The 72089-nt window shown below is 34.5% G+C and overlaps 2 protein-coding genes and 1 long non-coding RNA gene across 3 annotated transcripts; 2 read left to right on the top strand and 1 right to left on the bottom strand.

Moving 5' to 3' along the window:
• The first annotated feature begins 25534 nt into the window (after positions 1 to 25534).
• Positions 25535 to 26815, top strand: LOC105794760 (uncharacterized). The gene has a single exon (XM_012624066.2). The coding sequence runs from the start codon at positions 25728 to 25730 to the stop codon at positions 26685 to 26687; it is 960 nt and encodes a 319-aa protein (XP_012479520.1). The 5' UTR covers positions 25535 to 25727; the 3' UTR covers positions 26688 to 26815.
• A 9562-nt stretch (positions 26816 to 36377) lies between these two features.
• On the bottom strand, positions 36378 to 37620 carry LOC105794759 (uncharacterized). Its single transcript, XR_001134119.2, has 3 exons — positions 37359 to 37620; positions 36890 to 37130; positions 36378 to 36791 (listed from the first exon to the last, which is right to left on the bottom strand). It is a non-coding gene; the product is annotated as an uncharacterized LOC105794759 (long non-coding RNA).
• A 7980-nt stretch (positions 37621 to 45600) lies between these two features.
• On the top strand, positions 45601 to 49022 carry LOC105794758 (caffeoylshikimate esterase). Its single transcript, XM_012624065.2, has 8 exons — positions 45601 to 45943; positions 46079 to 46108; positions 46383 to 46512; positions 46640 to 46786; positions 46911 to 47041; positions 48087 to 48224; positions 48453 to 48551; positions 48682 to 49022. Exons 1-8 carry the CDS (start codon positions 45674 to 45676, stop codon positions 48889 to 48891), a joined length of 1155 nt encoding a protein of 384 aa, XP_012479519.1. The 5' UTR covers positions 45601 to 45673; the 3' UTR covers positions 48892 to 49022.
• The last annotated feature ends 23067 nt before the right edge of the window (positions 49023 to 72089 follow it).

Here is a 72089-nt window from a genome sequence, read left to right as displayed (position 1 = left end):
GAGCAAGATAAAACTTCAAATCTTGTACCCCTGAAGTTACGGTGGGTCGGATTGAAGTTACCATAGCGAAACTTATCTCCCTGAATTTACAGTAGAGCAAGATAAAACTTCAAATCTTGTACCCCTGAAGTTACCATGGGTCAGATTGAAGTTACCATAGCAAATCTTATCTCCCTAAAGTTGTAGTAGAGCAATATAAAGCTACAAATCTCGTACCCCTGAAGTTGTAGTGGGTCAAATTGAAGTTACCATAGCGAATCTTATCTCCCTAAAATTGCAGTGGAGCAAGATAAAGCTACAAATCCTATACCTCTGAAGTTGCACTGGGTTGGATTGAATCTACTATAGCGAGTCTTATTTTCCTGAAGTTGTAGTGGAGCAAGATGAAGCTACAAATCCTATACCCCTGAAGTTGTAGTGGTCAGATTGAATCTATCATAGTGAGTCTTATCTCCCTAAAATTGCAGTGGAGTAAGATAAAGCTACAAATCCTATACCCCTGAAGTTGTAGTGAGTTGGATTAAAGTTATCATAGCGAATCTTATCTCCCTAAAGTTGCAGTAGAGCAAGATGAAGCTACAAATCTTATACCCCTAAAGTTGCAGTAAGTCGGATTGAATTTACCATAGTGAATCTTATCTCCCTGAAGTTGCAGTGGAGCAAGATGAAGCTATAAATCCCATACTCTTGAAGTTGCAGTGGAGCAAGATGAAGCTATAAATCCTATACTCTTGAAGTTGCAGTAGGTCGGATTGAAGTTACCATAGCGAATATTATCTCCTAGAAGTTGCAGTGGAGCAAGATGAAGCTACCAATTCTATACCCTTGAAGTTGCAATGGGTTGGATTGAAGTTACCATAATGAATCTTATCTCCCTGAAGTTGTAGTGGAGTAAGATGAAGCTACAAATCCTATACCCCTAAAGTTGCAGTGGGTCGGGTTGAATCTATTATAGCAGGTCTTATCTCCCTGAAGTTGTAGTGGAGCAAGATAAAGCTACAAATCTTATACCCCTGAAGTTGTAATAAGTCGGATTGAATCTACTATAGCGAGTCTTATCTCCCTAAAGTTGTAGTGGAGAAAGATGAAGCTACAAATCATATACCCCTGAAGTTACAGTGGGTCGGATTGAAACTACAACAACAAATTTTATCTCCTTGAAGTTGCAATGGAGTAAGATGAAACTATAACACTAAATCCTACCTTCCTAAAGTTATAGCAAAGCGGATATAGTGAACTAGGGTAACCAATGGACTGAAATAGTCGGCTACTTGAAAAAGAGAAGCACCAGAGAAGTCGAGATTTAGTGGGACAGGACAAAATTGGTCCTCCTTTAAAGTCTTTACGCTCTTCTCATTACAGAACAATGAGTAAAGAGAGGCAGTTGTAGTGGCCTAATTTTGTCTGACCTAGACAAAACAAAACCAAAAACAAATAAAATTTTAGTCCATTTACAAGCCCAAAGCCCACTATCCTAAACCTAAACTGAAAAAGAAAAAAAACCTTAATCCCTTCAGCCATTGCCTCTACCACGTTAGCAAGCACACCCCCCAAAGTTGTCTGCGCCTTGTCTTCCGTCTTCGTGGGAGGTTTTCTTCGACTTGAAAGGCCTCTAAATCCACTAGGGTTTCATCGAGAGCCTCGTCAGAAAGGTGGAAACCGAAAGGTTTCCATCCCTTTTGTCGAGTTTTGGCTTATTTTTTGGGTTTTAACCCCAAATCAGTATTCTACGTAAAATAGGGGGTCAAATAGGGTATTTTTTCGAACTTTTGGCCCCCAAAGGCGGCAGCTGCCATCGCCATCGTCGATGATCGGTGGTTACGACAGAGACTCGCCGACCCCATGACCGGAGAGAAAGGGTCTTGAGAGAAAAAAAAGAAGGGAAGAAATTTTTTTTTGAAACAGTTTTAAAATGATTTTTTAAATATTTTTTAACGTATATAGATTTAATGAAATAACGTCGTTTTGACCTGGCTTCAGAATCCCCAAAATGGCGTCATTTTGACACGACCCGATAACCCGAACCAGATCCATCTAGGATCTTTGTGCTTTCAAAGGGGAGGGTCTAATTGCTGCTTTGACCCTTCCACTTTTTTGCTATTTTTCAATCTCGTCTTACAATTCATTATTTCATTTATATTTTTGCCCTTTTATTTTATTCTTGCTCAATTTAGTCCCTTAACCCACTGTTGACCCACTGAGGGAATGACACGTGTAAATGTGGTCAGGACAATTGTACTCTGAGTCCCTATACTTTTTTATCCCATTTTAATTTAATCCTTTGTATTATGTTTCCTTATAATTTAGACTTTTAATTTTGTTATATTTTCAAATTTAGTCCTTTACTTCCCTTTTCTTTATTTTTTTTAATTCATGCTTTAAATTTTAAATTTTAATTCAATCATTTATTTATTAGAGTTAGCCCATTTATTTGTTTTTAAAATTTTAGCATTTATAATTTTTCTATTTACATTTTAGCCCAATAATTTTACCGATTGTTTTATTTTGGTCTTTTATTTTTAATTATTGATACAATTAATATTATTAAGTAATTATCATTGCTAATTAATATTTTTTAAAATTTTGCTCAAATATCAATATTTTATGTAATTATATCATTATCATACATTTTATATTATTTCACTACTATTATCATTATTATCATATAATAATATTATTGTTATTATTATTTCTTATTACTGTATTCACTATAGTATATTGTCATTTTATTCCATTATTTATGCTATTATTTTGTTAATACCATAATTTTGCCATCATTGTACATTGTAAATTATGCTACATACACTCATCCGTTTTTCTGTGTAAGCACATAAAAAAATAATTAAAATCAAGACAATGTTTATTATTTTCGAGATTCGAGGAGTTGTGCTCCTAACTTACGGAGTATGGCCCCTTCCTAGAACTAAAATAATCAAACTGGAATAATCAAACATCCTATTTAAAATTCAAGACACGTAGGACTTAGGTAATAATTAAACTGCAATTATTCTTGTTTTTGAGAATTCGAGACCTCGTGCCCTAACTTACAGGGATGATCTTTTCTTCTCGATTAACTCGAAATAAGAAAGTTTTTTTCCATAAAATTTAATTTAGTTAGCGATATTTTAATTAAATAACATCAAGTAAAGAGGGGATCGTATTTTAAATTCTTTTCGAATTCTCAATTTTCAACATTAAGACATCAAGTAATCAATTAGGTACCAATTTTGGGCGTTATGAGGGTGTTAATCCTTCCTCATGCGTAACTGATTCTTGAACTTATTTCCTGGATTTTGTAGACCGAAAATTATCGTTTTAGTAAATCTAACATTTTATTGAAATGATCAAATTACGATGTGATCCGGTCACACCTAATAAAAATGATTGGTGGTGACTCCATTTTTATTTTAAAATAAGAAGTCTAGTTCCAAAAAGGCATCTTGCATTGTAAAGAAATAAATTTATTTTGCAGAGGGAATTAATCAATTTGCACTATGAGCATTCAAACCCAATTTTCACGTGAACCGGTATATCATTTTTACCAGTTCTTGCAAGCCAATGATTCATACACAAATGTCAAGAGGTTTAATTAAGTTATATGAAATAACTTCTTTTAAAATAGTCGAGAAGGTTATCGCAACTCTTTTCGAGAAGTATCTGTAAATAATTTCTTCTCTTGAAGATTCAAGAGACTTGTCCAAATACTTATGTCAGAGTTGGTAAATACTGTGTTTATGCTGAAGAACAAAGAATAGCGAGTAGGCAAGGGGACCATGTTATGGGTGCAGTACAAGCTAAGAACAAAGATAAAGCAGACACGTCAAATAACATAGGAAAAGGGTTTAGAATGATCGAAAAAGGAACAAAGAGAAACAAAATGGAGCCACCTAAGTGGTCAATTCCCCTTTCATTTTTTGAAAATATATTTTTTAATTTATAAATTAGCAAATTGACTAAAATTATAAAAATAGTTTATAAAAAATTTATTTTATAAGAAAATAAATTAATCTTTCTCCACTTACTGATACACAAAATTTTTAATATTTTCTTCCAACATTTATCACTTATCTCTCCAATTTCTCTTATTTTCCACACACACTCTCTAGATTTTTACAAGATATATAGACTATATTTTAATACTTTTAAGTGAGTCTCCCAAATTTAATAACAACTTTTCTTTTCTTTTCTTTACAAGATGTACTGATTTTTGCAAAGTTCAATTTTATTAATTAAATGATTTTGAGATATTGATTTTGTAAGAGATTCATAACCTCTTGATTTGTAATAACTTTTATATTTGTATTAATACAAATCCTTAAAGAAATTAGGATTGATCGTATTTATAATCTTGAATTTCATGAATATTGATTAGAAATATTTAACATTTTGTTTAGAAATTGTTGTTGCTAGTGTGAATTTTGTATTTCATGACACCAAAAAGCACGTATGTGGTTTTTATTTTGTGAAAAACTACTAGTTTTTAATACAATACCTAAAATTATGTGCAACCCTCCCCAACCCTAAAATACTAGTTATATGTTGGCTTCATGATTTTTTTATACAAATAACGAAATCATATTTTGGTTTTCAATTTATCTTATATTTCAGTATAATTTATCATAGAAATTATATTTACTAAGTTGTTATTTGATAAATGAAAAAATATATGAAAAATTAAATATTGAATTTTTAGTATAGAAATTTATAAATATAGAATTTATATTATAAAATTGTTCAGCATATTAGTAAATTTTAAAACTACATGTAATTTTAATATTTGATAATAATAAATCTTGATTTTAAAAATTATTTATTTCATATATATTTTTAAAATATTGATAAGGAAGATAATTCAATACTTTCAACAAATTAAAAATATCATGGATAATTGTCAAAATTACTAGATATTGGAATTTATTTGATATACCTTTTCTTTTAGTTATTATTCTAATAATTTTGTAACTCTTACATTTAACTATATTATACATCCATTTATCAAGTATTAATATTATATATTAATTTATATTAAAATATTGCCAAGGATAAAGGAAAGAAGTATCCCTGTTGGTTCATGTTAGATACCAATGTAGGTCCTATAAACAAATGAGACACATGCAAAATGTTTGTGAGAACTAGGGGTAGTAGCAGTAGTTGAGAGCTTAAGATCATACTGCTACTGGAAACTAGTTACAGGAGGAACGTATGTTTATTGCAACTTGCTTTATATTCAATAGTAAAACAAAAGAAAATCGGTTGATTGATAGGGGTTGTACAAACCAGGTGGCCTCATAGCAATGCATCTTCAGGTGATGGAATAGAACATGCAGTTCTAAAATCAAAATCGGCATTTGAAGCTACATTGAAGCAAAATGTAAAACGACATATAAAAGTTAACACTTGTTGGTACAGTTTCTGGTTGGGTGGAATAGAACGGAAGAAGATGTTCTGGTAAAGAGGAAGATAAAAGGTATTGTCTCTGAAGAGTTGACCCCCAAAAGGGTCTTTAGAAATGTACATAAGGTGGTTTCTTTTACGTCAGATTCCTGGCCGGGTTAAGATATATTTTATAACACTTTATCCTCACATTGTTGAAGAAGAGTTATAAAGTGACTCTTCTGAGACAAAATTACACGCGTGCAGCGTGTAATTGGGGGCTTACTACGTAAGTTTTAACTCGAAAAGTTATTGAGTAAATTTTGTTGTCCGATAGTGTGGTACAGGAGTTAAAAGATTATTGGAGAAATTGTTTTAAGGAAATCAACCGTATTGTAGAATACTTCGAACTGTAGTTTTAGAAATGCTACAAACTGTATTTCTTGTAAGTAAAAAGTTGCGATCGTAAATCAACGGACCGTGAGAAAGCCAAAGGTCGTGATCGTAAATTAGCAGACCGTAGAAAGCCAAAAGTTGTGATCGTAAATCAGTGGACCACGAGATTCTTAAAATCCCATAAGTAAAAGTTCGTGATCATACCGCGAGATTCATAAAATCTCGTAAGTAAAAGGTAATAATAATCATAAATCAACGGACCGTAAGAAAGTCAAATGTCGTAATCGTAAATCAACAGACCACGAGATTCATAAAATACCGTAAGTAAAAGATTATGATCGTAAATTAGCGCATTGTAAAAAAGCCAAAGGTTGTTATCATAAATCAGCGGACCGCGAGATTCATAAAATCCTGTGAGTAAAAGATCGTGATCATAAATGTTACACTCCTCACCTGGTCCAGTTGTCGAATCCAAGTTATAGGATGCTACCATAGTTAACCAAGCATATTACAAATAAATTCGGCTTTAAACATTCCATTAAATAATAAACATGATATAATCCAAGCAAAATATTATTTATAAACATAATCGAGTCCATAATGAGCTTACAAAGCTCTTAGACCAACTCAAAAACAAGTTAGAATTAATTTGGAACTTTAATGAAAAGATAGATAAAAAGCAAAAACAAGGGCCACACGGCTGTATGGTCAAGTTGAGGCCGTGCAAGATTAAAACACCCATCCGTGTAGCCTAAATGTGTATGGGAATTAAAACAGTATATATAGAGTCACACAGCCATGTCGACAGACAGTGTAACTAATTGTGGCCATGTTGAACCTAATTGTAAAAATAAATTAACGGACCACGAGATTTATAAAATTTTGAAAGTAAAAGGTTGTCATCGTAAATCAGCGGACCATTAATTTTCTAAATATTTTGATAGAAAGCCTTTAGATTTTCTCATCATTGGTAAAGTAAGGCCTGCAAATAATTACATCTTGGACCTTGATTGAGTAAAACCAAGTGAGTAGAGCATATTCTCTTGTAGAATATAACTAGAATGAATGAGGGGCATTGTACATTAGACATAAGAAGAATTTTTACAGAAACAAATAAGACACTCTAGAAACAGTAAACTAGAGGTACAAAATAAAATTTTTAGTTGAACTTTAAGGCTTTAGAAATGGACATACCAAGCAAGCAACAAGGTATCTTTCAAAGCGATACATGACAAATAATTTGTAGCAATCTCGTAATATCGAAAAAACAGAACTAATTGATGGATCCACCAATGATACAAACTGTTAAAAGTAAATGGGCAAGCAAAATAGAAGATATCATTGAATCGGATACATGTTGCCAAAATATCATGTTGAAGTACTCTGCCAAAACTATACCTCTAAAATATCGTGGTTGTATTTTTTTATGTGTTGTAATGTCTGACGTTACACTGTTAGCTCTTTTATTTTTTCAGTTGGTGGATACTACCAAATTATATTTATTTATAAATAAAATAGCTCTTCGATATAGAATATATATGAGATATATATGTAAGCATAGAAATTAAAAGCTGCAAGGAGCAGTAAGAAGCTATACAAGCTAAGCTAATCCTATCATATGTGCACTAAAAAACATACATAGAGTTATACCCAAACAACATAAAGGAAATTGAATTTCATATCAACAAAACTAACATAAAAGAAGCCTAAGCTCCAACCATGTTACCCCAAACAACATGAAGGAAGTCAAAGCTCCACAAAATTTAACCAACTTAGATCATGGCAGTTGCATCCAAAAACAAGAAGAAGAAAGTTGAATCTTAGATCTATAGAGCATAACCACAGAGGCTACATTGCAAGATCTGTAGAATGTATCTACAAGGGCTGAAGAGTTAAAAGAAACCAACATGACGAATCTACAAAATAAAACTATAGAAGCTACAGAGCTGGAGCTTTGCAAAAACAAAACCAGAGAACAACATGATAGTTGAACCAACAAACTACTTGAAGGGAGCCCGAGCTTCATAGAAATGAATGAATAAGGGAATAATACTCGCCCATTTTTTCAAGCAACAACCTTTTCATCCATTTTTTACCCATAAAAAATGGTGCTATAAGAAAACATGGGATTGAATTGAATAAGACATTATACTTCTGTTTATCTCAAATCATCTTTCAACAGTTGAATCAAATAATAAAAACAAATAAAACTTCAACTTGTTTCGAAAATCTCATCATACATCACTTCCTAAATCCTATATAACAGAAATACACACAATCCAAACATTTTTCCTTCACATCCTCATAAAATCAGACAACCTGCTAAACAGGGATACGTGAGCCTATCGTTGGACTAAATGCTTAGCTGAAACTGTATCAACTAAATCAATTTCTTAGGAATATTAAATCAAGACCACTAACAATCAATTCCAAAATGATCTATAAGGAACCATAAACATGAAACGACAACACAAACACAAATCCGTAAACATGCATAGGATTCGTTAAAAGAAAAAAGTACATATGCGTTTGTGTGTGTGTGTGTGCATGTATATATATTAACAGTTGTTCCAAGGAAAAAGATCAAAAGGAAGCAAATAATAATGTAAACTGAAAGTCTAAAAAATAACCTTTACCCATAGTCCACAACAATCTCATATCCATCGAAACTGTAAACCAATTGAAACCCCCATTTTAAGTATTATCCAGTTTGGCAAAACAATCTTCTAATTATTTGCAGAAAAGAGAATAGAAATCGAAAAGATGAGACTTCATCATCAATCAATCAAAATTCAAACTGTTTACCAAGTAAACCACTAAATTCAGCAGGAAAAGAAAATCAAAGCAACATCATTTATCAATTATCGACTCCACATTTGAACTTCGGAATACAAAAATCAAGATATATACTTCATGCAATCAAATTTAATCAGATTCCACTGTAGCTAAGGCTCCAATCTACTGTTATTCACCTCAAAATGAAATTATTCAAATCCAAAGACCCAAAATTGATAACTTCTAACAAAAAATAATAAACCACGAAGCGAGAAACTAAGGGAAAAGAACATGCAAGTATTCAATCCTCGTGAAATGCAGATGAACATTAAGCTCAAACAACAATTAGAATTAACAATTTTAGGTTAAGAAATTAAAATTAAGTGTCTGCGAATTAATTTGGTTAAAACGTATTTTAAAAAATGAGGTTTGATTTGAAAATAATTTTGAAATTGATTTTAATTGAAAAAGCAATGACCTATTTGAAAAAGGAAAGAAACTTGTGGTGGTTAAATGGGCAATAACCCAATTTTTAAAAATTTGGTGCCTATTTAACAACCCCACGTCTCCTTCCCTCCCATTCTTCATCTTCTTCAAAAATTTGCCAAACAGTAAATCAAAATTTTTATTCCAAAATTAGTTCATCCTTTTTTATTTCTAAGCTCTCTAAACACAAAATCTCTTTTCAATTTTGAAGAACACTCATATCTTCATCCTTAAAATCCTCAAGAGATCTTCACACGTTTTAATTCAAATTAGCTCTATAGCTCTTCGATTTTGCAAAATTAAGGTGAGATTTTAACCTTTTATGATTAAACTAAGTGAGCTGTTATTTCAATTCAAGATTTAAATGGTTTAATCAAAACCTCAATATATCACTTGATTTTAAGTTGATTTTTGGCTTGAAAATGGTAGATCTTGTATTTCTTGGCCAAGCTTTGATTTTAAAGTAATTTTTAACTCATTTTGATCTAATTAAAAGGTATTTGATCTTAATTTAACAAATACTTAATGAATTTAAGCAAATTGAATGTTTTCCTCTTTTAACAGATCACATAAGCTTGATTTTTCAAAAAGAAAATATATTAGTGTAATTGGGTAAAATTTATGGTTTAGATCTATAATTGAATGATATTTAGGATGTATGAAGTTGAAATCCAAGCTTAGAAATGAGATTTAAGTGGTTAAACACCTATTTCGACAAAATTAGTTAAATTTTCGGTATAGAAGTTAAAAGGCTTGGATATGTGATTTTGAATAATTTGATTATGTATATTGTTGTTAATAATGCCTTTTATTGTACTTGATGTGTATGTAAAGTGTCAAGTTAAGAGACTTTATTTGTTTGCAAGAAATCTATGCATCAAGAGTAGAGTTGAGAGGTTATTGATGGACTACTCAGATTTGATGATAAATATTAGATATGCGTATGTGTCTAATTTATTAATGTTTTATATATAGAAAACTATATTTTTATACTCATGTACAAAAATTAAAATATTGTAAGCTAAAATTCTTAAAGAGAATTTAATATAGTTACAATTTAACTAAGTTCAAATGTTATAATCTAAAACATGGGTAAGTCGAAATTTTTAGGGTCGAAATTAAATTGTACTTTTATGATAGTAAAATGCAATTTCACCATTTTAATAGCTTATATCTCTATAGTTTTTAAAAGATTAAATCAAATTTTTATAATTTTTAAGGGCAAAAGTGTAACTTTATACTTATTAAACTAAATAAAGAAATTTCCATTTTAAGATGTAGAGGCCCTTGCCGGTCCTTGACCTAAAATAATGTTACAATTTAATATAGTGGATTGAGAATTTATAAAGAGAGAATACTAGGGGAAAGGGGCTAATTTACCAAAAAAAGCCAATTTTTTTAAAAAAATACCGAAATGGGCCGATTTTTTAATTATTTACCGGAATTGGTCATTTTTTCATGAATCGCGTCCCACGTCGTGCGATGTCGTGGTACGTGACAGTCTTGGCGTGACGCGATGTCATGCCACATAGCGTGGTACCGGGGACACGATTTTGACGCTAATTTTACGTTTGGGTTTTATGGCTTTTAGGGTTTAGGGTGCAGGCTTTTTAGGGGTTAGGGGTCTCGGAAAAATTTTTTTCGAGTTGACGTATCTGGTCAAATAGTGGGAAATCGCTTCTACCAGGATACTATTTGAGAAGAAATTGTGAAATCGTGGCCTCGTGGACGCGATTTCGCTACAATGGTCATGTAAGAAATAATTTTTTTTGATGTTTTCTGAGCAAATAGTATAAAATCGCTGATACGAGGATGCTATATGAGAAGAAATTGTGAAATCGCGCCCTCGTGGACGCGATTTCGCTACAGTTGGTCATGTAGGAAATAAATTTTTTTTACGTTTCTGAGCAAATAGTGTCAAATCGGGCCCTCGTGGACGCGATTTTGCTACAGTAGCAAGTTTGGGCTGAGGCTATAAATTAGGCAGAAAATGTTCTTAGAATGCATAACTCACAGCAGAAACATTTTAGAGAGGCTAAGAAAGTTAGAGTTTCAAAATGAGTGAACGTATTAGTGCTGTTATTTACTACGATGGTGAGGTTTGCCACACCGAGAATGGTGTTGTTTTTTTGTCGGAGAATACGGTGCGACTGTCATTTAGCCAAAACATAGATTTGACAGAACTCCGTAAAAGAATTAGGCGTAAAATCTTCGGAACCATGCCAATGAAAGTTCTGTCAATGACGTATCGATTTTGTTCTTCTGTTGATCCAGTGACATATGACTCGTTCGACATAAAAGGTGCTCGTAGCTTGGAGGCAATGGTGCAGACTCATCTTGCTAGCGGAGCAACTTATATTGAGTTATATGTACAATTTACGTCGCCAACTGATGTACTTCCGTCCGGTGTTCGAGATGTATACACGACCCCTGGCCGACATTCGGTTACCGTGTTACAAAATACGGAACAATATGGATATCCGAGAAACAGCCAGTCAACAGAAGTTGTGCGGATGGTGTAGGAACCCAGGCCATACAAGTCGATCATGCCCTAATCGCAATAGTTGAATGTAATTATAGAAAAAATTACCTTTTATTCAATTATTAATTGATAATTGTATTAATTGTTAGTAAAATTATCAAATTACTACAATTTCTTAAATGTTAGTACCAGTCAAAACATTTTACGAAATCCAACATTATGTAAAATTACAATTTCTTAAATGGTTAGTAAGATTATCAAACCATTGAGTTATGTTAGGGTTTTTACATTAATTAAATTAGGTTAGGGTTTTAATTAAATTAAATTAGGTTAGGTTTTTAATTAAGTTAGGTTAAGGTTTTTAATTAAATTAGGTTAGGGTTTTTAATTAAGTTAGGCTAGGGTTTTAATTAAACTAGGTTAGGGTTTTTAATTAAATTAAATTAGGTTAGGTTTTTAATTAAGTTAGGTTAGGGTTTTTAATTAAATTAGGTTAGGGTTTTTAATTAAATTAAATTAGGTTAGGGTTTTTAATTAAGTTAAGTTAGGGTTTTAATTAAATTAGGTTAGGTTAGGGTTTTAATCAAATAATGTCAAAATAACTCAAAAAATTTCTATGTGTATTACATCGTCATAAACTTCTATTTCATTACATCAAATGATAAATTTTAATATGGTAATCAATGTCTATGACTGGGGATTCGGTTCCACATGGCGGTAAAATCGTGATTCACGCTACCGGATTCCTCCTTCCTCTAGCTTCCAAGGTTGTTGTTCTTCCTCGGGTGGTGATTGTTGTTCTTCCGGTTCAGATCCGCTTGTCAGACTTGGGACGATGATCCACCTTCAAAGAATAGTGTATGTGGAGGTGTTTGCATCATGAACGGCGACGGAGTTTGAAAGCTATGCGTTACTGGCGATTGGTAAAAAGGAGAGCTCCCCGACGGCCCCCATTACGACCCCTCCTGCGCCAATAGCCTAGTTATCGGTGGTCCGCTCGGCATTACAGGAAATGGAGCTGATCCGGGCATTTGGCTCCAACCTGCCATAGGATTCGGAAAAGGATACATGTACGGGTTAGGGTACATATAAGGGCTAGGAAACATACCTGGCATCATAGGGAAAGGCGATTGCGTGGGTATCATCTGTTGAATTGCTGCGTCAGATGACTGCGTCGGTGCTCTCGTTGGGTACAGTGATTGCATGGCCGCTGATGATGAGCTGGGTGAATGTCTGGGCCTCGTTGATGGGCTGCCCTCGTAGTCTTGTCCCCTTGGATTTAGAGGCCCGCGCCTTTCCCTTCCGACACATATTTGCCGCTGCATCTCCTCTGGCGTAAGTAAATACGGCTTCCCATGGATCCTAAACCATGGCATGTATTCTGGAACGCACGCTAACTCGGGAACGATGATTTCTTCCCGAGTAGGTAGATATTCATTCCGATTTTTCCACATTTCCGTGTACTCTGACCAGTATCTAGGCCAATCCGTACCTAATAGCCGAAGGTCTATTTTGTGGTGCTCGTCAAACACCTTAGGGTCCGCAGGGATCGGTTGTCTACATCCAAACTGTCGTAGGACTCTGTCTGTCTGGTGGGGCTCCACAGTTGCATAGTTGATCAACACCACTTTCACGTGCCAAGCGTTCGAATTTTGTATAAACTCTTCCGGGATTACTGCCCGGATTGCCGGATCCTCGTATGGTGTCCATTGAAACTACATGAACATGATAGAAATATTACTTAAATACATAATACTAAATAGTAAATACTAAATATCAATCCACTAGCGAATGTATGGAAATATCTATTTGCAATAATACTTATACGCTTCAACCGTTGGTCCAATAGAAGCCGTATATCTTCAAGTTTAGACGGTAATCCACGATAACTCGACGGATGGTTCCACCTAATTAAATAAATTTTTAGCATACTTTTATTCTTACAAAATCTACATAACAATTTCAAAATGTAATATAAAATTTACCTCGTTACGAGTGGGAATGTATATGGGTGGTTCACTCGAGGACGTAGAAATGGAAAGCGAAACCGTGCCCATGATTGCAGTAGTGACAGCATCCTCCGATTTTGCTCTCCTCGGTTTGGTCGCCCGCACATCTCCCGATATAATGTTGCCAAGACAAAGCAGACCCCAACTAAATTCACCGCTGCTCTAAAATCAACAAGTTTTAGCGACCACCTTAGATGTACGGCTCGTGGCGTGTCGGCCATGAGATAACCTCCAATTATTTGAAGAATGTATGATCGAGCATATCAGATTCTTTCAATTTCGGTTGAATTTTCATTCAGATCGGGGAAGGTGGCACGTAACCAGCCCATCTCCACCTTACCTCCATCCATTTTATCCGGAACGGCGCCCAAAAGCTCGTAGCACACCGCCTCCCAATTGCTAGATTGGGTAGACCCGGTCACTGGGTGCCCGTCCACCGGCAATCCCAAATGCAGATGAACATATTCCAGAGTGATAGTGCACTCTCCACATGGAAGATGAAATGTGTGCGTCTCAGGTCTCCACCTCTCGATCAACGACCGATCAGCCAGCCCAACTTGCATCCCGACCTACCGTCGCCACGTGTCAAAATCCCGCTTCCCGCAGGTAGTTCTCTACTAACGGTGATGGAGGAGCATGCATATTCCGAATATTGCATTCTAATACCCGATCTTTAGCCTTTTATAACAAAAAATAAATTAATAAATATCTAAAAATACATAAATAAAAATATCTTAAATAAATTTTAAAATTTAAATTTAATACTTACCATGTTCATTTGCTCCACCGATATGTGATTCCTATCAAGACGAATCAATGATCCGGCCATTGTTGAAAATATTAAAAATTTTAAAATTATTTTAAAAAAATAAAAACTTTTAAAATTTTCTTAAAAAATGAAATTTAATGGAAAAAGAAATTTAATATGGATTTGGAGATTTTTTGAAGGAAATTGAGAGGATTTTAGAAGGAATTTGAGAGTTTGAGAGAATTTTTGAAGGAAATTGAGAGAATTTTTGAAGGGAATTGAGAGAATTTTTGAAGGAAATTGATATTGAATTTGTTTGTGAAAATAAAAGGGGTGGGGGGTTTATATAGTAAAATAAATAAATTTGACCGTTAGGGGGGCAACGGTCAATTTTTTGACCGTTGGGCACTATTTACGCGCGCGGCCACATCGCGTCCACGTCAGCAGGTCGCGCTGACGTGGACGCGATGTCCTGTCACGTAGCCTGACATCACGCTGACGTGGCCACGATTTCGCGGAAAATGGCCCATTCCGGTAAATAATTAAAAAATCGGCCCATTTCGGTAATTTTTTTAAAAAATGGGCTTTTTTTGGTAAATTAGCCAGGGAAAGGACATAGACACAGGGTGCAATTTCTTTGTTGTTTAGTCTCTACTTTGTTGATTGCTTTGCTTTCATACATTTTCATACTTATGTTTTAATTCCCATTTTAAAGTTTTTTTAGTGAAACGAGCTCATTTCCTCTTTATTTCATAACCACTTTAAACTAAAATGTATGAGAAAGAAGAAATTATTTAATACTCCAATCTTAAGGAAAATATTAATTGATTGAATCTAAGTTTGGAGTTATTTTTGTTATTAGTGATTTCAATAAAGCAAGTAAGAGTTTTGGCTGTAAAAATTGCCAGTTATTATTAATTAAAAGAAATAGTAAAATTACATTTTATATCTAAAATTTATAATTTAATCTCTATCCTGTTAATATAATTTTTTTATTTTACTCTTGTTGACTATTGTGTTATCAATAAAATAATAAAATATTATGTTATATTCTTAAATAAATTTTGTTAGTAAAATTAATTAATAAAGTAATTTAACCAAGCAAGTTCAAGCTAGGTGTTTTAATTTTATTCCAAGCTTTGGATTATTTCGGGAAAACATTATCCAATCAGTGGAATAACTATGTTCGATTCATCAATAACTGCATATACTTGAGTATTGGTGTATAATTTTCTAGTGAAATCATTAACTTCAATTTCTTTTCTTCAAATAAATGCATGTATGCATGCTTATTTTAAAATTTTGTTTCAATTTTTTTTTAAAAGGAAAATAAAGAGATTGATTTTTTTTTCTCTCGTCTTATGATAAATTTCAAAATTACAAATTAATTTTTTTTGTAGAAAATAATAACATTAAGCGAAAACATTAAAACCAATCAAACCCATGCAAAGAAAGCATTATTCGACAACAAAACCTCTTGAACTAACGAAGGGGGTCTTCAAATAAAATTAAATTCAATGGACTATTAGACTCATACTTGGCCATTTGATCAACAACTGCATTTTGGCTTCTCGAAATATGACGAATTCGTATCCTCCAATCTCTGTTGATGAAGCTGTGAATTAAACTTGCTAAGCTAAGCTACTATTGATGGTACAACCCACCAGTAAACACTTAACAAGCAATGCATTATCGCATTCGATCTCTAATTTTCTTGACCCCTATCTCATGCTATATGCAAACCTTCCAACATAACACGTGCTTCAACTCAGAAGACCGTGTCCTTAACAACCATCATTGAGAAACCACACAACCATCTTGCATCGAAATCCCTAAGAACCCTTCCAACCGAAGAATTACTGTTAGTGGGTGGCATTGCTCTATCTGTGTTAAGCTATTTTCGGTGGCGACCAATGCAAAGCCAACACTAAAGGACTCTGATGAGGCGAGGTCATGCTTGGATTAGCGAAACTCCTTGCCCATGCAATACCAGTATCAACAAGGTTTTGAGCACAGTTACTACTAATAGCAAACACAAAGAGATTACGATTCTTCCATAGTAATGAACAAAGAATGGAGAAAAGCGACTGCCATACAAACTTTTCAGATCTCCGAATCTTGGAATTTTGCAAATTCCAAGATAACCACTCCTTATGCGGCAAGGAAAAAAACACACTTTGAACCGCACTTGGTACCACCGATTGCCATATCGTTCTTGAAAATAGAAAATCACGAATCGAATGAATACCCGACTCCAATACTGAACCACATCTTGGACAATGACACTCATTTGTCATATATCATCTTGCTCGCTCACCATTTGTAATAACCTGTCCAGCCATAAAACTTAGAGGAAGACTTGCACTTTTTGGGGCGCCTTAGTTTTCCATAACAGTTTCCAACAAGTAGATGACTCATCAAAACTAGTTTGATGCAAATTCTTGAAAGTTTCAACACAAGAAAAATTATCTCTAACCATTCCAAGCAAGCCTATCCGACCTCGCATCAACAGATAGAGGAACCATAGTCACAATAGCAAACACAATATTATTAGGAAGAAAGCTATGTAACCAAGGCCAATCCCAATCTCCCTAATCATTCACCATATCACACACCCGTAACATATCATCCGGTTGTCCCACTCTTATGAAAAAGTCCCTAAGCGGACCAAATTGATGAATCCACATATCATTCTAGAAATTCGTAAGTCTACCATCTCCAAATCATCAAAACACATTACCAATCACCTCCAGCTATACTTTCATCAACGATCTCCAAATGAAGGAACAATTGTTCCTTGTAATGGAATTCAACAACAAACACCCCATACAATTTGTACTTGTTCCTCACTTGTTGCACCCACAAAGTGTCAGTTTTAGTAAGAATTTGATAACCCAATTTCAACAAGAATAGCTTGTTTTATTCAGCTAAATTCCTAATATTCCAAGTCCACCAAACTCAAATGGTCGGCAACAATCTCCCCAAGGAATGATAGTTGGTCGCCTCGATTCCAAGGTAGAACCCCAAATGAAATTACGATCTATCTTTTCAATTTCATTACATTTAAATATCAGAATATGAATTGTGCTCATAAAATAGTTAGGAATAGCAAGCAAGACAGATTTTGCTAACATGATTCCACCTGCTAAGGATAACCTTTTTGCTTCTCACCCATTCAACTTTTTACTAAATTTATTTACCACAAAACCAAACGTGTCCAACATAATTATTTATGAAACATAGGCATACCAAGATAAATTCCAATATCCTCGACACGTACCATACCTATATCTCTACAAATTACATCAGTAAGATCAACAAGTGTATTAGGAATATCATTAACTTGAGTAGTTTGGCTTATATTCGCTTCATAAAAGAGAATAAGGTTGTCAGTAAAGAATAAATGAGAAAGTGTTGGACCTCTACTCAATAAGAATAGTGGGGCCCAACTCCCTCGGTTAACAATGTCCTCGATAAGGTGGCCCAACCTTTCCATGCAAAGCAGAAACAAATAAGGAGACAGGGGATCCCCCTTGCCTAATTCCTCGTGAAGGATGAAAAGTATCTGTAACAGAATCATTCCAAGGTATCTGAAATGTAGCTAAAGACACACAATTCAAGATCACAGTCACCAATAATTGCGGTATCCCAACATCTAGGAGAGTATTTTCAAAAAAATCTCATCCAACTTTATCATATGGCTTCTCCAAATCAATCTTTATAGCCGTTCTGAATTTTTCACCCTTGGAGCCTTTTATAGAATAAATGGTCTCTCAAGCCACAATAATGTTATCTGAATACTCCTTCCAGCAACAAAACTTGATTGATTTTGTTTAGTAAGTTTATCCATCAAAGGCCTCAGCCTATTAACGATCGTTTTTGTAACAATCCTGTACAACACAGTACATAAGCTTATAGGCCTAAACTGAGTAACACTCTCCGGTCTTTGAACCTTGGCAACAACACAATCAAAGTTCTATTCATCTTAGGATCTAACGGTCTCCCTCCTAAGATTTTCCGAACGAGCGAGCTGATAGAGTCACCAATACTATCCCAATTCAACTGATAAAATTTAGCTTGGAAACCATCAACCCCAAATGCTTTCAAAGGAGCCATACTGAAAAAAGCTCTACGTATCTCCTCATTGGAACCTGATAATAGTAAACAATCTCTATCAAGATTTGGAATTATAGGAAACTTACCATAGCAAAAGAGCAAACCACTGACTTGATAATCCATCGAGTAGTGATCCCTGGAAAATTCTGCCATATGATATTTCAATTCATCATCATCAAAACACTAGCCATCTCCAATTTTAAGTGGTAAGACCTTAAGGTCAAGTGATTTTAGAAAGTGAGATATCAGGACCTCGTTTCTATAAACCAAATCGTAAATATTTTTATAAATATTTATGGAGTGTCATTAAGGTGGTATTAAAGTTTTGTTAAAAATTTTAACGTTTCGATAGTTAATTAATTAAAAGGACTAAATTAAAAAATGCAAAATTTGCTAATTATAGCAATTAGGTGATGAAATGGTGTAATTATTAATTGAGGAAAGACTTAAGTGATAATTAAGCCCTAAATAATATAGTGGGACGGCAAATTGATGGATAAGGACAAAATAATTAAATTATAATGGCAAACTTGTAATTTAGTTGAAATTAAAACAAAATTAAGTAAGAAGAAATAGGTTTTCTTCTTCATTTTATTCTTTTGTCACTGCCGAAACACCATAGAAATAGCTTGGAGAATCAGTTGAGCATAGGAGATTCCATGTGAGTTCAATTCTTACCCGTTTCTTGTAATTTTTATATTTTTTAGATCGTTGCAACTAGGTCTAGCTAACTCGTACCATCGTTTCTGATTTTTTTTAAATTTTGGAAGTTTCCATTGATAAATATTAGATTTTTTTATGAATAACATGGATTTGGAGCTTTGATTGTGTTGTGTGATGATTTTGTTAAATGATTTTTGTTAAATATTGATTTTAGGATTCAATTGTGAAAATGTCAAAATATTAGGGTTTGATAGTGAATTTTAGGTTTATTAGGGGTTGTATGAGGGCCTAGAATATTTTTATAGATTATTTTTTGAGAAAATTAGTTAATTTGATAGATTAACTAATTAAGGGATTAAAATTGCAAAAAAATTGTAAAAGTTTGGAGTAATTAGTAAATTCAAAAAATAAAAGGGTATTAATTGTAAAATGGATTGGAAGTGAAATATATGCTAATAAAAGAGTAATTTTATATTTTAGATCAAGATCCCGTAGATACTCGTGGAAAAGGAAAAATAGCGGAATAGCCCCTGAACTTCTGCAATTACTACAATTCAGTCTAGGTAAGTTCGTATGGTTAAAATTTAACATTTGTATAAATTGATGATTGGTTTTATGCATATATTCTATTGCTGGAAATAAATTATTGTTTGAATTATAATATTGAATTGGATATTCGGTTTGAATTGAACGCGAGATTTGAGTACATTCGTGATTTGGTGTATGACGGGGGTTTGGACTGGGGTTCAGCATTTGTTGCGAACTCTCATGTTTTACTTTCTGTTTGGTGTAATTGGGTGGATCAGCTCTTATGAGCTTCTGTTCAGCTCTAACAAGCTTTTGTTTAGCTTTCAAGCTTCTGTTGGCGATGTACTCTTATCCGTAAGTCATTCTTCAAATGAAAAAATCTCGGCAAGGTGATTTATTAATGAATTTGAAAGACATGTTATTTATTTTTGTATTGATTTGAATACGGATGTATTTATCGGTTGAAGTTGTGAATGACAGGGAGTTGTCATGGATGATTTTTTTATTTGATTTATTATAGTTAGTTCGGTAAGATTTTTGTTTATCTCATCGAACTTACTAAGCTTCGTTAAGCTTATTTGTGTTGTTTAATGTCATTGTAGATTTTTGGAAGGTTAGACGATCAGATTGGCACTCAAGTCACACTATCCAGTTTATCTCGGTAGTTTTTGAAATGTTAAATTTAGATTATATGACATGTATAGGCTCTTGTGCTATTTTAGTTAATGTTTGACTTATGTAAATGTTATGAATGATATTTTGTGCAATTTGCAAAGGGTTTGGGTATGAGAATGAGGTATAGTTGTTATGCTAGCATGTGTGGCTTACATATATTTGATTTGTTGTGGTAACTTTGTTAGGTATTTTGATTGGGTATTACTTGAATGAGTTGATGAATTGAATTAATGTGTATTTTGAGATTAAATTGTATATAATTGTGGTACCAATGAGGGTATATTAGTTAAGCACATATTAGGTTGGTTTTGATGTGTTTTTGACCCTATTAATGTCATTTTGATTTTATATTTTGGTTAGTATGTGAGTTTCTTAAGGTCCAAGCAATTTGATTATGTTTGTATTAATGTATGATTGGAATGATTTACTATTTCGTTGTCCTGTAATACTCCGTAACCCTGCTTCGGCAACGGATACGAGTTAGAAGTGTTACATTAACCCTACAGTTACAATAACATTTTCTTACCTCTTGTGTAATAATGCTTCTCCTTACTTTTTTTAATAAATTTTATTGAATAAAAAATTGGAGACAATCAGTATTTAATTCATTTAAGTGTTTAAGGTATTTTCTTTTATTTTATGTATACAATTAAAGGAAATTAAAATTTATGTGTAGAATTATAAAAAATCAAAATCAGATTACATATCAATTAAAACTTATTTATAAAAAGATAAAGATAAAAATATATATAAATTTTGATTTAATGTGCAAATTGTAATAGCCCGATTTTCAAAAATGTCGAAAATAGTGGTACGAGATCACCAAATTCAGAAAATAAGCTCGTAAATTTTATTATCAATAATTACGAGCCAAATATGATTTTTAAGAGATTTTTAAATTAGTAATTTGTATTTTATAAAAATTTATTAAGTCAAGAAATTGAGAAAAGAGGTATCGAGACTTGATATTATAAACCGAGCGGTAAATATTTTTATAAATATTTACGGAGTGTCAATATGGTAGTGTTAAAGTTTCGTCAGAAAATTTTAATGTTTTGGCAGTTAATTAATTAAAAAGGACTAAATTGAAAAGATGCAAAACTTGCTAAAGTGATTAAATAGCTTAACAATTAAATAAGGAAGGACTAAAATAGAAAATGGACCAATTTAGGGGCTGAGATGACATACCGTTAAAAAAAATCTAAGATTTTTATGTATTAAGGACAAAATTGGAATTACAATAAAGTTTATGTGGCCAAATTTTATTTTAAGCATTTCAAGACCATTTCTTCTTGAAATTTCGGTGGGAGACAGCCATGGAAGAGGGTTTGGAGCTGGTATTCCATATTTTGGCTTCACGTAAGTTTAATTCTTGCTTTGTCCTTGAAATTTTTATATTTTTAGATTTTTACAATTAGGTCCAACTTAGTATTCTACTAGTTTCTCATTTTGTTGAAAGTTTTGGAAGATACTAATGATAAGTTCATATGATTGTTGTTATTTTTTGATGAAATTGATATGTTAATGGATGTTTAAAGGTGTTTTATTAAAGAATTTTAGATGAAAACATGTTTTAGGGATTAAATTGAAAAGTATTGAAATCATGGATAAATTCTAAAATTTCATGGAATCTATGGGCTGTTATTGATATGTATGAGAAATACTAGGCTTGAATTAAGGATTATATTGCAAGAATTTCATTTTCCAAGCCTAGGGACGAAATTATCATGTATTAAAAGTTTAGAGTCAAATTGGTAATCAATATATTACACTAAACAGTTTTGGGCAGCAGCAGTGGTCTGACTTTGAAAAATCACCAAAATTTTGGGAATTGAATTAGAGGTGAATAAAATATGAAATTAAAGCTTATTAAGTCTAGTTTCTCATAGAAGAAACGGTGTAAGTAATGAAATTGTAAATCATGAGATATAATAGATTTTGTGAGACAAGGTCAGAATGAATTCGGGTTCCCCTGTTCTGAATTTGGAAAATCATTAAAAATTGTACAAAAATGATTATGAGTTATAATTTATATGGTTAGAATCCTTAATGAGTCTATTTTTATAAGAAACAAACTAAAACATCATCCAAATTCTGTACAATGAGATAATTAATTTTTAGTGAAGAGTGGTCGGAACTGTCAGACAGCAAAACAGGGGAAACTTTAAAGAATAAACTGTACTATTTGGCTGAACCAAAAATTCTGAAAATTTTATGGTAAGAAGGTATGTGAGTCTAGTTTTAGGTAAAATTAACGGATCTTAATTTGGAGCTCTGTATCTCCGGATAAAAATAATTTAGTGACTCTGACTCGGATAAACAGCTTTGAATATACATGTGAGTGAATAGTAAAATTATAGCTAATGTTGTTTAAGTGTGTTATACACATTAAGGATGTGGAATGGAGAGGAGGAGGAGGAAAATTGAGAAGTATATGAATGATTTGTGTATAATTGGTCATATACTTGATTATAATTGATAAACGATGAAATAGAAATAATGCTTATATTTGTGCATTATTGGTTTTGGTTTAAGCTCATGTGTGAAAATAAAGTTTCATAGTATGTGTGTATCGTATATTCGGTATATGATTTGGCATGAAATAATTTCATGAATGGTTTATCATGTGGTTAGTTCCAAAAAGAGTTATGTTTAAATATACTAGCTTGTGACTATGGTTGAATGCTATGTTTATATCTTGTGTGATGTGTATAGGAAACAAGTGTGGTAAGATAATGAAATAGTAAGTTCATATGACTGAAATTTAATGATTAAATGTTAATTTCATGAATTATATAGTGTATGATGAAATGTATTTAGTGTTGAAAAGAGAGTAAAATAAAATGCGAAAATTGAATAAATGATCAAATTGAGCGGAACAGCGGATTTGAGTACTTCGATCAAGTGACAAAGTGATAGGTGATAGCTTGGCTACACTTATCCGATCAAGTGACAAGTGGAAAGTGATAAGTGATAGCTTGGCTACACTTATCCGATCAAGTGACAAGTGGAAAGTGATAAGTGATAGCTTTGGCTATACTTATCGATCAAGAGACAAAGTGATAAGTGATAGCTTGGCTACACTTATCCGATCAAGTGACAAGTGAAAAGTGATAAGTGATAGCTTTAGCTACACTTATCCGATCAAAGACAAAGTAATAAGTGGCTACACTTATCGATCAAGAAACAAAGTGATAAGTGGCTACACTTATCTGATCAGGGACAAAGTGATAAGTGATCATACGTAAGACCATAGTTATACTATGGCAAAGTGAAAGTGAAGTACTCAATTTTCCGTAACTGTTCCCTAATTTGATTAAGGATGGTAAGTGACAAATGGGCCCAAATGAATTAAAGTAAATGAATAAGTGGTAGTGTATTTATACCGGGATGATGTTGTTATTTAAGCTAAAGTGATATTTTCATTGCAAAATTAAGAATTTCATAAATGTGTTATTGAATGATATAATCGATAAACGTTGAGTTAAATGGTAAATACGTATTAGTGTTAAACTTAGTGACATTGAATTGTACGTGAATTAAATGGAAATTGCTAGTGATATGATCTAAATTGTGAGCATGAGAAATTGCGAATTAAATGAAATGGAAATGAAGCATTGAATTGTATGAGTATGTACCGGGTCTCGTAGGCCCTAATTATTATGATTATAATATTTTGAGGATATATTGTGAAAAGTTATAGAAGCATTCTAATTATTTTGAAAGTTTTAATTTAGTTGAAATTTTATAACTCACTTAAATACGTTTACAAGCGTATTTGTTTTGGTAATGCCTCGTACCCTATTCCGGTGTTGGATACGGGTAAGGGGTGTTACACAAATTGATATATAAACTTCAATTTTGTGTGATTATACACATTAAACTTTTCTTTTGATTACAATATATAAAACTTTAGTTTTGAATTAATTGTTCACATTTAAAGAAATGAATATATCAATTTATATTTATATTTGATAAGTATAATTATTTGTGTATATAATATGTAAACATAAAATGGTGTTATACAAGAGCAGAGCCAAGGGGGTTAACAGGGTCCGATCCTCCTAAAATGAAAATTTTCTCTTTTTGTCTCCATTATAATTTATGAAATTTTAAATTAGTAATAGTAAAATTACACTTTGACCCCCTCAAAAATGATAAAATTTTGATTTAAATCTTTAAAAATTATAATGATATAGGCTATTAAAATTAAAAATTATATTTTACTATCATAAAAATATACAATTTAATTTCGTCCGAAAAAAAATTGAATTCACCTATGATGTTATATTGATAATAATGTAAGAAGTAGATGAAATTTAAACTAAATCAAATTATTATGTAAAAGAACTGCACAAAATTAATTTACACATAGTTTTGGGATTCATCATTTAAAAATAAATAAAATAAATTTCTCACACATCAAAAGGATTAGCTTGAGGAAAAGGTCTAGAAGATGTTAGGCGTTTCGTGTCCACCAATACAATTACAAAGGTATGGTAATGGCAAAGTATGAGCAACAACAACACGTGAATTGTATTTGTATCATTAACTTCAATTACAGTAGCGTGTTAAATATTGTTACCACAACCCCAAATTTCGCAATCATTGAAAATTAGTAAAATACAAACAAATCTTTTTGCTTGTCTTGGACCAGTCCTAATAGTCGGATGTGCCGCCCCCCACCCACCCACCCCCCTTCACTTCCGTCCATCGCCAACTTCCGTCACCCTATGAAGCACCTCGAGCTCGAGGTCCTGCAAAGCAGGGACCACCCACCCAAACATTTTTACAATTTCACATCAAATCACTACCACATATACATTAAATTTAAGGCACACAAATTATTTATAGAGTAAACAAATCTTTGCTATCATGAAACCTTGGAGTATGGAATATAATTGTTAAAAGCGAATGAGCTGTCACCACGTCAAATAATAAGTGGTGGAATAACCGTCTTTATCTGTCCACCACGATTTCTTCCCATTTATTATGTATTTCTCTGTGTTCAGTCATATCTCTCACTCACCGCCACAACAACCGCCCTCCCAGTCCCACAAACAAACCACACTTTAAAAGAGGACCATATATTATTATTAGTATTTTTCAAATAAATAAAAAAAACAAAACTCTGATCAAATATGACTCATCAAAAAAGTAGAAAACACCAATGTTTGGCCTCTGCGTCGCTGACTCATCCGTCCCCATCTCAATCTGGGCAAAAGCCCCTCCCTCCTCCCCCCTTTCCTTGTCTGATGTGGCCACGATTTTTCTACACCACGTAGCCAATTGTTATCTGCCATTTCAGCGCTGCCAAATTAAATTGCCCTTTTCTTTCCGCCTTTAAAACCCCACCCTAATCACTTTCACAAACCTCCTCTTCTCCAATTTCTCCTCTTATCTTTTCTTTGCTTTCCAAAGCTTTTGCTACTCTTTCTTTTAACTCTTCAACCTAGGCAGTGTTTGGTTCTAAACCATGGAAATTCCGGTTATCAACAGGATAAGCGATTTCGAAGCTAGCATAAGCACTCTAAACAACCCATCTTTTCTTTCCCAAGTTTATGCCCTTTCTGGGATTGATAAAATCTACCAAGCTTATCATTTTTGGAAATGGGGGGCTTTGATTCTTGCCCTGCTGGCCTCCTTATCTACCATAATCAATAGACTCAAGATTCTGGTTATCAGATTCCGACGAAACCATTCTCTACCATCTCGACCTCTTCTTTATGACACAGATTTTGATACTGACTCGGAGACTTCATCATGTTCATCATCGGACAACGAATTAGAATATGAGGAGCCCTCGGCTTCTCAAAACTGGCGACAAGTTGATGAGGATTTTCGAGTGAGAGGATCGGGTCATTTTATTGACGATCAATGGCGGAACAGTGGCTCCACCCTGCGAAAGAGGAGAAGCAGCATCGGCGATCTATTTTCGTGGGCTGAAGAGCTAACCAACGGAAAAAGCGTGGTGAAGCTGTGGGACAACTTAGGATTAGGGTTCCGTTTGGACCTCGATGAAAGCGACAACTTTTTAAATGTTTACGATATCAACAAAGAAACAAAAATCAGGTCAATTTTTGGGGAGAAGAGCGACTTTCAGGCGGTTTCAGCATCGTCGTCGTCGCCAGCAGTTGTAGTCTCCGCTGGCGGTGATTCGTCAACTCGACGAGTCGCCGTCAGTGCATGGGACACGCGCCTTGATTGCCGGCAGCCGGTGATTCTGACAGAATGGAGCCCCGAAAAACCCATGGAGAAAATCTCAGCGGTCAATACTGACGGCGTGGAGAAAGTTTATATCAGGGGTGACGTGAAGGGAATGTTAACGGTGGGTGATATGAGGAAGGCGAGGTCGCCGTTAAGGAACCTAACGGATTCTGAGGTTGAAACTTGGTGGGATGCTGACGCCGTCATCGTATCGGACGAGTCAATGTAACCCGGTTAGTCCCGTTTATTTTGAATAAGACTTGATTAAAATGTGTAGAAAAAAATTGTAAAGGGTGCGAGGGTACCTTTGTAAATATTCATTTATTAATAATATTATTATACTTGGTGTTGGTAGTATTAATGGGATAAATTCTGAAATCTCTGGTCCGTCTGTTGATAATTTGATTGGAACTCTTCCAGCTGCAACAACCCTCTACGTTTTTGTATTCAACATTACGGTCCAAATTTATTTATTTCACGAATCCATTTTCTTTTTCGTTCACAATAAATTAATCAGTCCTCTAATTATTAAGAACCAACCAATTTGCTTGTAATTTATAATCAATTTCGGTTGCACCTAATTAATAATAAAGTTAAGCCAATAGTGATTAGTGGGTGCTTGCCATCTTGCTTAGCCATTTTCAAAGCACCTCACTCTGTGTATTGTATATAAACTGAAGGCTCTTTCGCAAAACCAGCTGCTCTTCATCATTGTCTAAATACTAGAGGCTTTGTATCTCCTCATCACCATGCATTTGGACAGCTTTTATCCATTACCAGGAATATTAGTACATTTCTTCAACATCTCTCGCCTCTTTTAGTGTGTGTTGGTATGTAATAATGTTTTATTATTTTAGAAGAAGTCCAACTCAACCTAATTGTGTTGTATAGTTATATCTTTTGTATATAAAATTATCATATAAATGTATAATCACTTTTTGACTTTCCAATTTTATAAAAAAAAAGAAAAAGTCATTGATCTTTTATTTAATTTGTCATCTCTTTTAACCTTTCAACTAGCATCTTTTCTTTCAAATCACTTCAAAATAAATAGAAAAGTTAATGTTTAATGTATCATACATATAATGATATGTCAGCATTTAGTTAATTTTAAATTTTAAAAATATAAAATATATACTTTTTTAATAATTTTAATGATATTTAATTTTTAAAAATAATTTTTATATATTTTGAAATTTTAAAATTTTAAAACCAATTAAATGCTTACGTGTTATCCACGTGTATGTCACGTTAATAAAGTTAAAAGAAAACATTAATTTTTCATTTATTTTGAGGTGATTTGACAAAAAATAAAAATTTAAGGATTAAAAGTTAAAAAATAAAATAGAGGGCTAAAATAATTTTATTTTTTTAAAGTTTAAGAGTCAAATAAGTCATTATGTCAAACATAAATTTATATAAACTTATATAGTAAAGTAACGTAACATTATGGAAAAATATCTTATTGAATGATATATCTATGAAATGGTATTTATATAAAAAACATTTTAATTAATCATTTTACGATCGTACTTAAAATGTTGAGTGCTTTATTTGGGCCATACATAAAAATGTTTTATGCACGTCAAAGCCACCATTTATTTCTAAATTTTATTTTTCTTACTTATTTTCTAATAATTAAGGCTTTTAAGATCTCTTAATAGGAGACTTCAATATAGAATAGAAGAGTGGTGTAGATGATCACAAATAATAATCTGTTAGATAAATATATTAGAAATTTGTGGTCACAATTTAATTCGTTAATTAGCCGAGTTGATGTCTGAATCAAATTTCAATTGAAGAGGACCTTATATACATAAACCTGATATTTTCATCGCCTTGGTTTGAAATTTAATCAACAAAGAATTTTAAAAGAAACTTTCAAATTAAAATATATATATTAGATACCAAATTTAGAGTAAATATTGCGTTTAAGAGTCATTGATTATATATACATATATGTATTTAACAACTTTTATTAGTCATATTGGACTTTGATTAAATTTAAAGTTGAGTTGTGAGACAATTTTTCCAATGTTGTTTTTCATCTACAAAACTCAAAACTAAAATCATATTTAAATGAAACATTGAACTTCTTATTATTTAATCCAACAATATTGTTCTCATGAACGAGAATAAAACTTTCGATCTCATTATTAAGGAATGAAGTGAGCAACCACCACATCACACCTTATGAATTAATTGTTTGATTTGTTGGAAAAAAAGTGTTACCATATCCACTTTTAAAAAGTATAGAAGCATTGCATGCGATAATTATGGTTACATTTAGAATAGAAGAGTGGTGTAGATTGTCATGTATATAATCATCTATTAGACAAAATAATAGTCCTGAGCGAGAAAGTATGGTTTTTGGGGATGGGTTTGGAAAAAAGAGAGGGAATGAGGCGTTTAAAGGGGGTGGGGAAGTGTTTAGGAGAAAGGGTTTGAGGCAATGGAGGGAAAGGGAGGAAATATTTGGAGGTCATGAAAATGATAGTTTTGGAGGCAAAAAAGGAGAGTTTGTGAAGGAGGAGATGGAAGCGTTGAACTTGTATGGTCGCATGCCTGTTTTTCCCTCTTCCAATAAGTAAGTGTTTAAGGATTCTTGTTCTTTTCTTAAGATTAGGAGCTCTTCTTTCTTTTTTTTTCTTTTTTATTAGGATTAGGAGATTTTTTTATGGGTTACTAACACAGAATTTTGATATATGGTATGTAACATCCATAACCCCTCCCTATCGTCAGATTAGGGTCACGGGCATTACTAACAAATCAAAACAAATAATCAATCATAATTAAACATGTAAGCTAGCCATTAACATTATAATATACAGGAGCATGTCACAACAATCTAATACTTTCATACTACAATCTTATACAATTGAATAATAAATCATGCTATGCAATGTTAAACTTGGTTTTCCACTATCTACATTCTTATCACTATTTATCATTACTAAACTTGCTCTTCCACTGTGTACACTCTTATCATTATTTATCCCTTCTTGAATGCTAAAAGTTGGTTACACACAAGACTATTCCAATTTTAGCATCAGAGTATAGGTCCATACTCCGACTATTTATTTTCTTTATCTTCGGTGATGTTAGTAGAATGCACTTAATTTAGGTTTGCTAATCCATTCCAATTCAGAATAAAATTTACTCTCACAGCCCTATTTCGAGTCTACAGGACCCTAAAAATAGTTTAGAAATAGGCAGGGACTAATTTGGAACAATTCTGTAAGTTTAGGGTCATTTTCAATATTTCCTAAAAATAGGGGACGCAAAGCAGTGTGGAATGCCTTAGCTGATGTGACTCTCGAAGTTGGGACACACGGCTGTGTCTCACTGACTTGAGACACGACCATGTCTTAGCACGTGTAACTCACTAACTTAGGTCATATGCCCGTGTGTGACATACGACCATGTGCACCTAAAAGTACCTTAAAACTCAAGTTTACCATTTCCTACTTGCTTGGACACTAACCAACTCAATTACCAATCATTTAACCTATTCAAAACATGATTAGAAATGATCAAAATATACCAAATCCATCACCTAATATGCCTAACCAATGTACCTTAATTGGTACCACATTTTATATGTTCAAACATTTCAACAATGCATCAACCATTCAAGACTTTCATCCATACAAAATTTGCCAATATTGAACTAACATTTAGCTACTTAGGATATCAACCTTTAAAACCAAAAACACATACCAAAACCTAACTTCAACCATAACCATATATATACATATAAACATCAATTCACTTGAAATCCAAATTATCATCACATTATCAACTAAAAGACCTCCTAAGTACATGCCATTGCAAAATATAACATCACCACACTTGAGCTCGAGATTCGTTGCTGGATGCTGAGTCAACGCTAAGTTGGAAAGCACCTAGCCTGCGCACAAAAAACAAAATCGCACACTGATTAAAACTCAGTAGTACTTCTATAATATGAATAATATAAACTTGATATAAGTAATTAAAATGCAAAGTGCAACAAGTAAAGCTATGTACATGTGTTTCAACTCAATAATATAATTTTGATCATTCCTTATTCACATCTACTAAAATTTCCACATGTTCAAGCACATACTAATGGTATTTCATATAGCATTTGCATATTACAACTCATGCAATGACATGATTCATCTCTTTGATCAATACTTAAATTCATTTCAAGTTCCACATCTCATTTCATCATTTCATATTCCATTTCTCATAATTCAATCCATATTCACAACAATATACCATTTCACATCTTATTTTCATTTCTCAATCATTTCATTTCAATATCGAAAACATAAATTTTATCGTTTATTTTCTCTATTAACACGACCCGGACTCAGACGGATACACTGATCCAACCAACACAACAATTTGGCACCCAATGCCTCATCGGATAAATTCGAAGTAATAATTGCAGCCAGCTATATAAATTGACACCCGGCATCTCATCAGTTAAACTGAAGCAAATTGGCACCCAGTGCCTCATCAACTCGAGGTCGAAGTAATTCCTGAACTCTTCATATCCTATGACATGCCATCTTTATCCGACTTAGCTTGATATAGTTAAGAGGGTTTCATTTAACTTTTCAATACAACCAATGTCTCAATTTCAGATACATACACATTATCACATATAAACATATATTCAATTCAATCTCCATATATATTCAATAAATTCATAATTTACCAAATCAATCCATTTCAATCGACTATGAATTCAATTCAATTCAAAGGACAAAAGTACTCACCTCAAATGCTTACCATATGCAACAATTCAAAATGCAATAATTTATAACTTAGTTCGGATTATAAAAATAAAAATCGTGAATTTCGAGCTATTTAACGTTGAATTTATCCTTCCCTTTTTACTCGAGGATTCCGGTACGACATTAGCTATGAAATAAAACAATTAAAATACATTAATATTACACAATTCAATTTCACATTAATTTTCAATTTTCACACTATATTTTGCTTATTCTTCAATTTAGTCCCTAAATCGAGACTAGTTTTAACCTTCACATTTAACTTTATATTTTCATACTAATTTCACTCTAACTAATTTTAGCTTCCTCTTTTCCAATTCAACCTCTTAATTTTGAATTTTATCAATTTAATCCCTATCGCTCAAAATCAACAATTTATTCCACAATTTAGTCCTTTTCTATTTCTATATTAAAAATCTATCTATTTAATCTCCAATACTTAAACTATTCAACAATATCAACATCTAAAATCTTGAATAATACTAAAAATTACAACATGGGTAGGGTAGTCTAAAGTACCGGATTCCAAAAACTTCAAAATTACAAGTATAGGGACTAAATTGTATTAACCAATTTGAGCTTGAACCCCTTAGGTCCCTAGCCGTGCGTTCTTTCCTTCTTTTCTTTCTTTCTTTTCTTTTCTTTCTTTTTTAATTTGCATGCAATTCTCTTTTTATTTCTTTATTCTTTCTTTTATTATATGTTTCTATTATTATTATTAACTATTTAATATAACATATATTAAACATATATACATGCATTACACTTAACCATAACCGGCCACCTATACACAACCATTTATTAAACGGTTTAATTTCTACTTTAGCCCCCTTTAGTTTATTTTGATCTATAGTTCAACTTTTAACTCATATGCAATTTTGTCCTTGAACCATAATAGCTCCTAATTCATGTAAATTATCTATCCAAAATTTAATTAACTACACAACTAACATATAAACATTTACGAGTCTAATTTACGAAAACGGAGTCCCAAAAATATAATTTTTGACACCCCTGACTTTCGGGTCGTTACACTGTAAAAACAATTCATTCAGTCACTCTTAAATTCGAAATTAAATAAATTGGTTTCTTTAAAAAAGTAAAATAATTTAATCTTTAAAGTAAATAAAAAATCATACATTTGACACACTTTTCTCTATATCTTTTGACATGTTTTTTCTCCTTTTGATAGCACGAGTTTCTTTTCCCAGTTTTGTTTCGTTTTTCATGTTTATGGTTTTCTCTAAAGGATTTTAATAATGGAGGATTCAATAGTAAGTCTGTCTTTAGAGGATGCGGAGGATGAAACGATTCAGTTAGGGGTAGAAGCTTCTAATAGCGAAACATCTTATGCAAATTGCTTTGTGGGAACGCTTCTCACTTTAAGTGTAGTTCACTTTCAAGCAATGGGATCGACACTGGCAAATGTATGACCATTAGGGGAGTTTCAATATCAGATCTAGAGAACGGTAGGTTCCTGTTTCAATTTTATTTAGAAGTAGATGTGGATCGAATTGAGAAATATGGATCGTGAAACTTTAATTCCCATCTATTGGTGTTATCTCGACTAAAAAAAGGGGAAGATCCTTTGCCTGTTTAATTAACTGAAGTTGATTTTAGGGTTATCATCAATGACATTCCTCATGGTTTCATGTCTGAGGTAGTTGCAAGACAGTTAGACAATTTTATTAGGGTTTTCTTTGATTATGATACAATAGTTATCCAATTGGGTTACAAAGGAATAATGCGGGTGAGGGTACGAATTGATGTTAGTAAACCGCTGAAAAGAAAGAAGAGGTTCACACTCCCAAATGGTACGTCTGTCTATGTCAAATTTGAATATGAAAAATTCACTCTTTTTTGCTTTTTATGCGGTAAACTAAGGCATGGTGAAATTTGATATGGGATAAGACAGGCTAATATAGAGGATATAATATGGGATTACTTTCCAAAATCTAAAATTCTACCAAAGAAAAGTCTAATATAGAGGCCCAAAAGTTGATGGACCAAGACTTAGATGAAAATCTATTAGAAAAAATGGAAGGAAAAAAAGGCCTCAGTTTAAGGTAGGATGTTCAATTGGGTCGAGTTTTTCAATCCAGATTGAGGAGACCAACACAGTCGACAATAACAAAACTAACATGATATCGGCGGTCACCAGCTGGCAGGCTGATCGGATACCATGAAACTATTATGTTGGAACGTTCGCGGCTTGGGAATCCGCGGGCAGTTCGAAGACTTCAGCATCTACTGAAAATTTATAATCTCCAACTAGTCTTCTTTATGGAGACCAAACTTGATTCGAAGAGGATAGAAAGAGTAAGAAGACACTGTGGTTATTTTTGCGGATTGACATGTCAACTGAGGGCACAAGAGGTGGCTTATGTTTAGGATGGAGAGAGGGTTGCTTGATTTCCCTTTAAAACTACTCAAAAAATCACATTGATGTGTTTATACAAGAAACCCCAAATAGTCAAGAGTGGCATTTTTACGAGTTTTTATGGTGCTCAAGATAGTAGAAACAGAATAGAAACATGAACGCTATTAAAAAAATTTGAAAGGTAGTTGACATTTATCATGGCTTGTTAGTGGCGATTTTAATGACATTTTGTTTGATTATGAGAAGAAAGAAGGCGTTCCTAGAGATGAGAGAAGAATGGAAAAGTTTAGGAAGGTGTTGGATGAGTATGGCTTGGAGGACATTGGTTATATAGGCCCATAGTTTACTTGGGAATACGGTAACTTACTAGAAACCAATATAAGAGAAAGACTCAATCGGGGTGTTGCTAACGTGGATTGGATTTAGAATTTCTTGAATTTCTTCTTGAGGCATCTTGTTCATTCATTTTCCGATCATTACCCTTCATTCATTCAAACGGATCAAGGGGAAAATAAAAGAGCAAAAAATTAATTCTGTTTTGAAGCTTGGTGGCGCATAGAAAAGTTCTGAAATAGTAGTTAAGAAGCTATCTAAATTCTAGCTCTGGAGAGCTAATTGATAGGCTGGAATGTATGAAGGTAGGTTAAAAGAAATGGGCTGATAAGATAAAAGCAGAAATAAAGAGGGTAACGTCGAGGTTGAAAAAAAATTAGAGGAACTAGATAGTCAAGATAGAACATATGACGTGTTGGCAGAATTATTAGATGTTAAATTGCATCTTAATATGGAGTCTGACAAAGAGGAAAGGTACTGGGAGCAAAGAGAAAGAGCCAATTAGTTAAAATGGGGTGAGAGGATTACTATTTTTTTCCACAATTTTGCATCACAATGGTGTCGACAAAATCAAATTAATGGATTGTAGAATGAGGAGGGAATTCTAGCCACTGAACAAGGAGAAATGGAAAGGGTTGCGCGACCTTATTTTTTGAACATTGTTGCGACTAGATGCGAAAGTAATTCTAGTCAAATTTTAGCAAATGTCAAAACTTGTATTACTGATGATACAAATAGAGTGCTGAAGGCATAATACAAGGAGAAGAAATTTTTGAATCTTTGAAGACGATGGGCCCAACTAAAGTATTAAGAGAGGATGGTTTCCTAACGATGTTCTTCCAAAAGTACTGCACATTATGGGAACATATATTTTCCAGTTCTGCTTCGATATTTTGAACAAAGGTAAATCTTTGGAACCTTTGAATAGAACAAATATTGTTTTAATCCCAAAGGTGAATCATCCTACAAACTTAAAAAATTTTAGACCCATAAGTTTATGCATGGTGCTTTATAAACTTATTGCAAAGACAATTGCAACTAGATTACAAAAGACTCTTGAAACATGCATCTATGAGGCTTAGAGTGCTTTTGTGCTTAGCAGACTTATTACAGACAAAGTACTCCTGGCTTACGAAGTTTTATATGCTTTTAGAAAAAAGAGAACAAGAAAGATATTAGATATGAGCAAAGCTTACGATCATGTTGAGTGGTATTTTAATGGGCTTTGCAAGTTCTTGGGTACAGTTTGTAATGCATTGTATTACTTCTGTTTTGTATTCTATCATTATTAATGGAGAATCAGGTGATACTTTTAGGCCGAATAGAGGGTTGCGACAAGTTAATCCTTTGAGCCCTTACTTATTTCTCTTTTGTAGCGAAGGCCTTTCAACCTTAAAGAGAAGGGCTTTAAATATAGGTCAAATTAGTGGATTGAAGTGTGTATGAGGGGTTTATAGATAACTCATTTGATGTTTGCAGATGACTATATACTGTTTGGAAAGGCAACTGCTAAAGGTACGATGGTCATAAAAAACATTTTGCAAGAATATAAGTAGAATTCTGGGTAGTGCATAAACTTTGACAAGTCTACTGCATTTTTCAGTTCTAACGTTTTTGCTAGGGATAAATGGGAGATTTCGCAAGTCCTAAAAGTGAAGGTATCTGACGATCCAAAAAAAAATACTTGGGTCTTCCAAACATGGTGAGGAGAGGAAAAAAATAAGCTTTCCAATCTTTTTGGAGGATAGGATGCGCAAAAAGCTAAGTGGCTAGAGTAACAAGTATTTATCACAAGGGGGAAAAGAGGTATTCTTCAAATCAATTTTACAAGCAATCTTAACATACTCTATGCTATATTTTTTATTATCGAGTTCTTTATGTGCTGAATTGGAGAGTATCATTGCGCATTTTTGGTGGCAAAAGAGCAGTACTAAGAAGGGGGAATGGGCTTTCGTAGGTTGGTACAGTTCAATTTAGCATTGTTAGCGAAACAAGGGTGGAGATTACTTAATTATCCAAATTCCCTACTTGCTAGATCGTTGAAGGAATAATATTTTCATAATACGAGTTTTCTAAACTCAAGTTTAGGAAGTCTACATTCGTATACTTGGCAAAGTATATGGGCCACAAGGGATCTATTGGCATTGGGGCTACGATGGAGGATAGGAAAGGGAACAAATGTTTCGATTTGGAATGATGATTGGATACCTGGGAGAGATAGAATTGCATATCAGTATTTGGTGGATAATCAAACATCACATAATGTAACTGATTGATTAATCAAGACACTAGAAACTGGAATGTAAATCTAGTGCAATGTACCTTTACGACAAATGATGCGAACAAAATTTTGGGAATTCCTTTGGCGAAGACTATAAAAGATGACTTTCTTGTCTGGAAAGGGGAAGTCTCTGGCTAGTATTCGATGAAAAGTGCCAATAGATTGCTTTTATAAGAAGAACAGAGGAATCTCTTAATAACCTTTCACATTACAAGAAAATTTGGTTGTTGGATTTTCCCAACAAAATTAAAATTACAATTTGGCGAATAATAAAAAATTTTCTGTCTACTTTTGCTAATTTGCTTTACAAAAGATTAATTGGCAATCTTGGATGTCCCCGATGTGTAGGTGGTGCTAAAACAGTGGAGCATGTTTTCAAAGATTGTCAAAAATCAACTGAGATGATAGTTAATGAATTTTAAAGGGCTAACGATGTCACCGGATTCAAACATTAAGGATTGGGTGAGCCAATTCTTTGACAATCATTCTAGCCAGATGGACAGAGTTTTTGGATGTACGCTTTGGGCAATATGGACTGACAGGAACCAATTTCTGCATGAAGGAAAATAGAGGCTAGCATCAGAAACAGTTAATTTCATTAGTTCTTACATTCAAGAACTTGATGGAATAAATATGAGGAAAAGCAATACCACTGTTGAGGAAACATGGTGGAAGGCTCCGTAAGCACATACTGTAAAAATTAATTTTGAAGTAGCTTATAACCAAAAAGAGAGCAAATCAAGTTCAGGCATTATTATCAGAAATGGCGACGGTAAAGTCCTACATTTAAAAGTTTCCTTACATGCAAACATACCAACTTGGCAACTTCCTTTGCAGCCGAAGTTGTTGCATGTTTGCAGGCTGTGGAACTGGGTTTGTTTGTGAATTTTCCTATGGTGAAGATTGAAGGTGATTCTTTGTCAGTAATCAGGAAGATGAAAGGAGATAGAGAAGACGGATAAAAAATCAGGCCTTGCATATTTGACATCAGATCTATGAGCAAAAGATTTGAAAAATGTATCTTTAAACATGCATTGAGACAAGAGAACAAATCGACCCATATTTTCGCTACAGAAGGTCTCAAAAGACATGAAGAATTTTATCTAAGTAACGCAGTACCTAGTTATGCTGAACAATCTGTGAAGATTGACGAACGAATGCTCGGGCTCCCAGTGACTGGTTGACCGTTAGCCTAATTGGAAGAAGTTTCTGGTAAGACATACAAAGCTACCCAAATGGAGAAAAAAAAGATTTTTCAGAAATCGTTGTTTCAGATTACTAGAAATGAGGAGTGTCGATTCATGTGGCTGGGTTTCCATTTATGATTAGGGTTTCATTTATTACTTCTTTTGTTGTTTTTTACTTCATTTAATTGTTTATCTTTTTGGGGTTATGTTTTAACTATTTTTTTGTCTGGTGGATTTTTATGTGTTAGCTGTTTGGTCTTGTTTTTAGGCCTATTTTCTAGTATTTCTTCAATAAAAATCTAGCCATTTAAAAAAAATTAATTAAAGCATAATAATTAACTTATATTATTTGCAAATTTATTGATTTTTTATTTAATAATTAAAGCATAATAATTAATAAATTAAATTTTCAAAAAATTAAAAATTGGTATTAGAATGAATTTTATATTATTTAAATCAATTTATTAGTACTTGCAAAATAAAACATTATATAAATAATATAAGAGCATTGCTTCTGAAAGAGACTACTAAAAGCATTAACTATTTAAATATTTTATTTTATTTTATTTTATTTTATTTTATTTCAATGTATTCATTTGGAATGAGCTTAGTAACTAATCATTCGTATTCTATAAACTCATTTACCAAATTTATTTTTTAAAGCTAATAAAAAATGAAAAGAGGAGGTGGAGATAAAGCTTTGGATGAAGATTGTTAGTTTGTGGGTATTTGATTGGTGATGGCAAGAATGATGGTTGACGACCACAAACTGAAAAAAAAACCCGTAACTTTAGGGTTTGAGAGAGAGAGGTTTTTAGAGAGGAAGAGACGCGAGGGAGAGGAGAGTAATTAAACCAATATTTTATTTAATAAATTTAAAAAATAAATTTAATTTGTAAATAAATTAATTTTTGTGATAAGGATAAAATCGCCTTTTTCAAATCTATTCCATATCATGATTCTAACCAACCAAACAATGGAATACTATTACAAGTGTATTCCATTCAATCAACCAAGCAATGCAATACCTTTTACGTCTCTATTCCATTCTAGTGAACCAAACGTGTCGTTAATGTCAAAGGTAATATATGTTTGAATCATGAATGGTATTGAATGTTTAAATGCATCAAGTTTGGCACTTAATAATTAGCTTAAATTGGTCAATTCTATTACAAATGTTGAATGGTTTGATTTTTCCATTTGTCATATGTATGCTCATACATACACATATGATAATGGAATGAATTGAATAAGTAGGTAGTGAATTTAATGGAAAATGGCTAGGCAAGTATTAGAAAGTATAGTATGTAGCATATGTATTGGTTGATGAAATCATGTTTCAACTTGATATGCTATAAAAAAGAAGTATTGGTAACCTAATGTGGAATGGTATGGCCAGTGGCGGAGCCAAGGTGGCAGGCAGGGGCCATGACCCCCCTTAAAATGGAAAATTTTCCATTTAGGTCCTTTATAATTTATAAAATTTTAAATTAGTAATGGTAAAATTACACTTTGGCCCCTCAGAATAATAAATATTTGATTTAATCCTTTAAAAATTATAAAGATATGGACTATTAAAATGGTGAAATTGTATTTTTACTACCGTACAAATATACAATTTAATTCTGGCCGCCCAAAAATTTTGTTCTAGCTCCGCCACTGGGTATGACATGGTAAGTTTAAATGCTAATATGAAATGAATTAATTTCAAAAGGGGTATTTGCATGCTTCATTTGACAATGGAAGTTTTTGGAATTAATTAGTATGAGTATGCGAAATAACTAGAGTTTGAATTTGAGTTGATTGTATGCATTTGATTAATGCTTGAATTATATTAACTTGAATCATGGAAGTACCACTGAGCTTTATTGTTCAGTGTATAGTTTGTTTATTCCGTGCGCAAGTTCAGATGAATCTCGAGGTTACGAAAAGTGATTCCAGCATCCAGTTAGAGACCCTCGGCTCAACAATGTATGTATAATCCCGTTTTGGTTAAATATATGACGTGTACCTATGTTGATCGATTTTTGCATAATATGTAGTCAAGTTCATATCGAAGCTAGATTTGATGAATTAGAAATAGTTAAATGGTTGGATGGTATAAATGAGTTTGTCACATAATTGGTAATGCACGAATTGTTGATATGCTTATAGCTTATTTGGAAATGTATATATATATATATCTATTTGCCAAGTAGTTTAAATGGTTAGTATCATAGAGTTGATTGTGTGCTTGGATGAAAATGATGAAATGAATGTAATGCATTATATATAAGGTATTATTGTTTAGTTTTGAACTTATTAGAGGTGTGTATTTGGTTGAAAATATGAATGGAAATAGGTTTTGGTGTGTTTAGGTAATTGCAAGTTGGTACTATTTTAGACCATTTGCAAACAGACAGTCACGCTGCGATGCCGACCCCTTAACGTTACAACAAGACCTAGCCAGTGAGTTGTGTCGCGATGAGGAACCCTCGAAGTTGCGATGCCAACCTGATATTTTTTAATTTTTACAATTTGGTCCTAATACAACCTCGTGTTAGCAAATGAGTTTTTGTAAACTCGTATAAGACCTGGAAATGATTATATACCATATCATACGCATGTATTACTCATATTTAAATGTTTAATGGTAGAAATTGAACATAATTTATCATAGTTGCTCTGACAATGAATGTAGCATCCTATAGCTCAAATCCGACAATCGGGTTTGGTATGGAGTGTTACATGAAATAAATGCTCTCGATGGCTAAACACTCTCTTTAATGACTCCAAACATCCATAAATCAATAAGAAGGTATAAATATGGTTCAAAGAAACTCACATGAAAACAATAAACAAGCTTACAAAGATCAAGAGCAAAAATCCAATCATTTCTCTTTGTCATTCTTATTTCCACTCGTACACACTTATGGGTTAAGTTGTAATGAAAATTGTCAAGTGTTGTCTTGGATTGTGAGAAAACTTACTTGTTGTATATCTACCTTTTAGAAGTGATAATTCGTTTTTAATTTTATTTTTCATCTTTGTGACGATTTACTTAAAGTTTTGAATAGAAAAGCTTAAGTGGAATGACTCTATCTTGCCTACTTAAAAGATAGTGATTGTAAAGGTTAAACCTTGTCCTTGAAAGGTTCAAATTAGTGAATTTGAGAAATCCTTAGTTGTGGTAAGTTAAGGTAATGGATGTAAACTTAAGGCTGAACTAGTGTAAATTCTCGTTAATTGCCATATTTGCTTTAAAATTTTAAAACACCAATTCACCCTTTTGGTGTATATTAAGCTTAATAGTGATAAGTTGGAATATTAATTATGGAAACTACCAATATTTTTTTTATTTTGTTAAATAACTAGTCATGATAATTCAAAGATTATATTAGTTGTCCATGTGTCAATAAATTAAATTGTTCACTTTAGTTTTAGTTTTAGATATTATATAATATATATGATTATATAATTAGAAAATGTTTATATATAAATATAAAATATAAAATCATTAATTAAGTTAAATAATTTAATTTAATGATTATATAATTTTAATGCAAGAGTAAAAAAATAAAACAATTTATAGAAAAATAAAAAGTTTTGATTTAAAATATCAAAATCTTATATTAAATAATAAATAACAATATAATCCAATATTGATTGAAATATATTTAAATACACCAGAATGATAAAAACATATAAAATTTTTAATAGGACAAAACTTAAATTATTTTATATTAATTTAAATTTGAAAGGGATAAATCTCAAAATTGTATATGAACTTTTGTTCAATGTGTAGTTGTCACGGGACTAGAACTTTAGTCTCGCAATCCGTGCAGCCTCATGCGGTCCTTTTGTTTCAAACACGCCTAATTCAGCCTAATCATCCAACACTTGAAGATTTACAAAGAATTCTTCCAAGGCACCAATTTATATAGTGGAAGCAACACAAATCAAAAGAAGACTTAATGAATAGAATAGCCACAGAAAACAATGCACGAGAGGTGTTTGAGTAAATGCTCCCAAAGAATTCTATTACTCTTGAGAATTCAAGATACAATGGATGAATGGATCCAAATGGATCAATTACAAGTGAAGGGGAGGTTCTCTATTTATAGTTGAACTCCCCCAAAATTGACGGTTTAGATCAAGTTACATTGACAGACGAGATTAAGCCTATCCCTACAATTAAGGGATTTACAATATTTACAAAATCAAATCAAATCTAATCTTATCAAATATGATTCTCCTCGATCTTCTAAGATTAGTTTCCCTATTTACCAAGATAGTCTAACTTTTCATATCTACACCATTGGGCCACCTAGGCTTTAAATAGATAAGCTTCTTTAATAGTTTTTTGAATTGGGCCAGCTCTCATGGGTCAGATGATCTCCATCTAAATGATAGACCTCTATGTGATGCATTTTGTGCAATGGTCACAAGATTTGAACTACAGCCCGTGACATTTTCCCCCACCTATTCTCGCAACACCCTCGTTGTGCCTTCGGAACGACACTGACTTGATTTGCCTCAGAACTCTCTCATCGTCTTGGCTCGTTCTCAACTAGTCCCACTACCAGGTTGTCCTTTCCTTCAAAACTTTTGCCTTAACTTTTGTTGCCTCTTAACTCGAACTTTCCTACTTGTTAGTACATCTCATTGGCAAGAAGCCATGGCTCTCACCTACCCATATTTTGACTCGCTTCAATCAGAATCCTCTTGATTCTCGCAACTAGGATTTAACATGCCCACAGTCCTTCTGCCTCATTGCTTAAGAAATTTGGAAGGGCCCCTACGTTCTTATCAAGCCAACAAGTTAGAACATAAAACACTACCAAAGTGTTTGGAATATACCTTGCTCACAACATTTACTCTGGTCAACTGTCCAGTTTGCATCCCCACTTTCACAAAGTCTGATGCACCATCCACCTTTCCCTTAAGTGGTAGCTTCTTCGGTGAATCAACAGAAATGGACCTCATCGATCCCAACTTCAAAGTTTGTATCGCTACTTCTTCCTCCAAGCTTGATGCACAACTCACCCCTTCCTTAGGTGGAAGCCTCGCCGATGGCTCAGCAAACTCCGTCGCTTTCCTTGAATTGGGCCTCATTGGTTCTAGCTTCAATGTTTACATCACCACTTCTTCCTCTAAGTCTGATGCCAAACTCACATCTTTCTTGGGTAAAATCCCCTCCAATGACTCAACAAGCTTCGATGTTGCCTTTTCCTTGACCACAGCTAACTTGAATTACTTTGGACAGTTTCACAACTTATGCAGACCACGGCATAAGAATCATTTCACTCACTTCTTCTTACTCATTATTACCTTCTTGGCTTCGATTTTTCCCTCGCTCGAACAAAGTTTCTTAGGCACTTTGTTTGACATATCGTCCCCTTCAACAGTAGGCTTCTTCAAACATTTTCGCAATCTATGTGGACCATGACACAAGAAGCACTTTGCTGATTTCCTCTCGCTTTCGGCCTCCTTGGCTTCGGCACCCCTTGCGCTTGACCCAAGTCTCACGACCTTACTTTATGGCTTGTCCTTATCAGAAAACACAAATTTCTTAGGACATTTCTTCAACATATGTGAACCATCACAAAGAAAGATCATGCCCCTCTTTTTGTTTGCTTTCTCCTTCCCAACTCGTGGTTTCCCATTACTACCATTGCCGTTGCCATTGCCATTATCTTTCTCGTAATTCCCTTCACATACGCCCCTTTCCTCAGACTTGGAAGACTCAAGTTTATTTTTCCCTAAACCCAGCTTGACCACATACTCCATTACTGACATGGCTTTCAATAGCTCTTGGACACCTCATCGTTCCAATTTTTGTTTGACCCACGACTTTAACCTATTCTTAAAAGTAAGAAACGCCTCAATCTCGGTCACATCTAAAATTTGGAGCATGAGTTTTTTGAACTCTCAAACATACTCCCCCACTGTGCCTCATTGCGTAAGCCATCGTAATTTTGCCTAAGCTTCCTCCTTGGGAAATCTTAGATAAAATTTCCCCTCCAAATTATGTTGGGACATTCACTTCGCAATTGAGTGCTACACTTGACACTCCATTTCTTACAACTTCTCAACACAAGGCAAGCACTCCTTCGAGCTCCTCTATTCTTGTGCTTAAAGCCTTCATCATGGCCATTGTTTCCTCTTTCAAAGCCATCACCATGGTCTCGAGAGCATCATTCATTTTCGTTAGCTTATTCCTAGTAGAATTTAACAACTCTTGTACCTTTTCCACATTGAAATTGAGAGACATTATCACAAAGTCTCTAGATTGTTCCCATCAATCCTTGAGTGATTCCTTCACATCTCCCATGGACTCTTCGAGATTGGCCACTCGTTCCTTTACAGCCAACAACTTGTCCTTCAATAGGATTGGTTTTCTGGCTCAACAGTGGGTTTTCTTTTGCTCATTTTGATCGACAACTTCTTTTGACATCTCGACGGTGCCTTCGCAACCCAAGCTCGGATACCAACTGTCACAGGGATAGAACTTTAGTCTCGCAATCTATGCGGCCTTAAGCGATCCTTTCATTTCAAACATGCCTAAGTCAACTTAATCACCCAACAACTAGGGATTCACAAAGAATTCCTTCAAAGCACCAATTTATATAGCGAAAAGCAACACAAATCAAAAGAAGGCTTAATGAACAGAATAGCCACAAAAAATAATACACGAGAGGTGTTTGAGTAAATGCTCCCAAAGAATTCTATTACTTTTGAGAATTCAAGATACAATGGATAAATGAATCCAAATGGATGAATTACAAGTGAGGGGGAGACTCTCTATTTATAGTTGATCTCCCCAAAACTGACGGTCTAGATCAAGTTACATCGACGAACGAGATTAAGCATATCCCTACAACAATTAAGGGATTTACAAGATTTACATAATCAAATCAAATCTAATATTATAAGATATGATTCCCCTTAATCTTCTAAGATTAGTTTCCCTATTTACCAAAGTAACCTAACTTTCCATATTTGCATCATTGGGCCACCTAGGCTTTAAATGAACATGCTTCTTCAACAGTTTTTTGAATCGGGCCAACTCTCGTGGGTCAAATGATCCCGATCTAATCGATAGACCTCTCTGGGATGCATATTGTGTGATGGTCACAGTCTTTGAACTACGGCCCATAACATCGTAATATACATAAACTTTAATTTTATGTAGTTTTATATATGATATTTTGATTTGATTTAATTTTCATGAATTACTAACATCATTATCGATATAACATAATTTTACATTTACATACTGCATCAATAGGCGGTGGCGAAGCTAGGGGGCTGGCAGGGGCCCCGGCCCCCCTAAAATGGAATTTTTTTATTTAGGCCCCTTTATAATTTATAAAATTTTAAATTAGTATTTATAAAATTGCACTTTGGCCCTCCAAAAATGATAAAATTTTGATTTAATCCTTTAAAAATTATAAAGATATAGACTATTAAAATGATGAAATTGCATTTTTACTATCGTAAAAATATATAATTTAATTTTGGCAACTCAAAAAATTTTCTGACTTCGCCCATGCAAATAAGTATACTTATTAAATAAAAACAATTTTAATGTGTTTATTTTTAAAATGCATGCAATTGTATCAAAATCAAAGTTTTATGTAGACATTTAAACTATAATAAAAATTTTATGTATATAACTACAGAACATAATTTTTTTTTGGTTGCCTAAGGCATCCCCTGAAGCGAGCCTAATGACTAACTCTTCGCGTTCAGTAGGCCCATCAAGAGGGTAGACGCTCACCACAAGTTTTGAAGCTACTCTATACCTAAGGCGATGAATAAACCCTTATCTATTGATTAAAATAGGAGAGACCATTACTATTTCACCTAACTCCGTAATTACACAACATAAAAATTTACATATCAAATTATACCTTGATTAAAAATTAAAGTGTAGTTTTGATATTGATTGGTATAACTCATTGCTGTACCGGCCACTATGGTTCAGTGGATTGAACACATTATTTTGGTCAGATTTAAATCAATACTTTTCAAACGGACTTTTTGAGTATATATGTACAAAAGAAATGGAGCACGTGGACCACGAGCAATAGTTTATAGTGGGCAGCAAATGTAACATGCAATTGGCTTGGCTTGGCTTGGCTTTGCCCTGCTTTTCCGTCCAAATTACTACTATATAATAGTAGGGTAGTTCCAGTTCTACTTGACCATTTGGCGGCATTTAGAGTTGCACGCTTCACAGCCTGTCCCACGAAGCCACAACCCATGGATCTCTCTCTAACTTTCAGATCTCCATCACCTTTTCTTCTACCCAAATCCAAACCATCAACCCTCTCCATCCCCCTCATTTCTCTCAAACCATCGCCTCATCGCCTCACGGTGGCAGCGGCTGCAGGGAATATGAAGATGATTGAGGGCGTCAGTGATGAATTGAACTCCATTGCTTCACAGAATCTTGACTACGCTGCTGCTCGTAGAAGAGTTCGATCTGCTTTCATCCCTGTCCACCAGCAGCTTGATCATTTATTGTTCAAGGTTTGTTTCACTTGCCAACTGATTGCGGCTAATTTAGCACTTTCATCCTTCAAATATTTTAATTTTAGCTTTTCATATACTAATTTTTGTTTTCTTATCTTTTTCTTGCGGAAAATTATGGGATTTTGCTTGTAGATGGCTCCTACTGGTGTAAGAACAGAGGAGGTAAGCGTTTATTTGATTTTTGTCTTTTGTTTGCTCTGAAACTGAAGAGAAGAAAAGTAGCTCAACGTACTAGGATAAGTTACTTTGTAACTGAAACGAAGGTATAAAGTTTACAAACTTTAACTTCTGGACAACTTAGAAAAAAAAAAACCCTGTTTTGCCGATTATATATATGTTTAGGAGTGGTAAGCGAGTAAATTATCACAAATTTTCCAAACAGAAGTGTAAATTTCAATCATTTGAACTTAACAACATTGTTTTGACATTTTTGTAGTGGATCGAAAGAAACTCAAAGGGATTGGAGATTTTCTTTAGGCGATGGATGCCTGAACCCGGGGTTAAAATTAAGGGTGTCGTATGCTTTTGCCATGGATATGGTGATACTTGCACTTTCTTCTTTGAAGGTCAGCTAATCGTATCTTACAGTAATTTGAATTGCTTCATGTTTCATGGTTTCATATTGTACTTTATTTCTGTAGTTGAACCATGTCCAAGGACTTTATTTGATTCATGGAGAATTTGGGATTACAGGCATTGCTAGGTTCATTGCAGCATCTGGATATGGTGTTTATGCTATTGATCATCCAGGATTCGGTCTTTCTGAAGGATTGCATGGTTACATCTATAGCTTTGATGAATTGGCTGACAATGTCATTGAACAATATGCAAAAATTAAAGGTATGGAATTTGTAGTGTTGGTATTGCCTTGTTTCTTAATAAGTTGTACATTTTTTGCACTTTTGCATTGGAATAGTTAGTTCCAGAATCTGTTCTCATTTTGCTTAATATTATTGATCTTCAGAAAGACCTGAAGTGAGAGGATTGCCCTGCTTCATATTGGGACAGTCCATGGGTGGAGCTGTTACTCTCAAAGTTCACTTCAAGGATCCACATGGATGGGATGGAATCATCCTTGTAGCACCTATGTGTAAAGTAAGTTCGTTGTTTGTATCCACAAGCTCATGAGTTGGCCGATTTAAAGATTATCAATAATCATGCATCATTTAATTGGTTTACATGTTTGCTTCCCTAAACACTAGGTAAACATAGATGAATGAGAACCTTGATTATAGGCCAACTTCAATACCTAATGAATCATACTTTATAACTTGCAAAAAGGGAGAGAAGAATAAAAATAACAACAGCTGTAGCAGCAAGAAGTAACCTCTTATATGGTCTAGAGTATATTATCTTCAAGTTATTTATAGCATATAAATTGGTCTATATATACTATAATGGCATCCCCAAGCTCCAAGTAAAAAGTGAAACCTTAAAATGATTTGAGGGGGAACTATATGGCTACTTGTGGCCGGAAAAACATTTTAAGGAGTCCTCAATCCATCTACAGTAAACAAAAGACTCAATGCAGTGAAAGAATGGTGAATTGGAGATTGTAGCTCTTCAGTCTCTACTTTCCTAGTTCCAATGTTTATGGATGTGAAGGGCAGTCTATTCTGTTTTGGCTATGGAAATAAGTTACGTCTATCATATTGGGGCATAGCATTCTTTAGGCCCCATTTCTGGGGATTTGATAGCATTTATGACTTGTTGGCCAAAGCTTCCGGAAAGTTGAGATAGTTTTACTATCAAAAGTTACTTTGTCTACCTCTTGTCTGAAGTATGCTGCTCCTTGCATGAAAACTGAATAGCCTGAGAAATGCTCTGATGTTCAAAATTATCGGAGCAAACACATCATATCTTTTGAAAAATCCTTTAAATTCAACATGACTTGTCATCGAAAGTAGACTCATTGTGCAAATCATTTGTTTTCTTGCTTTTGCTTGTCACCGGGCATCATTGCTTGCCTGCATTGCATTACCATTACATCATCTTCAAAGATGTATTATGGTAATAGTCAGATTTGTGTTTGGACTGAGATAATATGATGTTAAAATCCTGTGCTATATCTGAATTATTTTTCACATTCTGTATTATGGACTCTCTTTTGACATTCAGTTGATACTTTGTTGCCGATAAGATTGCAGATGATGTAACGCCTTCAAAACCAGTTTTGAACTTTTTGACCTTTCTGTCTAAAGTTATGCCAACAGCAAAGCTTGTTCCACAGAAAGATCTAGCTGAACTGATGTTCAGAGACCCAAGGAAAAAGAAGATGGTATGTTTCCTTCAGTCACCCTATAATGGATTAGCTTCTATAGTTTTGATGATCAAACACCAATCTGGCGCTATAATTTGATATTGAAGCAGCTTATGAGATATTAAGAGGTCTTTCTTCTTATATAAAATGAAAACACTTAAGAGTTTTCACCAGATGTGTGTCTTCATTAATGATACAGCCTAGTACAAATGGTTCAATAATCATGTATCCTTTCTTCTCCTGCAGGCTGTGTACAATGTGATTTGTTATGATGACCGAGTGCGATTGAGAACAGCTGTTGAACTCTTAAATGCCACAAAGGAAATTGAGGAGCAAGTGGATAAGGTTAGTTTCCGGACTACGTAGTTTCATTTCTCATTGTCTACAGCATGGGGGATGCTATCACATTGCGACAATCTAAATTCAAAACTTATAACAAAGAAAAGTTGAGGCAATTGGCAAGAGTATTTTGCAGGTTTCATCCCCACTGCTGATACTTCATGGAGCTGCGGATAAGGTTACAGATCCAGTGGTGAGCCAGTTTCTTTATGAAAATGCCTCAAGCAAGGACAAGACTTTGAAGCTATATGAAGAAGGCTATCACTGCATTCTGGAAGGGGAACCGGATGACAGAATTTTAACTGTCCTTAATGATATTATATCATGGCTGGATGCTCGGTGCTAGGTTTTAATACAATTATTATTAAATTAAACTAATGGATGGGTCCTCGAATTAAAGACAGGAGTAAATTAATCCATTTATTGTAAAAGTGAGTTCCCTTACCATTTAATTTTGAAGCAAAGAGTTCAATTTTATTTTTTGGTAAAACAGAAAGGACTCAATTGGTCCTACCATATCAAAAGCACCATTTATTTTGTCTCTATCAATCAGATCTAATAAATCTGCAGGGACTGTTGTCAATACGTTAACTCCCACCTTATCAGCAGAGACCAATTTAGCAATCTTGTTGGCAACACAATTAGCCTCCCTTGGGGTGTGTTTAACCACCCAATGTTCTTTATGTACAGTAACTTTTGGATTTGCCTCACCAGAGCAGAGGTTGAAATAGCTATAGTGTTTGTTCTTAGTGCTCACCTCGAGATCATCTGTATGAATCAAAATTCTCCATTCTCTATTCTTTTAGAAGGGGAGGACCATCCAAAATATCCCAAAGTTAAGCATCAAAGATAGAGCAAGTTCCCAAGAAATGATTAAACCCCATAATCCATTCCCCAAGATGGTTTCTCACCACTCCACCAGTGGATGCATAACCTGTCAAGATTAACAGCACCGTTAATATGCAAATAAAACCAGTTACCTAAAGAAGGATACCTGTTAATGGGAGCGTTTTGTCGATTAAGATCTTCTTTATGTGTAGACTAGAACTGTCTTGCCCAAGTAACAGAGACTCCGACAATCTCAGAAGCTTTCCATGTAAGACCTTAAAAGAAGAAAAGGTTTCTATTCTTCCAAATGTACCATAGAATGATACCAAATAAGCTTGCCCAATTGACTCCTACAGAGTCCAATACAACACAAGATTGAAGGTTGGAGAGTAACCATTCAAAAAGATTAGAAGAAACTGTTGTATTAGCTCAAAGGCACCACCTGATCCCAAACTTCTTTAGCCGTAGGATAATTTTTGAGCACATGAATGATGTCCTTTATGGAATGTCAGCAAAAAGTGCAAGACGGTTCCTGTCCAATACCTCACTTTACATGTTCCAATTTAGTGAACAAGCGTTGTTTGAAAACAAGCCAAAAAAAAAAGGACTCTATGAGGACCCTCAAACTTCCAAAAAGTTTCCCAAATCACTTCCTTAGAATTCCAAGAATTTTCCCTAATCAACCAATAAGCACTCCTAACTGAGAAGGCCCTTGTCAAACTCAGTAGCTAAGAAATCTTGTCAAGGCCTCCATCAGGATGTGGAGGAGGAGGAATACTCACAATATGCCTGATGATATTTTTCGAGACCTAGATACAAAAGAAATCCAATTTCCAATTTCCTTCATTAGTTACCATGTCTTCGAGAAAACAATCTGCATCTACAATCCTACACAAAGGAGTACAATTAATAAGAGGGCCCAAGTGTGGAACCCAAGGGTCATACCAACACTGGATAGTCTTCCCATCCTTTATTAACCAGGCAAGGTTATCCTTAAATAAGGGCCAAATCTTCAACAATCTTCTCCAAAGAAAAGAACTGTTATTTTTCAGAATACTTTTAGCCAGTAGGTCTTTTACTCCACACTTAGATCTGAACACTCTCACCCACAGAGCATTAACATTAGAAACAAGATTAAAACCCAATTTCATAAAAAAAGGTATTTTGGTCCTCCAATCTTTGCAACCCAAGGCCTCTATAAGAATGAGGCTGACAGATCGAATCCCAACTAACTAGGGCTATTTTCCTCTTTCCTTTTGAAGAACCTAAAAAAATCGTTTAACCATGCATTCAATCTCCTCACAAATTCCTTTTGGAATCATCATTGACTACATAAAATAATTAAGAATAGACAAAAGCACAGACTGAGCTTAAGTAGCTCTCACTGGAAGAGATAATTGCCTTGCGTCCCAACTAGAAAGTTTACTATGTACCTTGTCCACCACAAATCGAAGGGTACTTTTAGTGAATCTTTCATGGAATAAAGGAACTCCCAAATAACGGCCAAAGTCATGAACCTTTTGGAAAACCAATACGCTACTGACCTGATGTTCGAGTCCCTCACCAACGCAGTGTGAAAAACAGACATTGGTCTTTTGAGAAATAATCTTGTGGCCATAATAGGCACAAAATCGCTCCATAACTTTCTTAATAAGGGTGGTGTGGCCCAAATCTGCTTGATTGAAAATAACTAAATCATCAGTAAAAAATAAATGAGACAAATTCAGACATAACCAGGATAATCTAATTGAATTCTATTGCCTATTCGAAATTGCAGTCTTGGTGTCATGCTAGAGCCATTCCATGCACAACACGAATAAGTAAGGAGACAAAGGGCATCCTTGACGAATCCCTGTTACGAGTTTAAACTTTTGAGTTAGGACATCGTTTTAAAGTAACTGCATGGTGGATCTAGAGATGGCAGACATGATGACTTTTCCCAAAAAATATGGAATGCCAACCACCTTTAAGGAAGCTTCAATAAGCTCTCATCTCACCCTATCATAGGTTTTCCCAAAATCGATCTTAATCATTAAGAATGTTGTCAGTGACGTCCTTCCCGCCTATGAAGCCTACCTTCTTTTGCGATATTTTTGGGAAAAACCAGCTTAAACCGATTTGCTATAATTTTCATCACCAACTTATAGAGCACAGTACATAAACTGATGGGGCGAAAATGTTGAAAGCTTTCGGGATTGGCGATTTTAGGAATAAGAGTTATGAGTGTGTTTTTCAAATCGGGATCAATGAGATTTCCAAAAAAAATCTTTTTGACCCAATCGCACACATCATTTCCCACCACATTCCACTGGTTTTGAACGAAAAGGGCATGGAAACTATCATTACTGGGGGCCTTTAGAGGGGCCATATCAAAGAGCCCTTTCTTGATTTCATCATTTGTAACCATCTTGCCCAAAAAATCAATGTCTCCTGGATAAAAGGTAGGGAAAAGTTAGGAGGTAAATCTGACAAAGGGGTTGGAGCTTCACCACAGAGATTTCGATAGAAGTTAACCGCTTCGTTTTGAAGAATATTCGAATCGTAACACCATTCACCATTTTGAATTCGTAAGGTAGAAATACAATTAAGATTCCTTCTCCTGAGAGTATGGCTATGAAAAAAATTTGTATTACTATAATGGCCCAATTTTGTCTAGGCCCAGATTACAAACAATAAAACAAAAAAATAGACAGAATCAAAAATAAATAAAAAAGCTCAAAATATAACAGTCCATTTACAAAAAAAAAACATCAGTCCCAAATGTCCCAAATAAAAAAAACCCTAAGCCCATAACATTAAGTTTTTAAAAAAAACTAAACAAAAACCCTAATTCCTAAGCCTCCAGCCGCCACCACTCATATGCCTTCACCATATTAACACCAACGTTGCCCAAGGTCTGACACCTCAAGAGCACCTCTTCCCACTGTCGACTAGAGACACCTGCAAAAAAAGAAAAAAAAGGACAAAAGTAGAAACACAACAACACGCAAGAAACAACAGTAGAAATAGTAGAAAAATTAGAAAAAAATGTATAATGAACAGTATGTAATGGTTATAAAAGCCATGGAAGCAGATTGTATTCAGATCGGATTTTTTACGGAGAAAAATATATACAAAGAAGTAATCAAAAACAGAATATAGAAAAAACTTTAAAGGTGATTCTTTCTTTCTTTTATTTTTTTTGAATCTACTATTTTTGATAAAAATAAAAAATAAAAAAATTAAAAAAGAGAAAGGTTTGAGGACTCTCCAGACGCCTTGTGCTCCGTCACCATGAGTAGACGAGGCTGTCACCTCCAATGAAACGTGACTCTGAGGAAGTTTTCAAAACTCAGGAAACTGAAAGGTTTCTGTTCATTTCTTATTTTTAATGGGCTTTCGATCTGGGTTGAGGGAAACAAGGCGACCAAAATAGGTCTTTTTCGTAAAATTCAACCACCAGGGACGGCGGTCGTCGTCTTCGACGATCGGTGGCCGAGGCAGATCGACGGTGGTTCCCATGGCCAGATTCTGGGATGTTGAGAGAAAAGAAGGGGATGGGTTTTCAATTTTTTTAAAATGGGTCTGAAGTGATTTTTTTGAAATTTTTTTATATTTGTAGGGCCCCTACACGACGTTGTTTGGGGCTGGCCTCAGACGCCCCAAAATGGCAACGTTTTGAAGCACAACTCAAGATCTGACCCGGATACCAGCAGGATCCATGTGTTTTCACGACAATGGGGTAATTGCGGCCTTAGTCGTTCCACTTTTTAATTATTTTTCAATCCAGTCTTTTTTTTCTTTATTTAAAATTTATGCCATGTAATTTTGATTTTGTTTCATTTTAGTCCCTCATGGAATGGTGTGTTTGAGGGTCTCGACACCAAGATACCAATTAATCAACTAGGTACCAATTTTGGGCATTACGAGGGTGCTAATCCTTCCTCGTAGATAACTGACTCCCGAACCCATTTCCTAGGTTTTGAAAACTAAAAATCACTATCTCAGTGAATCTAAAACTTTTACAAAAATGAACAAATTACGAGGTGATCCGATTACACCTAACAAAAAGGATTGGTGGCGACTCTATTTTCATTTTCAAAATAAGTCGATTTCAAAAAAGGGTTTCGACAGCTTGGTGACTCCACTGGGGATAAAATAAGAGAGTTAAGCCGTGAATTGATTACTTTTGGTCTTTTTGTCGAAAATTGATAATTCGGTTTAAATTTATGATCTCTTCATTGCGTTTAACCCTTCATTTTTGTAATTTTCATGTTTGTTTAATTGGTTCGAGTCTCTTGGTATATTTCTGCATATTACATTGCATAATCGTTTGATTTTGCCCTTCTTAAGTGGGAGTGAGAAGCTATTCTTTCGTAAGGTCTTCACCTTCATATAGGATAGTTGATCGCTTTAGAACCGAACCGTATATAATGAGCCCTAAGAACCTACCCTAGGTAGAACCATACAAAACCTCTAGTGGTCATTCGAATAGGTGTTCTATTTATTATTTCTTGCTTTTAATTCTAGCTTTGTATGAAATGTACTAACTTGTTTTGTTTTGTTTTGGCTATGTTTGCATTACATTTTCATCATAGAAAAGGGTGTTGATTCACGTTCAGTTGCTAAATAGAGAGCTTGTCATGGAAAAGGGATTTCTTGATAAAGTGGAAGACAATGCGGCCATTCGGATATAGCCCGATAAAACACAACAAGAGAAGGGCGACAGCCTGACAGAAGGATATGTGTCAGAATTGAGGGATTTCGCTCATATCAGTTTGACTCAAAATAACCTTCAAGGGTTAAAAGAAATATGGGACCAATGGGATGACGAAACCAAACAGTTATTCTACTAAGACTATAGTGATTTGCCTTATCTACTAAATGTGAAAGTGGATAAGCATTTATTCCGAGCTCTTGCCCAGTAATAGAATCCTGCCTATAGCTGCTTCACTTTTGGAAAGGTAGACTTCGTGCCCACCGTAGAAGAGTACACAACTCTGCTCCATTGCTGGAGTATTCAAGCCGACAAAGCTTATTCTAGAGTCGCCAATGTCCCGATTTTCTTGAAGAAGCTAATGAGCATAACTGGGATGAGTGAGCAATGGGTCGTGACCTAGATTAAACAAAAAGGAGATAGCAAATGCTTCCATTGGAAAAGTTTGCGAGATTTGATCTTGGCACATCCAGATATGAAAAAAAAGAGTCGACGTCTTTGCCTTGAGTATCTACGGGTTGGTCATCTTCCCCAAGGCACTAGGGCACACAGATGATGCAATTTCAGATTTATTTGACCGACTTGACAAAAGGGTCACTCTCGTCCCTACAATTTTGGCCGAAACCTTCAGATCTTTGAGTGCATATCGGAGAGCGGGTGAAGGAAGGTTTATCAGGTGTGCACAACTCTTGTTAGCATGGTTCTATAGCTACTTTTGGGAGGTAAAAAAGGTCTCTTATCGAGTATTCTCCGAGAACTATTCTCAATTGAAAGAGTTTGTGGCTACCCCAAGACGAGACAACATTTTGGAAAAAAAGTGGATGGCAATTCTCCAATGTCTCCAAGACGAAAACATTGAATGGAGGACCCTTTGGATGGTCCCAGATGAAATTTTGTACCGATGTGGAGATTTCGACTGAGTCCCTCTACCCAGGATATGAGGAGTTATTGGATATGCCTCTTTACTTGTATTGAGACAGTATAGGTCGAGGCAGTCTATACCAGCAAAGCAAGGGTTGGCTCAGTGTGAGTTTGCATACAAAGGTGATAATTAGAAGAAGAAGGTTCGTGAAATATCGAACGCTTGGAATCAAACACACAAAATGAAAAGATTTTCCGTAAATCCCATGAAAACCTCGGAATATGATTGGTGGTGGGGTAAAAGAGTAAATGACAATGTCTTTGTGTTAAGTCAAGAAAACACTCGGCCAATAGAAGAACACCTATAAGTGTTCCCGTTTAAGCTAGAGATTGTAAAGCAAGATTTTGAAAGAAGGAGTTCAAATCTAGCGAAACAGATAGAAAAGTTGGAAGAGAAAAAGATGCGGCTAGGATTAGACGTCGATGTTCAGAAGTTAGAAGTCGAGAAAATAAGAAAGGAAAGAACAAGGCTGAGAAAGACTTGGATAGTTTAAAAATAGATTATAAGAAGTTACGTTTGTCGATGAAGACTATCGGGTTGGGTAAAACATAGGAACAATGGTGGTAAGAAATGAAAGAAGAGAATATTAGAGCTGATTAGTGGGAAAAGAAATTCCAAAAGGCTCAAGTTCGAGAAGATGTTAGAAAGCAGAAATAAAAAGGTTAAATTGAGATCCCGGGTGACAAAATTGGAAAGATCACTGCATCAATATCATAGTCACAACTCACCAATTGAGTTGAAAGCAAGCCTAAATAACATTGAAGAGTTGAATAGAAAGATAGAAGAGTTCGATGCCACATTGCAAAATTGTGAACTTCGAGTTGAGCTTCTTGAAACGAACAATGAACACTATAAAGAGTAACTCCAACGCTTTCAAGGTCAGATTAGGGATAGAGATCACATCATGGGCAAAATTGTGAATCAAGTACAGGAAGTAGCCGACCATTTGTAAACCCTGGCGGTTCAAGCCGACATGCTGAGCTTAAAATACCAATTAGAATCAGATCAGGGACGAGAATTAGCTTGGTTTTTTAAGAAAGTCAAAGCTTTGAGTATTAGGGCAAGGCTGTATATGTAAAATATATACGTTTTATGTAAAGAGATCTGTTTTCTAGTAAAGTTGTTCTAATATAATTGAATTAGAATCAATTTCTTTTTTGCATTCATTTCATGCATCAACATTACATTTCATCATATGCATTAAATTTCATAAAAAAACCCTAATTAATCGAAATTATGACAGTTACCCTGGAAACGAACTAGAATCTACCAACTGAATATCGTTACGGTACCCGCAGCAAAACCAAAGCAATGGATCAAAGGTTAAAGAGATTAGAACAAATTCAAAAAGACATGCAAGATTAGTTGCAAGTACAGCTGCAGGAACAATTAGTTAAATTACAACAAGACATGAAAGATCAATTACAAAAATCCCAACGAAGTATGATAAGCTAGATGACACAATTGCTGGCCGGGGGGACCGAAAAAGGGAAAAGTACTGTGGTTAACTCGGGGGATGATAATGAAGACGTTACATACCCCCAAGTTTTACCTTGGTAAATGTCCAAACCCAACCAGATACATATCCACGAAGGGTACCCATCACCGTAAGACCTCAACAATATCAAACCGGTACCTCAGCACCAGTGAACTACCCAACAAGTTTAGGTTCCAATCCCGGGGATAATCTGATCAACCCAATTGTTCTCAATTTAGATGACATGGCTGAAATGGATATAGCAAGATTAGAATTGCCGAAACAGATGGAAAATAGGTGCAAGTGGTTGGAGGAGAAATTCAGAGCTATGAAGAATGCTGACTACCTTGGCGGGGTTGATGCTAAGGAGTTAAGCTATGGAAAATTCAAAAAATATAATGGAACTAGTTGTCCTGAAGCCCATATCACAATGTTCTGTCGAAGAATGATGGGATACATCAATAACGGCCAATTGTTAATCCATTGTTTTTAGGATAGTCTGATCAGGTCAGTTGCTAAATGGTACAACCAACTAAGCCGTGCCAAAATCAACTCATGGAAAGACTTGGCATAGGCTTTCATGAAACAATACAGTCATATGATCGACATGACACTCGATAGAATTACACTACAAAACATTGAAAAGAAGCAAAGTGAAACCTTTAGGCAATAGCTCAGAGATGGAGGGAAGTTGCCATGCAAGTTCAGCCACTTCTTCTAGAGAATGAGACAACAATGCTTTTCATAAGTACTCTAAAAGCCCTGTTCATTAACCATATGTTGGGAAGCGCTACTAAGAGCTTCCCAGATATAGTAATGTTTGGAGAGATGATTGAAAATGCAATAAGAAGTGGGAAAATAGACGCGGGGGAAACGCCAAAAGATCAGCCCTGAGAAAGAAGGAAAATAAAGTGAACATTGTAAGTGTGTACATTAAGAGCTATTCAAAATCAGACATTGTGGGCCAACTAAGGACCGTGACAACCAACCATCAAGGTCCTTCAATGCAAGAATCTAACTCAATGCCAAACGCGGAAAAACTCCAATTCACACTCATCCCGATGACATATAGGGAGTTATATCAGAATTTGTTTAATGCGCATGTGGTATCCCCGTTTTACTTAAAACCCATGCAACCTCCAATCCCAAAATGGTATGATGTGAATGCTCAATGCGAGTACCATGCAGAAATAACATGACACTCAATTGAGAACTGCACTGTATTTAAAAAGTTGATTGAAAGGTTCATTAAGATGGAGATTGTAAGGTTCGATGATCCATCGAGACTTAATGAGGCAAGAAATTCGTTACCCAGTCATTCTGACCAAGGGGTAAATGTGATAATTGGAGTAGAGGAAAGAGGACCAAAACCGATGTGGCAAAAGTAAAAACCCCACTAAAATGGGTTTGGTAAAAGATGATAGACATAGGATTAATCGTTCAAGATTTGGAGGAGGTACCTAAAGGGATGAGAAACTACTGTGAGTTCCATGCTGAAGAAGGTCATGAGATCCAGGAGTGCACTGGATTTAGAGCTTTAGTGCAAATTTTGATGGATAACAATGAGTTGGAATTCTTTGAAGATGTCAAAGGCTTGGAAGGAGGAGATATTTATGCCTCAGAAGAAGGATTGACGGAAAAGGTCTACAAGGTCAACCACCTGGTGGTGATTATTTCATGGCCAAAAAATAATGAAGTAGGAACACAAGCTGCATCGAGAGCCATTATTCAGAAACTCGTGGCTTTTCCCTATAAGGACAGTAAAATGGTTCCATAAAATTATGACTACAACATAATGATCCCAGGAGAAGAGAACTCGGTTAGCACTTCAGAAGAGAGCTAGGATGTTGGTTTCTACACGCACAGTGGAAGGCACTATGACCCTGTAAATACAAGAACCAAGCCCATTAAAGGAAAAACCCTGGCAGTTGAACACAAGAAAAAAAAGGCTAGACTTGAATCACCTGTTAATGAGTCGATAACTGAGAATGAGGCTAAGGAATTCCTGAAATTCATGAAGCATAGCGAGCATAGTGTTGTAGAACAGCTACAAAAACAACCAGCTCGCATATTAGTACTAACCTTGCTCTTGAGCTCAGAGACACGTCGTAGCGCGTTGATGAAGGTGTTAAATGAAACTTATGTCACTGATGATATCTCTGAGAATAAGCTAGACCGTCTGGTTAACAATCTGAGTGCCGACAATTTTATTTTTTTCAATGATAATGAAATACCGTCAGAGGCCATGAGATCCACAAAAGCTCTACACATCACTACCTGCTGCAAAGGATATACGTTGCTAGTGATGTTAATCGATAATGGATCTACACTGAATGTCTTGTCTCTATCCATACTGAATAGATTGCCAGTGGATAGCTCTCACATGAAGACGTGCCAAAATAAAGTAAGAGCATTCGATGGTACGGAAAGGAGGGTAATGAGAAGTATTAAAATACCCCTATTAATTGGCCTAAACACATATAATCTAGACTTTTTGGTGATGGATATCAAGCCCTCTTATAAATGTTTGTTGGGTAGACATTGGATTCACTCGGCTGGGGTAGTACCGTCGTCATTACACCAAAAACTAAAGTTGGTAATGGAGGGTCGATTGGTGACGATAAATAAGGCAATAGAATGTTCGTTTCGATCACTGGAATTTGTTAATGCAAATTTCATTATCGAAGGAAACAAAATCCTAATACCAAGAATATCTAAAACCACGAAGATGGGCTTGTAGTTGCGGATTGGAAAAGGAGTCTTATCTAGAACAGAACTCAGAAAATACCTTCAAGGGAAAGTCAACTCACCAATGTTAATAGACAAACAATACCGCTTTGGCTTAGGATACAAGTCAGATGCGAGGCAAAAGAAGAGGGAGCTGGAAAAGAAAAAAGAAAGAAGAAGAGCACGACTGAATGGAGGAAAGGTCAAATGGGAACTGATGGTATTTCCCCATTTGTATAAATCGTTCATGTTAGGAGAAACCGTTTACCCTGAACGAAGGAGGTCAGAAAAAGAAAGCCCGAGAGGAATATTGGGAGACTTGGGCATCAATGCTATATCTAAAGAAGGAAATGGGGAAAACCTGTCAAGTATTCGTCCTTATATCCTCGGAAGTGTTCTAAACAATTGAACTGCAGAAGAGATCCCTATAATTTTTAGAACTAATTCAGAGTAATGTTCAAAGCACACTTATAGCTCTAAGCCTGGGAGCAATAAGAATCCTTTTGTGAAGAAGGCATATGTCTACTACTTTTATTTCAATAAAATGCATCTTTGTATCTTATTTTGGCAAATATTCTTTAATTTTTTTCATTTCATTCATACTCATACCACACAGAATTATTTTTAGATTCATTTTTTATTTAGGTCTTCTGACATGTCTCAAGATATCAATGATACGAGTGACGTTGCTGCTGACTCAGAGTCTCCTTTTGAGCAGGATATGTGTCTAGAGGAACATCAGAACTTTGAAAATAATCAAAATTGTAACCTATCTCCTGATTTGTTAAGGATGGTAGAACAAGATGGGAAACAAATTCTACCTTACAAAGAGTCAGCAGAAATTGTGAGCATAGGAGACAAACAAGAAAGAAAGAGGTAAAGATCGAGGCTTGCATCATTGCAGAGACAAAGCAAGACCTCATTGAATTGCTCCAAGAATTTAAAAATGTTTTCGCATGGTCGTATCAAGACATGCCTAGTCTAAGTACTGATATCGTGGTACACCGACTTCTCATAAGGGAAAAATGCAAGTCGGTCCAACAGAAACTCCAAAGGATGAGGCCTGACGTCCTGTTGAAAATAAAAGCAGATGTCAAGAAACAATTCAATGCTGGTTTCCTGCAAGTGGTTAAATACTCAGAATGGGTAGCCAATATAGTTCCCATCTCTAAGAAAGATGGGAAAGTACGAATGTGTGTGGACTACAGGGATTTAAACAAAGCCAGCCCGAATGACAATTTCCCGTTGCCTCACATCGACACCTTAGTGGACAATACGGCAAGTTATTCACTGTTCTCTTTCATGGATGGCTTATCTAGTTACAACTAGATAAAGATACATCCTAAAGATATGGAAAAGACCATACTCGTAACCATGTGGGGGACATTTTTCTATAAAGTGATGCCATTCAGACGGAAAAATACGGGAGCGACGTATCAAAGAGCCATGATAACTTTGTTTCATGATATGATGCATAAAAAAATCGAGGTTTATGTCGATGATATGATTGTAAAATCCCAAATAGAAGAGGAGCATATACAAGTATTGAGGAAACTATTTTTTAAGGTTGAGAAAATTTCAGCTAAAACTCAATCCAACAAAATGTACCTTCTGGGCTAGGTCGGGAAAATTGTTAGGTTTTGTAGTCACAAAAAAGAGATCGGGATCGACTCAGATAAAGTCAAAGCTATACAAGAGTTGCCTTCGCCGCGCACTCAAAAGGAGGTCTGAGGTTTCTTAAGGAGATTAAATTACATCTCCCAGTTCATTTCACAATTAATTAAGAAATGCGACCCCACATTCTGTCTCCTTAAGATACATAATCTAGGCGTATGAGATGAGGAATGCCAGAAGACTTTCGACAAGGTCAAACATTACTTGTCTAATGCCCTAGTGCTGATGCCACCTAGTCTAAATAAGCCATTGTACTTGGCAGTATTTGTGTAACACCCTTTACCTGTGTCAGATGTCGAGACAAGGTACGAGGCATTACCAGACTTAAACATAACCAATCATACAAAACTGATTCATGAAATTTCATCCAAATTAAAACTTTTCATATTTCATCATAAAGTCCCTAATATGGGCTTACGAGACCCAATACATACTTTAAAAGTGGTTTGGGACCAAACCGAGAACTTTTGAAAACTTTGAAAAATTTCTTAAAAAACAGGGGCACACGCCCTGAGCACATGGCTATGTGGCCAGCCGTGTAGATGAAAGTTAGGCTATTTACCAAGCCTTTTTCCATCCAAACATTTACACACTTATACCAAATTTATCAACACACAACATGGCATTATAATAAACGTACAACTTAACCAGTAATAGCCAACATCAATGACCTTATACAAAATGAACTATCAAATAACATAGGCCAACATTTTACGCCAAATCAATTATGACACATAATAAAATAATAAAGTCCTCTATACATGCCATAATTCATAATATTGCTTTCAAACTACCAAAAGAGTGTTGATAGTGTGGATGGATCTTCGATGATTTCCATACCCCGAGCTAGCTTGGTGACACTATAAGACAAATGAAAGAAAAGGGAGCAAGCATATAGCTTAGTAAGTTGGTATGTAAATAATAAAAATATTATTAACATGCTTTTATCAATCCTCATAATGTGTTCTCAAGATAATACAATCATATTTGCAAATAGTTTCACTATTCACTCATGTTCATATCAAGCTATCTACACGAGTCATGGTCAATAAATTATTTATATCTTGAGCTACTAAACTCCAAATTAAGATCCGCTAAATTTCTCTAAAACTAGACTCACATATCTTTTTACCATAAAATTTTTAGAATTTATGGTCTAGCCAATAAGTACAGTTTATTCTTTAAAGTCATCCCTATTCTGCTGTCTGACAGTTTCGACCCTTCTTCACAAAAAAAATTAATTATCTCCTCGTACGGGATTCAGATGATGTTCTCGTTTGTTTCTATTGAAAATATACTCATTAAAAATTTTAAACATATAAATTATAACCCATAATTATTTTAATACAATTTTTAATGAGTTTCCAAAGTCAGAACAAGGGATTCCAAAACCAGTAAAAATTCAAATATCTCATAATATGAAATTCTTTTTCTTTACTTGTTTCTTCTATATAAAACTAGACTTAATAAGATTTAATTTCATATCTTATTCAACCTCTAATTCGATTTTCACAATTTTGATGATTTTTCAAAGTTATACAATGGCTGTTGTCCAAACTGTTTTATTACTAATTTTACTCTTTCATGTTTTCTTTGTATTAACTTTCATTTACATACACATAACACCAAACATGTCCATAGATAGCTATTCCAATAGCTAGTCATTATAAAATATTTACAAGTCGTCATAGTCATACTTACTCCACATCAACCTTACCAAAATTCGATCACATATCGAGCACATTGCTCATGAATATATATACACATGTACTTGCACTCATTCGTCACATAATCACAATCATTTACACTTAGTTATTTCCCGTTGAACATATCAAAATATTAACGGATACATCAGAATATTGCACATAGTGCCACACTTGTAGCCAAAGCTACTTCACATCACTTATCACACATAGGCTCGTTCTCGAGCTATTCACATTTGCGAGTCTGCTAACACAAGCTGTCGGTCATTCATAACTACTCAGTGCTGCTCACACAAGCTGTCAGGTATCCGCAACACATGTCGGATTACCCAGTCACTGGTATCCTATTCTATTCTTAAGGTTCCCAGTGACATGTCACTTGTATCCTATTCTATTCTTAAGGTTCAACCGGGAAATTTCTCACTTCTCGATATTTTGTCAAATACATCAAATATTCAGCTACATTTCACAAAATATATCAAAATATGAAAGCGTAAGTAAAAACGATGCATTATTTACATACAAACTTCCCTCGGTCCAAAATATCAAATGTTTGCGTCTTAGTCCACAACCTTGCCTTTTCCCCATTAAGGTTAATTTCTCGTCTTTCTTGATCTATAATAACACATTTAACTCATTTAATATACAAATGTTCAATTCAGCCCCAAAACACCTTATGGCAAAAATTACATTTTTGCCCCTATCTTTTCACATATTTACAATTTTTCCCTTAGGCTCGTAAAATGAAAAGTACTCATTTTTCACATTACTAAAGCTTAGCCGATTCATATTCCCTCTTATAGCAACCCAAAATTTTCACTAAATCACATTTTTTTCTTTTTTTACACATATTTTATAACTTTTACAAATAAGTCCTTTTATGCAATTTCATTAAAACTTACTTAGTAAAAGTTGTTTATTAAACTTTAAACTTTCATATTCTACCATAAAACATCAAAACACATGCAAGTAATCCATGGGTAAATTTTTAAACACAAACCCTAGCTAAAAATAATGGTAAAAATAGCTAAACCGAGCTACGAGGATCTCAAAAATGTAAAGAACATTAAAAACGAGGCTAAAACGGACTTACAATCAAGCTTGGAAGCTTGAAAAACCTAGAAATGTCTTCCTCATGTGAAATTCGGCCAAGGGGTTGAAGATGAGCAAAAATTGGCTTTTAATTTGACTACCAAATTACTAAAATGCCCTTAACTTAAAAATATTCTATTTCACCTATTTCATGTCCATTTTTGTCCAAAAAATTAACCAATGGTCTAAATGCCTTTTAAGGACCTCCAATTTAAAATTTCATAGCAATTAGACATCTCTAGCTTGTAGAACTCAAGTTTTTCACTTTTTACAATTTAGTCCTTTCGACTAAATTGAGTGTCTAAACGTCAAAATTTTCAAACGAAATTTTCATAAAATCATTTCGTACATCTTTAGATCATAAAAATATAAGAATATTAAATTTTTCCTCATCAGATTAGTGGCCCCGAAACCACTGTTCTGACTAGGCCCAAAATCGGGCTGTTACAATTTGAGAATTCTATGAGACACGTGTTGGGCCAACATGATGAGTCAGGAAAGAAAGAAAGAGAGTTATACTACCTCAATAAGAAGTTCACTGAATGTGAGACAAGATACTCACCGATTGAAAAGTTGTGTTGCGCTTTAATCTGGACAACCCGAAGACTAAGACAATGCATGTTGTACCACACAACTTGGCTCATCTAAAAAATGGACCCTCTAAAGTGCATAATGGAGTCGACTGCTCTGAATGGAAGGATGACCCAATGGAAAATTCAGCTTTTCAAATTTGATATAGTCTATGTGAACTAGAAGGTAATAAAATGGAGTACAATAGTAGATTTTCTAGCCAATAGAGCTCTAGAAGATTATGAGCCTTTAAATTTTGATTTCCCAAATGAAGATCTGATGTATGTTACAACCATTGAAGAAGATACGCAAGATCAAAGTACTGGAGGTATATGGGGATTCAACAATAGTGATCTATCAACTCAAACGTGAATGGGAGACAATAGATCCCAAGTTGATCGAGTATAGAAGGCTGGTCTTGGAGTTACTTAAAGAGTTTGATGACATCACCTTCTGCTACCTTCCGCGAGATGAAAATCAGATGGCTGATGCCTTAGCTACTTTAGCTTCTATGGTCATAGTGAATAAATAAAAGGATGTAAGACCTATCCAGATGAGTATTTATGATGATTCAGCCCATTGTTACAACATCGAGGAAGAAGAAAATGATGACCACCATTGGTACCACAATATACTGCAATATGTAAAGAACCATGAATACCCGGAGCAGGCAACCGAGAATGATAAAAGGACGCTAAGAAGACTGGCCAATGACTATGTCTTAGATGGGGAGATCATATACAAAAGAAGAAAAGATCATGTGCTACTAAGATGTGTGGACGCTGTTGAGGCTAAAAATTTTTTGGAAAAAGTCCATGAGGGTATCTGCGGAACACATGCTAATGGTTTTACAATGGCCAGGCAAATCATGAGATTTGGATATTATTGGTTCACCATGGAAGGAGATTGTATCAGTTATGTCAAGAGATGTCATAAGTGCCAAATTTATAGAGATAAAATTCATGTGCCTCATTCACCTCTTCATGTTATGACTTCTCCATGGCATTTTTCTATGTGGGGCATGGATGTTATTGGGTCGATCTCACCAAAAGCTTCAAATGGGCATCGACTCATCTTCGTGGTCATCGATTACTTCACCAAGTGTGTAGAGGCTACTTCATATGCCAATGTCACAAAGTCGACAGTCAGCAAATTCTTGAAGAAAGAAATTGTCGAAACCACTTTTTTGAAATTTGAAAAATGGGGGTCAACTTTGAAAAATAAAAACGGGAGTCGCCACCGATCTTTTATTAAAGTGTGATCGGATCACCTTGAAAACAATTTTAGGTCTGCGAATTTTGAGAAAATAGGTACGAGAGTCGGTTACACAGTAGGAAGGGTTAGCACCCTCGTGATGTCCAAAATTGGTACCGAATTGATTGTTTAATGTTTTAATGTCGAAATTTTGAAAAGATTTTAGAATACGATCCTTTTATCTTGAATAAAATGAATTGGATGATAAGGCTTACTTATTTCAAAGAAATAAATTGTCACACTCAGTAAGTTAGAGTGCAACGTTTCAAATCCTCAAAATTAAGTTTATCTCTTGATTTTTAAAACCTATGCATTTTGAGAATGGTATCTGATCATTTGGGTTAAATGAGAAAATCAAACCCAGTAAGTTAGAGTTCGATTTCACAAAATCCCTAAATATCGAATATTGCCTTTATTTTTACTCGTTAGAAAAATCCTCATTTCGAGAAAACAATACGTCATATCCAATGCGTTAGGACACCCCATATCGAATTCCCGAAAATGAGCTTTTATTTATGTGTTTTAATTAAAGCATATTCTCGATTATTAGATTCGATGAAGAAATTGGAACCCAATACGTTAGGGCCCAATTCTCTCGAAGATTTCAAATTTCGAGTATTGCGTCAATTTGAAAGCTTTTGAATAAAACGATTTTGATATTTAAATAAAATGTAATCCGATTGAATGGTAGTAAATTACTCAAAATGATAATTCGTAAATTACGATACATGCTAGTGAATGACACACCATCAAATGTAAACAAGCAAAGGATGAATTCAAACAAGAATAGCAACAATAATCTCGATCATACAATATTCAAAAATTAAATGAGTTACTAATCAAATCTTTAGATACACTAAAAAGCGATAACAAGAGAAAAATCATAATTGAATAAATTATACGTACAAAAGTTTTAAAATAATATATATATGTACACTTAAAATAGACTCAAAATAGAGTTTAATATAAACACTACATAGAATAATAGTATTTAAATGAATTTTGCAATAAATATTATGCAAGAAGAAAATTTAAAATATGTGCAATAATATACATGTGTTAATTTAAAATAAGTAATACATAATTGGATTAAATAATAATGCACAATAAATTTTAAAACAAATGTGTAATAAATCCAAGTGGTAATATAATTTTATTTATAACATAAAATAATACTACATAAAATGTAATGAACTAATTATTAGTATATGACGATAATTCAAAATGTAAATAACAAAATAATGGCATATGTACATAGGTAAACAAGCGCATAAACTAATATAAATAATAATACTAAAAGTTATAGCAACATTAATAATAATAACATTAAAATAATTAATTGAACCATAAAATTGATAAAAAACGGACTAAATCGAAATAAAAACAAAAAAATACTAGGCGAGTTCAAAATAAAAAAACGAAAAAGACTAAAATGCAACACGCGCCGAAAGAGGGGGACCAAAACTGCAAATAAACCATAGCCCCAAAACGCAACACTTCAATTGACTAAATCAAAACAAAATAAAACATTGTGGCTAAATTAAAAAAATAAAATAACGAAAAAAAGGGCCAAATTGCAACGCGCTACGAAGTCAGAGGGACTTATAGTGCAAATAGACCATTGAGCCAAAAAGGCGCGGATCCTTCCCCAGGTCGGGTCTCACGCGCGGGTTACAGGGTCAATACGTCGTCGTTTTGGAGCCACTGATCAGACTCCAAACGGCGTCGTTTCACATATCACATAAGGGCCAAAAAAACCCTAACCAGATAGCCGCCATTTCATTTTTTTAAACAGAAAGAAAAAAAGAAAAATAAAAGAAACATAAAAGAAGACAGAGAGTCCGAATGCTCTCCTCTTTGCGCCACTTTGTGGGGCAGTCATTCGAAAAGGAAATCCAAGTCCTTGCTCCAACTCCCATTACGACGGAGAGAAGCAAGGTTCAGCTAACAGGTTCGTTTCTCTTCCTCCTTTCTTTTATTTCTTTTTAAAACAAACAATAGCACAAAATGAACGTTTTTTGGAATAGAACCGAAAAAAATCGAAAAGAAAAAAAACTTTTAGATCACCTTTCTCTTGAAACTTTTTACTTTTTTTTTTTATTTCAATATGTTTTTTTGATATAGAATGCCCCCTCCTCCCTTGATACAATCTGCGTGTTTGGCTTTTATAGCTAGAAAAATAAAATAAAAACTGAAAATCCCCTATTTCTCTACTGCTATTTTCTTTTGTTTTGTTTCTTCGCTGCTTCTTGTGTGTATTTGGAGGTACTGGTACAGAGGTGAGCGGGCGCGCATGTATGGAGGCTCGCGTGGCACAGTGTAGGCGTGGTCCCTGGCGGTGGCGTGGCTCGACGCGGCGCATGGATGGAGGCTCGTGCGTGAGGAGCTGCTTGGCTGCGGTGCAAGAGCAGAAAGCTGCTGAAGGCTAGGGTTTGTCTCAGCCAGGCTGGGTATTGGGCCATTAGGTTTAGTGGGTTTTGGGCCATACTGGGCCATTGTAATGGACTATTTAATTTATTTTGATTTTGGGTGTTTTGCTGGTATGGGCCCGGGCAAAAATGGGCTCTTACAGAAATCATATGTCGATATGGAATGCCAGAAAGGATTATATCTGACAATGCACTAAATTTGAACAACAACACGATAGCGGAGGTCTATAGTCACTTCAAGATCAAACACCACAACTCATCACCATATCGCCCAAAAATGAATGGTGCAGTGGAGGCAGCCAATAAGAACATTAAGAATATTGTGGGGAAAATGACTGAAACTTATAAAGATTGGTATGAGAAGCTACCATTTGCCCTCTATGCTTATCAAACGTCTGTTAGAACCTCCACCGGGGCAACGCTTTTCTCATTGGTTTATGGAATGGAGGCAATTTTGCCCAATGAAATCGAAATCCCTTCTCTCCAAGTTTTGTCAGAGTTAAAGTTAGATGAAGCAGAATGGATTCAATCTCGATATGATCAGTTGAACTTGATTGAAGAGAAAAGGTTGAAAGTTATCCGTCATGGTCAGATGTATCAAAAAAGAATGATGCAAGCTTATGACAAAAAAGTTCTCCCCAGAGAATTCCATGAGGGGGACCTGATATTGAAAAAGATCTTTCCTATACAAAAGGACTTCAAAGGAAAGTGAATGCAAAACTGAGAATGACCTTATGTGGTAAAGAAGGACTTTGCTAAAGGAGCACTGATTTTGACCTAGATGGATGACAAAAACCTACCTAACCTTGTGAATTTGGATTCGGTCAAGAAATACTTCACCTAAAAACAATGAGAGGCCAAGGCGAAAACCCGCAAAAGGGCATTTTGAGACCAAAAGGGTTTTGAGTTGAAAACCTAGGAAAGGGTAGTTCAAATTTAGATCGAAGATTGATCATGTGGTAGTCTCGTCCTCTCGGAAGAAGAAACGTTACATCTTAGGGCATCAACAAAGTACTTTAGATCTCCTAAACACATATCAAGGTCAAAATGGTCCTCGAGAAGTTTGTGCAGAGAAGCTTATGCTACGGTATTTAGGGCACCTATTTTCATCTTACTCCTTTTTGCATTTTAGCAACGTTTGCTATTTTGATTAATCTATTTCATTTCGAGCTTTGCTATCAATAAATTTCAATCTTGTCAATTGTTATGATCTTTTTCAAGCATTTTTCATTCAAATAACGATTAATGGACTAAAAATATTCAAGTAAAAGGATTTTTGCATATTTCCCTGAAAAGTTTCTAAATAGTTAAAGGACCTGAAACAGGACCACTAGTTAGAACTAACCAAATCTAAGGGTTGGAAGCATCGGGGAACAAATAGTTTAAATTGTGATTACTTCTTCGGATTTTCTGTCAAAGATACCAGATTTGAACAAGAAAGTAGGGTAACACGTCAGTGATGGAACCTTGACAAACAATGAGCCATGTCAATCTAATTACTAAAAAAGGAACCATTCTTAAAAGATGACATTCTGCATTCATGCAAATATCATTTATATACATCTAGTTAGGAGTATTTGATTCATTTTGATCATAACATCCTAATCGCTTGGCATATCAATGAAACCACAAATCCTATGCCCCTAAATTTTAGTGGGTCAAATTGAAGTCTCCATAGCAAATCTTATCTCCTTGAAGTTGCAGTGGAGTAGATTGAAGTTACCATGGCGAATCTTATCTCCCTGAAGTTGCAGTGGAGTAGATTAAAGCTACAAATCTTATCTCCCTGAAATTGTAGTGGAGCAGATTAAAGCTACAAATCTTATCTCCCTGAAATTGTAGTGGAGTAGATTGAAGATAATGAATCTTATCTCCCTGAAGTTGCATTGGAGCAGATTGAAGATAGCAAATCTTATCTTCCTGGAGTTGCAATAGAGTAGATTGAAGCTACAAATCTTATCTCCCTGAAGCTACAGTGGAGCAGATTAAAGCTACGAGTCTTATTTCCTTAAAATTGCAGTGGGGCAAACTAAGGCCACAAATTTTATCTCTCTGAAGTTGCAGTAGACCAGATTAAAACTAAAACCTACAAATCTTATCTCCATGAAGTTGCAGTGAAGCAGATTACAGCTACAAATCTTATCTCTCTGAAGTTATAGCGGAGTAGATTGAAACTACACTTCCCATACCCCTAAAGTTGCAATGGGTTAGAACAAGGCTACTTGAAGAGGACAAGCACCAAAGAAGTCGAGATTTGGCAAAACAAGAAAAATTTGGTCCTTTTTAGAGTCTTTGCTCCATTCTCATTACACGACAATGAGTAAAGAGGGGCAGCTGTAATAACCCAATTTTGCCCGGGCCCAGATTACAAATTATAAAACAAAAAAATAAATAGAACAATAAATAAATAAGTCCAAAATATAACTGTCCATTTACACAAACTCGGGTAAGGTCTTGTAGGATAAAAATCCTTGGACCAGGATTGAACTGTTAAGTACTGTCCAAAAACAATCCATGGCCCTTGAGATAAAACTTTATCATAATCTTCTTTGCTATGAAATTTAAACAGAAAATAACCGTTTTCTATATCCATTAGGAGAAAAGGCATCGAGGGTCTCCATAAGTTTGAAATCTTGTCTTGCAGTGAAAGAAAGCCGATATTCCGGCCAAGCAGTTTTATCACAACCGTCATAACCATATCATTAATAAGTATTTGTTTGATCCTTTCAGAAAAAAAACAATAGAAGGAATTCCATTAACGGACGATTTTTTGATGTCTCCTTCAGCAAATTCCAGAGAAGATTCCATCCCCATCTTTATTTCTGATGTTCCAGTCAACTCCCCCAAGGTAGAGGGTCCTCCTAACAGCTTGTCTTTTCAGGGTACTACCGGTGCAGAGACCGGTTCCTCTACAATGGACGACTCCCGATCTAAACTCTGGTCCTTAAGACAGACCTTTTTGGTAGACCAATCCTCGGCCTGGCCATCCTTGTCACCTTCACCAATTGCAAGCATCATACAACCTCACTGTTCAATACCGGATCTGATATGTAAATACCAACCTTTTTTATTTATTTTTGTTTCTATTTTCCAGAAAGGGTTCAATTTTTAAACCATAGTAAACTTGAACTTTAAAAAATGATGGCTAAGGTGACCAAAAAAAAAATCAGCATTCTTCCTTTCTAAGAAAAATTAGCATTCCAAAAATACTATAGTGATTAAATTGTTACTTTTACTTTTCTCGCCATTTTAAAATATGATAAATTAATGTTTTTAATATTAAATTTTTCTTATTTTCTTCAAAATTAAGTGTACAATAATTTTCTAAAAACATTACAATAACATAGTAAATGGATTAATTTATTCCTTAACTTATAAAATAGGATTCTTTCCCTGCAGCTATTTTGTATTTAATGTTATCGAATTTTGGTATCATTACTACTGATTCAACATGCATAAATTTTGAATTCATACAATTATATATATTATTTTAGTTCAATTTTCTTATACCATTAATATAGATACTAACGGTATCATTTTAATTTATTACATATACAAATAATATATTTACTTAACATGAAATAGAATGTTGTAGAGTAAAATATTGATATAAAGGGTATAAAGAGTTTTGTGGTTCAATCATGTTCCAACTAGAGAATGTTATTTTGAAAATTCTTGCCTCTCGCGATTTACAGTTAGGGTTGTGAGTACAAGTTCGTCCCGTCAGCGTATAGACTTTTGTATTGTTTTGCCAAGTTGCTAGCGGGAGGTGCTGTTTTGTCTGGTTGGTTCCATCGATTATCAATTTTGTTGGGAATGGATGAGGTTTTGCAAGGGTTGTCTTTGCACGAGAAAGCGACTGTTGAATTGGTGCTTGATGGGGATGCTAGGGTGAAGGATGAAATCAACTATGATCTTTGCCTTGTAGGTAAATTTCTGGGAGAAAGGGTGATTAACTTTAATGCTATGGACCATACTCTCCTTGCACTATGGTGCTCGCTGAAAGGGACCACGATTAAACCGTTGGGAGAGAGTGGCTTGTATCTAATTCAATTCTACCATATCATTGATTTGAAGAATATCATTTCTGGGGGGAAGGGGGGGGGGGGCGGGGCTGGTCATTTAATAATTGTAACATACTCTCCTTGCACTATGGTGCTCGCTGAAAGGGA

This window comes from Gossypium raimondii, chromosome 3 (assembly GCF_025698545.1).
Source record: "Gossypium raimondii isolate GPD5lz chromosome 3, ASM2569854v1, whole genome shotgun sequence".
Taxonomy (NCBI): domain Eukaryota; kingdom Viridiplantae; phylum Streptophyta; class Magnoliopsida; order Malvales; family Malvaceae; genus Gossypium; species Gossypium raimondii.
The sequence above is the reverse complement of the archived record's forward strand: the minus strand, read 5'-3'. Positions and strand labels throughout refer to the sequence as shown.

Coding starts and splice junctions, on each gene's coding strand:
- LOC105794760 (XM_012624066.2), top strand. CDS start 25,728: ATGGAAATTCCGGTTATCAACAGGATAAGCGATTTCGAAGCTAGCATA.
- LOC105794758 (XM_012624065.2), top strand. CDS start 45,674: ATGGATCTCTCTCTAACTTTCAGATCTCCATCACCTTTTCTTCTACCC. Junction 46,513..46,639: donor TTGCACTTTCTTCTTTGAAG/GTCAGCTAATCG, acceptor TTGGGATTACAG/GCATTGCTAGGTTCATTGCA. Junction 48,225..48,452: donor ACCCAAGGAAAAAGAAGATG/GTATGTTTCCTT, acceptor CTTCTCCTGCAG/GCTGTGTACAATGTGATTTG.